Raw genomic sequence first — 72089 nt, forward strand, 5'->3', positions numbered from 1 at the left:
CTTCGGCGTCGATCCCTCCCGATATGACATGAATGACGTCGACTGGAGGAGCTGGGTGGTGGCTAAGCATTCTCTGGGCGTGGCTCTTCTTGTGTTGGCTTCTCACTCTTGTCGACAAACCCGCCGAGGTACCCACACCTGATTAGGTCCTCGATGTAGTTGCGGAGGTCAAAATAGTTGTCTGTATCATGGTCGTAGTCCCTGTGGAACTCATAGTATTTGTCACGATTCTTCTTATTGCTCTATGTCTTCATCTTTTCGGGCCTCTGGACATAGCTGCGGTCGCAAATCTGCATTAGGACTTTAGAATGCGGTGTGTTCAACAGTGTGAAGTTCTGGTAGGTCGGTGGGGGCATCCTTGGTCTACGGTCGGGCTGGCGATCTTGTCTTTTATGGTCCCGGTCCAACCTCTCTGCCTTGTGCTTCTCTATGTCCCTTCTCTTCTTGTCAGGATTTTCCTCCTCTTACCTCAGTTGTGCTTGGGCTTCCTCCACGTTGATGTACTTTTGGGCGTGTTTCATCAGTGCGGCTATAGTCCGGGGAGGGTTTTGGAGATGGAGAAGTTAAAGGGCGAAGGGTGGAGTCCGTGTTGTATAGGTGTGACAGCCATGGATTGGTTCAGGTTTCGAACCTACAATGCCTCGGTGTTGAACCTCGTCGGGTAGTCTCTGAGAGATTCTCCCTTTCTTTGTCGCACCTACATGAGGCTGGCCAAAGTCTTCCAATGTTTCAGGCTAGTTGTGAATTGCGCCAAAAATTAGTTCTCTAGTTGCTCCCATGATGCAATGGAGCACGAGGTAAGGGATGAGTACCATGTCAGCACCGGTCCTTTGAGGGTGGAAACTAGAGCTTTGCACATTAACCCCTCAGACGCGCCATATAGGCATCAATTGGGCCTTGAGGGCTTCGAGGTGGTCGCTGGGTTTAGTGCTTTTGTCGTACTTGTCGAGTTATGGTGCTTGCCACCCAACGGGGGGGAGCTCGTCTATGATTTCTTGGATGAAGGGTGGCTCCTTGACAGGCTGGCCCATCCAGTTGCATGGGCTGGTCCACAGGCAAGGCCACACTCTTCTGCGCTTGGTTGTGCTCCAACTCAGTCAAACGTTGTTGCAGCTCTCGGATCTCCGCATTCCTGTCGTCTGGCATAGTGGCATGCCTGGCTCTCTCCTTCTTGAGCCATGCTGGACAGTCTTTCATGGAACTGGACTCGGCGATAAAGACCACCTGGGGCGGCATCCATTTGCTGAGCCTTTCTTTGGCTGGTATCCACGTAGTCTTGTGCATCCTACTGCGGTTGTCTGGCTCGCAAGACCAGGTAGAGGAAACTGATCTTCTCACGGTATCCTACTTTTCTTGACCGTACCCCACTCCCTTCTTGTCAGATCGGCACATTTTGGGGTCCTCCGGATGAGGATCTTCCTTCGTACGCATCGGGATAACTTGGGGGATGGTCTAAGTGGGTGGTTCCATAGACCCTAGCGATTGCATCATTGCCAAGATTTTGTCGACCTTTTCTTGCCATGCCTAGAACTAAACAAGGTCGATCGTGGCCTATGGCTGCTGAGTTTCTTGGTGCGGGGAGATGCAACGACGAGATTCCCAAGATGGTGATCGAGCTGTTGAATGCTCGAAATAGTTTCTTGGCATCTTGATCACTTTCTTGAGTGCGCGGTGAGAGAGATTTAGGAAAAGGCTTTTGGTGTGTTTCCCATAGATAGCACTAATCTGATGCTGCTTGATCAGAGGTGGTGCACGAACCGAGGTCGCAGTCAAATAGTCCTTGCCAATGGGGCGGAACTGAGGTGGAAGGACGAAGCCGTGCTCCAAGATCTGTAATCAAGAAGGATGTCAGAGACCCGAGGAGTTATCCCTGGGTAGGAACTCCGACACTCAAGTCAGTAGAAAGCAGTGGGCGGTCGAGCTGAGCAATTAGAGATCAGTGCTGGTCCGAGCAGAGTAACAGTATGGGTGCTGGAAGTTGGGACCCCTTACCTTGAGCGGGAGATACCTATGTATAATCGAAGGTCTGCATACTAATTGGATTAGGCTTCCGGAGTTGTCAGAATGAGGTTAACCACCAAGGTCTTCAGGATGAGCCCTAATCCCTAGTGGAGTTGTCCCCATCCGCTCCTATTCTTGGTTATGCTTATCCGCATGACGTGGAGTCAACGTGGCTGGGAGGATAAGGTGGGGACCATGGAAGTAGCACAGCACGGTCGTGGCCGCGGAGTTGGGGTATGCCACAGAGATGGTAGAGCGGCACCGATGTGGCCGGGGTGATTGGGTGATTACTAGGCGGCCACATTGTGCCTAGAGCCAGCTCAGCTATGATCCGAACAATTGTGATGCCCACTACTACTGTTAGTTAGTTCCCACTTTATATTTGTTGTAGGTTGTTGTTAGCAATGTTAGTTTTATTAGTTATTTGCTTATGTAGGTAGTAGGGGCATTAATGTAATTGCAATCTTATATTTTCAAGTTATTATAAATAGTCGAGTGGGGCAGAAACTAAGGCTATCACTCTTTCTCCCGTCTTTTTCTTCTCTCTTTTTTCTTTCTTTTTTTTCTTCTTCTTCTCTTCTCTAGTATTTCTTTCTCTTAAATTGCACCAAGAATTGGACTAATTACAGTCCGGATTTTCCAACTTGGTATCAGAGCTAATCTAGGGTTTCTCATGTGTGTTTAATCCAACCAACCACATGAGAACTTCCTAGGGCTGGAAGCTTAGAAACTTTTGTCCATCGGCTGATTCTTAGATGTTACGAAAAGGGTTTAGCAGCTGTCCAAAGGCTTGTAAAGGCTTGGAGAGTGTTTGGTAATCAAGAAGAATCATAGAAGATTAAAAAGATCAAGACTAAGGTTCAGACTAAGATTTGAAGTGGCGATCAGAATTTTTTGGGTAAGTTTCTATCTCTCCTTGAGATTGGCACCAGTCAAAGATAGATTGGATCTATCTAGAAGGAGCAGTTGAGCTTTCCTCTATTTTCTCAAAGGTTTCTCTAGGGTTTTCTCTTAACCCTACGATCAAACCTGACTGTGACCTATTTAGAAGGTGCAGTTGAGAATTGTTTCTGTTCTCACAAAGTTTTCTCTAGGGTTTTTCTTAACCCTATGATCAGACCTGACTATTAACACCTTTTGGGTGATTCCTAAATCCGTTTCAGCATTCCAAATTGTTTTTTAAGTGATTTCTAGACTTGTTTCAGCTTCTAAACCTGCTTATCTTGGGTGAGAACCTTTTGGGGGGAGGGGGGGTCCCTTTGCTGAGAACCGGTTTCTCTTTATAAACCTATTACAGAAATGGCAAGAGCTGAGTTTAACACTCAAGGGGAAGGTGTTTTGGGGGCCGAAAACATGGGAGAAAACAAATTTCATATTACTTTTGTTAAATTTGATGGTTCTAATTACTTGGAATGGGGTCAATCAGCCATGATGGCAATTGTGGGTAGAGGGAAGTTAGGTTATGTGAATGGAGATGTAAAGAAACCAGCCAAGGAAGACCCTTCATATGCCAAATGGGTTCAAGAGACCTATTTGGTCATGACTTGGTTGTATAACTCTATGCAACCTCATATTAGCTACAATTATTTGTAGGCAAAAACAACTAAGGAAATTTGAGAAGTGATGAAGGAAACCTACTCTCAGCCACTCAATGTTGTTAGGGCCTATGAATTGAAATGTGAAGTAAACCTCAAACAAGGAGAGAAGCCAATTTCAATTTATTTTTCCACTTTGAAATTATTATGGCATGAAATTGATCATCTAGAAACTATTGAATGAGAAAGTTAGAAGGATGCAAAAACCTATAGAAAACAAGTTAAGACCAATAGGGTTTTTGAATTCCTAATTGGTCTGAATTCATAGTATGATATTGTGGGACAATAATTATTCACAAGGGAGAGTATAACCATATCTCAGGCCTATTCTTTAGTACATATTGAGGAAAGTAGGAGAAAATTTATGTTGTAGTTTCAGCCTATGGAATCAGCCCTGGCAGTCGTAAAACCAAAATTTGGAAGTGACAAGGAAAGGGACATAAAGAAGGAGGATAAGAAGGATTTAGTTTGTAACCACTGTAAGAAGCTAAAGCACACCAAGGACACTTGTTGGAAATTATATCCACATTTAATACTATCAAAGCTCAAAAATAGAAAGGAGAATGCCAATGTGGCTATTACCACTGACGGTGCATCCTCTTCTAGAACAAGAGCTACACCCCTAGACACTTTAGCTGCTACCCGAGTTGCTCTGACTCAGTTCGAAAGTGAAGTTGGTACTTCAACCCCCTCATCTCAGCCACTAATTACTCCTACTTCGGCATTTACTCATTCAGGTACACGAGCATCAGCGTATCATGTTTCAATCCCAAGTAACAATGGACCTTGTTGGGTCATAGATTCAGGTGCATCTGACCACATGACAAGCTTATCTTCTCTGTTTACTACACTTATTGCTTATCCTCTAGCAGAGATAGAGTATCCATTGTTGATGGATCTCTTGTTCCCATATCTGGGAAGGGAAACATTAGATTATCAGATGTCATCTCCTTGTCCTTAGTTTTGCATGTTCCTAAACTTAATACTAACCTGTTGTTAGTTAGTAGCATCAATAAAAATTAAAACTTTTCAATGACTTTTTTTTTCCTTGATCAATGTATTTTTCAGGATCTGGAGACAAGAAAGGTGATTGGGATTGGTCATGAGGTGAATGGAATCTAAATGATTGGAGGGATTGACTCTCTTAAACAACTGTTTCACCAAGAATTTAACGTCAAAGACTTGGGAGAACTACATTATTTCTTGGGTATTTAAGTAGCCCAGTCCAAACATGGGATTTTTGTCCCCTAAAGGAAGCATGTTTCACCCATTGAATAAAACCACAAGATTATGACCGAAGGTGGAGAGCCCCTTCAAGATAAGGTTATGTGTCAACACTCAATTTTTTATCAGTCTGCCTCCTGAACCCCAATTTACCCCAAATTCTCGATCTGAGCATGTCTTCGACCCCGCCTTCCTCTAATCACTCTCTCTGAACATGTCGCCGACTGTCATCCCCTTCCTCCCCTTTCACTGTCAACTCAACTGAACCACCGTTGCAACCTCTAGCAGCGGCGATTTGTATATTCCCTCTTCCCCATTCCTCTATTCTCTTCCTTTCCTCCTCTCTCTACCCAGTCTCCCTTTCTTTTCTTTTCTTTTTTTTTGCCTTCCGTTGCATTCTCAGTGTAAAACAAAGGAGTTACAGCGGCAGAGCTCCTACATTGTCAACCTTTGATCCGGTCAATCATTTGAGGAAAGTCATCAATCACATCTTCATCGGTCTTCACCACTTCCAATCATCATCACCCCCTCATTTTTTTTTACAATCGTAGAGTTCCCGCTCGAACAGAAACTAGAAGCAGCATCAGCAGTGATCTCGCCAGACAAGCCAAGTCGACCCTTCATTACTAGTTGTTCCTAGTAATATAGATTGCTCTGGTACCGGAGCTGCGTCTGCTCAAAGATGAAATATCTGAGGTCGAAACAAGATGGACCCCCTCTGTTTTCTACATTGATAGCTAGTGAAGTAAACTGAACCACAGTCGCCTGAGATCCTGCCCTCGATCATTGGGTGAAGTCTATTCTCCAACTCCTCTCTGCATTCATCAGCGTTTTGGGTTAGGCCCAACGAATTTCAAAGCTAAGTGACCTGCAACAGTAAAAGCTCTACGAAAGTTCTTTCTGCATTCTGTTAGTTGACTTGGGTTTAGGCACAGCAAGTAATTCCCCTCCTCTTCTATAATTAGTTTTCTTTCTTATTTAGTTGGTTTGTAGTCTATTTCTCTTGCATTGGTCCTGGCCGGAGGTTGAGGAAAGGGAAGAAGGCTAATGGAGGTGGTAAAACCAGCTTCTGTAGGCTCTCTTTCCCTTCCTGATTCTACCATTTTTTTTCTTTTCCTCTGAATTTAATTTCATCTCTCTGATGTCGATTGGTATATGTGTTCACTGCTCACATTAATTCTTCTTTTGGTGTTAAATTTCTTTGTTACAATTAGGGGTTGATTTTCATAGGTCAATTTCTTAACGTTTGAATCCATGGAGTGATAGATGTATCTTAACCTTTCATTCCATTCGGGATGATAATATATGCTATAGTAATAGATTTGTTAAATCTAGTTTTGTTTATCTTTCACTCTAATTCACATGTTGAGAAGATAGGTTCTCTCCACATACAGCAAAATTAGTTAGCATGTTTTTGTCGGATTAAGTATTTTCACTTTTGTATTTGTGCTTGTTATGGAATACCATGTGGGTCCCACCTATTGGATTCGGGAGAGGGGTGCCTAACTCCTTCCCTTTCCCATCCGAGTCTTACCCAGACTGGTTTAGCTGGTGCCTCGAGATACTGGAGTCACTATTGAACCAAAATGATTTCGATACCATTCTCAGAGGTCCCATCACCTCCAATTTCATAACTGATGGGTGGTAACTCCACTCCCAGTCCAAATGAACCGTTTTCTAATGCTCACACTATGTTTCATAGGTTGGTTGGAAAACTGCTTTATCTGTGCCTCACCCAACCAGACGTTTTTTATATAGTCAATGTAGTTAGTCATTACATGCATTCTCCCAAAACCACTCACCTTCTTGCAGTTGAGAGGATCATTGCTTACCTGAAGAGATATCCAGGAAGAAGCATATTCCAAAAATAATGATCACATGAAGATAGAAGTCTACACAGATGCCGATTTGGGTTGGGAGTGTTGATGACAGGAGGTCTACTTATAGGTATTGTGCCCTGATAGGCAAACTTGTCTCTTAGAGGAGTAAGAAACAAAATGTTGTACCATGTTCCAATGCTAAAGCAAAATATAGATTTATGGCACATGGTGTAGTTAAAGTATTATGGTTAAGGTCCTTGTTTGAGGAACTGAGAATTACTTATGAGAAGCCTCTGATGCTATATTGTGATAATTAGGCTACTATTAACATTGCCCACAATCCTTAAGTTTGAAAACAAAAAATCAAAATCTTTAACATTTTTCTATTTTGTTCAATTTGCTAAAACAGAATCACAGCAAGAACTCCTGTAGAGAGTTAGGCTTGAGTAGAAAACAAAAACACTGAAAGAGCCAAATTTGCTAAAACAATTAAAAATGACACTTTGTTCTCTTTTAAACAGATAACTTCATCTTGAATAAGATTATCCAACCAAAGAGTAAAAGGTTGTGCAATCTTTCTATCATAATTAGCGATAATACAAGAAAAAATTATGCATATCATCAAATTCCAAGCTTCCACACTCTGAGAATCCCATTATTTGCCTGATCTGAAAGCCAAAAGGGACAACACATGCATGTTGCAATGCTGAATAAACTAAATTTCAAGAGGCCGCACACCTGACTCAAGAAAAGCAATGGGTCTCCTTCCAAAGGGGAATTGTTTTGTCTACTTGATCCCAACCTGAAAACAAAACAGCGAAGGAAACCTTATAAAACAAAGAAATCTATACCGAGAAATTTCACCTGAATACACAGGAAAGGAAGGTACAAAACTCTGCAAAAAATTGAAAAAAAAAAAACAATTAATGCATAGATAGCCTCCTGCTTAAACAGGCTCCCAAATACGTTCCTAACATCTGGTTTCACCTCTGCCGGTTTGTGTTTCGGTTTTGGAGTGTGCTCCTCCCTCGGCTTCAAAGTAGCAAGTTTCAGGGTGGGTTGTTTGACCACCTTCCGAGCTGGCAACATCTGAGCCTTGGGTACACCCCTGATAGTAGCAATCTGCACTCAGTCTCTCCTTCCCCTCATTCAGCTTTCGAACAGCCGTTGCCATCTGGGTACTTAACTCCTCACAAGAAAACCCTAAACCGATGCTTTTTGCTCTATTCAATAGGCTCTCCATAGATGTTCCTGCGGCCTCTGCACTTCTTCCACTAGACTGGCAGCCCAGGATTCTTGCTCTGACCACTTCATTGAACCCAAAGCAAACTCCTGTAAAACAAAAATTAGCAGAATGATCCCAACCTGAAAACAAAAGAAAGGTAAGAAACCCACGGAAAAAAAATAGAAAAAAAAAAAGTAAAGAGGCAAAGGAAGGAGAAACTATATTGAATTATTGATCCCAACCTGAAAGTAATGTACAAAGCCCTTAAAAATAGAAAAGATAAATAAATAAAAAGGTTAAAACAGCAACAAATCCTTGGACCAAATCATGGAATCCCTATAAACTAAATTCGAAGACAAAGCATATGCTTGAACCCAAAGCAAACTCCTTGAAAACAAAATTTAATTATAATCCCATGCAAAACAAAAATAAAAAGAACAAATAAAAAAGAGGAGGCAAATGAAGGAGAACCAACAAGAGAGAAAACCTTAAACTGTGGTGAACAAAAGCTTTAAAGGGAAAACCCTCCATTCCAACTCCAATAACCATAAACCTGCAAAACATATCAACCAGGACCTTCACACACAAAATAAATAAATAAATAAATATATATATATATAGAGAGAGAGAGAGAGATGAGGTTTGCTTCATCGAGGAGAGAGGGTTTGACTTTTCTGAGAGAGTGATAGAGAAAGTTCAGAAGGCTCTTGAAGAAAGGAGAGAAAGCTAGCTTGGGTTCTATATATCAAGTTGTGTTCATTCGAAATTCTTCACACGTGCCCCAAACACCCTATCCAAAAAAAAAAAAAAACATCTTGCATGTGTTCGAGAAACCCCTACACTCTAGATGGAAGCTTATATGTGGATATGCTTTCCCACTCGTACAGGAGGACACGTTGCCCAAACCCCAACCCTTTCCATTATCTATATATATAGATTGGTCCAAAACAAGAGGTGCAGTAGTCCAGAACAATGTAAGATATCAAATACTTGGCTAAAGAGTAGGGTAAGCAGGTTTCAGATTTTGTAAGTATGCTAGTGATGTGTGAGAAATAGCAGATTCATTTTAAGAAGAATAATGTTTGTAAAGAAAGCTGAAATAAAAGTTAAGATGACAAAGTTCAAATTTGAACCTAGAAAGGAATTTGATCCCTATTCAGTTAGTCATGAATCAATATGCAATTAGATAAATTCATGGAGAACAACATCAAGATAGAAGAAAAGGGGTATAAGATTCACAATTGAAATAATGTATCTCTTCCATTCGTCCAAAATTGTGTTCACAGTACACTCCAACTAAAAGGTTGGAACCAATGTTACAAAAACCACAAAGAGAATGATACAAGTATCAAAGCAATATTAAACAAGTTCAGATTTTTCACCTTCACAAAGCCCAACATCTTTTATCAAATTCTGTAGTACATTAGCTATCGAGCAACATATCCTAGCTTCAGAGGCTAAAGACTTCACAAATACAATGAAGAGCAACATATCCGACCAACATTTTCTATTGAGCAACATATCAAATTCTGTAGTACATTTGCTATTCAGCTCTTCATGAAACTCAGAGTACAACACCAAGGATGAGAAATGATCATCCAGCACCAATCCAAGACTCTTCACAACCAATTTAAGGGAAGGCACCCATTGACAGGCTTTTAATCCCAGCTTGGATGCTGCTTTTGGGGATGCAAACAGAGTTCAAAGGCAGAAAAGTCATCATGGGCAGTCATGAGCAAGACTGAAACTTCCTTTGCCAAGTTAGATCTATTTTAGAAAGGTTTTGGCTGGTTGCCTTCTCAATACCTAAAAGAGCATGACTCTCCCATTCTTTTCTCACACTGACCACACTATGCAAGACACAGAGACACAGTTTGGAAAAAGACAAGTATTTCAATATGCTAAGAACTGGTAACCAAAGATTTGATATATGCATGACACAGAGACAAAGCAAGTCTGACCGCTTCTTCTCAATTAGAGACTGCATCAAAATTACTAGAAGAAGAATGAACAACAAGCCCTTGAACAATTATTGTTTCCAACAGTTCCCGGAGCTCCAAAATTAAAACAGTAGCATTTCGACTGAAAAAAAAAAAAATCCCAACTTTTCAATCATTAGGCAGGTGTAACTGGAGTCAGTCATATCAACATGACATGATAAACCAACCTTTTCACTATTTTTCTCAAGAAACAAATTCAGAATCTCTAGGAATTCATCCTGGTTCAAAGATTTAGGGTTCTTGAGCTTCCGCTTCAATTTTTTGAAGAAACAACTCAGTAATCAGTAGTTCGATGATCTCAGAATCTGTATCAAATATCCTCCATCCTCCCATGCATTTGATTGGGGAAATCTCGTTGCAACCCCCACTTTCAGGCTTCAAATTAAAAAAAAATCACGTCAGAGCACATTCTGGACTTCCTACATCAGTGGCAAGGAACAGGCCTCAGTAAAAGATGCAATCTATACTGGCAAATGGTGTTACATGCAGTAATGTGGGGAGTTTGGGAGGAAAGAAACAAGTGCTTGTTTGACAATAAGATCCCTTGAAGAGTTAATCTCAGATATTACCTATCTCTGTAATCTCTGGGCTGCTAATTTGGAGTTGTTCCAAGGTCTCTCAATTAATGACCTTAACAGAAATATTCATACTATTCTGTTTCTTCCACACTTACCACAAACTACCTTGAGACAGCCACCACCTTTCAGTGAAGGAGCAATGACTTTAAACTTCGATGGAAGTGCTGCAGGCAATCCTGGTTTAGCTGGAATTGGGGATATCTTGAGGGGTGAAAGGGGTAGTATCTGCTGGGCCTTCAGTGGTCCAATTGGCTTTATTGACTCCACTAAGGCTGAAGTGTTGGCTGCTCTCACTGGAATCAGAACAGTAAAAAAATTGGGTATCCAGAACTTATCCATTGCAGGAGATTCAGCAAATACCATCAAATGGTTAAGGGACAAGGAGGGGGTCCTTGGAGGTTGAGCAATTATTTGGCAGAGGCAAGGGATTCCTTGGAATGTTTAAATGCAAACCTGCTTTGGATCCCAAGGGATTTGAATCCCATTACAGATGACTTGGCTAAATTTGGTGCTCTCTTAGAAAATCTGTGTAGTGATAGGCTTCCTCCTTTGTAAGCTTTTTGGGGATTTTCCACTGTTTTGTACATTTTCTCATGTTCTCCTTTTAAAAAAATCACATCAGCATTCAGAATAATTGAATACTTCAACTGAATTGTAAAAGTGCCAGAATCAACTGTAGTTTTCTTCATGACCTCAAGCAATGACATTGAGAAACCCATTCCAATCAAACAAACCTCCAAAATCAATTAAATTGTTGCACAAAAAATGAAGCAAAAGATACTTACTACTGCCACGGATAAGTTTTTAAGATGTTTTCACAGCCTCCCTTATCTTTCCCAAGTCGTCACAAAATATACAAGTGGCATGATGTGCTCCATAAAACCCGGTGATGTTTTTAAGAGCTCACTGGCTCCAACTTCTGACTAAAACAAAACAAAAACAAAAGTGGATTAATGTTACCAAAAACTAAAAACTTAAGAGTTTAATGGCATTATGTAGAAGCTACTATCCAGATAAATTCAACGATTCATTCTTACAAGTAACAAATTCTAACTGTTTATCTCCTAATACTTGCAGAAAGATCAGACTAAGGGGCTGCTTGAAAACAGTTGCATAATGCTTTGACCTTTTGGTAATATACCCAACTTCAGCTTAAACCATTAAGGATCCCACAACCTCCATAAAAACTTATTCACCAAAAGTCAAAGCAATAAGCTTTTCAGATCAACCATATCAGCTGTTATCAAACGGCCCCTAAGGTTAAAGATGAATCATGAACACAAAGTTTTCTTATGATATTGTTCACATGGATGATTATTCAAATATACCGGTTCTCAAGATTCTATACTTGATGATGACTTGCTGATGCTCTGCACATAATGGTAAACTTTGAAAATTGATACAGAGACAAGTAGAAGTTGGATGCAACCTATTGTGGGCAAGAGTTTGGATACAAAAAGTATTCTCCACATCTCAAGCCTATCTTGTTGAAAACTGTTAAAAGGCTGGTTATAAGTTGGTTTTTCTTTATGTTTTTATTTCTGTTAGTGTCACAGGGGTACTATTGTAATTCCCCTCCCTTTATGTTATGTTTAAGTTGCCCTAATATAAATACTAGAAAGCTGGTGCCACCAGCATCTCTTTGAGCTCTCAAATCTCTCTTCTCTCTTCTCTCTTCTCTCTTCTCTCTTCTCTTCACTTCAGTTTCTGGACAAGATGGTATCAGAGCATGTTCATCAGATCTGAAAGGAGATCGAGTCCTCTGTCTTCTTCCTCATTGTGCTGCTGATTTCTTTTTTCTGAAGAACCAAGGTATTTTTTTTGGACTGATCTCAGAAGCTTCGTTCTCCTCTTTTTTTTTATTTTTTTTCCTGATCGTGTATCAGGACAGACCCAAAAAAGGGGAAAACCAATCGGATGTGAGGTGATCAATACCTGTACCTTCCTTTTTTGTAGGATCGAGTGATCCTGGTAGTGGTTGTAGGTCAGAGGTGACCTGTATGTGCTGCGACAGCAGCTTTGTGGAGTGTGTAGGTCGGAGATGACCTGTGTGTGTTGTGACAGCAGTGCAGTGGGTAGTTTGTGGGTCGGTGATAACCTGTAGGTGCTGCAACAGCAGTAAAATTGTTTTTTTCTGGGTGACTGAAGTACTGTGGTCGATCTAGAAGGTGGCTGCCTGCAGTTTTTCCTGGTGCATAATTTTTTTTTCAGAAATAACAGTGTGCAAAAGGGGAAATAAGTTGGATAGGTCGGACTGTTTTTTGTTTGGTGAAGATTCAAAAACTTCTAGTGTGATCTAAACCAGCTATCACGAATAGTGAAGACTCAGCCACCTCCAATATTTCATCAATGCATAATGGACTGAGTGGGGGTATGGATTTATCCTTCCCTATGGCTGTCATACCTCTTGATGGTCTAAATTACTTGATGGTATAAATGGAATAATTAAAGAACCTAATTCGAGGAGTGCTGAGCATGACAGATGGAACCAAAAGAACAGCATGGTAATGTCATGGCTCTTAGTGTCTATGAAACCTCAAGTGAGAAGAAATTTTATATCAGCTGAAACAGCTTATGAGATTTGGGAACAAGCCAAGTCAACCTATTCTGAATTGAGACACTATGCAAAGATCTATCAGTTATAGGCAAAATCCTCTGCTTGCAAGTAGGGGGAGAGAAGTCTCTCTGTGTACTACTCAGACTTGTCTTCCATTTGAAAAGAGTTGGATCATTATCAGAGTGTAGATTGGAAGTGTGATGAAGATGCAAAAGCATATAAGTCTCTTGTTTTTCAGCAGAGGGTCTTTGCCTTCCTCCTTGGCTTGAACCCTATATATGTATCCATTAGAGTGCAGATCCTTGTAAGCAAGGATCTCCCTTCTGTTCAAGAGGTATATGCTCTAGTACAATCAGAGGAAAGTAGAACAAACCTGATGAATAATTCTGGGGAAGATGCAATTGTGTTGGCGAAAAAAGGAAGTGTTGCTACAAGTGGGGGAAATCCTTTTAAGAAGGGAGACTCTCAAAAAAGGGTGGATGACAAAGAAAAATTATGGTGCACCCATTGCCAAAAGCCTTGCCACACTCACGACACATGTTGGAACCTTCATGGGAAGCCGAAATGGGCTCAGGAATTGAGTAAGAAACAGGGTTCAGATCTGAATAAGAAGTTAGGACAGCAAGGTTCAAGAAAATTCACTACAACAAACATGGCTACTCAGGAGAACCAGCCCCCTACTACTACTGCAGTTTAGACATACACCATTGGTTCTGACCCTAGGGAGGATATCATTAATTCCTTCTGTGATCATTTAGAACTTTATGGTAGGGCAATTCGCCAGATGGATGCCCCTCCTCCATCAACTTCATATGCCATAGCTCTCCATGTATCATCTCATTCCTCTGACTCTCCTTGGATAATTGATTTTGAAGCGTCAAAACATATGACTAGTAAGTCTACCTACTTTCAGACCTGCCATCTTCTCTCTGGAAGAGACAAAGTGAGACTGGCCGATGGTTCATTCTCTACCATAGCTGGTCAAGGAACTATTTCTCTTCCTTTTGGTCCTACACTTTCTAATGTTTTACATGTTCCTCAATTCCCTATTAATTTGTTTTCTGTTAGTAGTATAACCAATTCTTTAAACTGTTCAATAACCTTCTTCCCTTCTTATTGTGTAATTCAGGATTTGGACTCAGGGAAGATGATTGGTAGAGGGCATATGGTGGATGGTGTCTACTTGCTAGAGAATAAGGCTAGCATTGCAGTCACAGAGTCTAAGAGTCAGTCTATTAAGAGTCAGGCCTATTTATGGCACAGCCGTCTTGGTCATTTATCCTTTTATTCCTTAAAATTTGTGTTTCCAAAGTTGTTTAAGTCAGTATCAGTGTTAGAGTTGATATGTCAAACTTGTCAATCGAGTAAACATTGTAGAACTCATTTTTCTTCAAAGAATAATAAATCTAAATTTCCTTTTCATATTGTTCACTTTGATGTTTGGGGCCTAGTTACTTTACCATTTGAAAGTGGCTACAAGTATTTTATTACCTTTATTGACGATTATTCCAGGTACACATGAGTATATCCCATGCGAACTAGGGATGAAGCACAAAATATTATCCAAGATTTCCAAAGAATGATTTTCACCCAATTTCAAACCGAAATCCAAATCTTCCAATCTTATAATGCAAAAGAATACTTCCATAATGATCTTACGAAGTTCTTTGCTTCACGTGGATCACTCCACTGTAGCTCCTGTGCCCGAACACCACAACAGAATGGTGTTGCTGAAAGAAAGAATCGTCATCTTCTTGAATTAGCTCGGGGATTATTGATTCAATAATGGGGTCTCCTTAAATAGGAGATTACAAGAGTCCTAATCAAAGGGAGTCTCCTTGCTGAATAGGGAAACTTCCAGTTCTATCTTGCTAAGGATAAGGTAAGCTAATCCTAATCTGATAAGCTACTAACAAGATAAGATAAGAGATAAGAACAATAAGATAAGAACAAGCAAGATGAGCTAATCTAATCTAGATAAGGTTGTTGTTGTCGAACTGGGTAGGATGAGCATCACTGAATCACTGCTGTTACTGTTGCCGAACTGGGTAGGATGAGCATCACTGAATCACTGCTGCTGCTGGCGGTGGGTCAGGTGCCTGTTGCTGCTGGTGGCGATGGTACGTCTTCCCGAGGAAGGCGTCCATAACATTACTCCCCTCCTGGACTACGAACTTGTCCTCAAGCTCGAACTCTGGATATGTGGCTTGGAACTCTGCCAATGGGATTCATGTGGCTTCTGTTGATGGTAAATTACACCATTCCACCAAGACTTCAAGGATTCCACGATTGAAACGAGAGTGGGTGACAGCTTTAGGTTGGGGGACCAGCTTGCCATCTTTCAAGGGTGGCAGGGAGGGAACTTGGTCCGGGGGAACACCCGTAAATGGCTTCAGCAAGGAGATGTGGAAGACATCATGAATCTGGCTGGTCTCAGGCAATTCCAGCTGGTAGGCCACATTGCCAATCCGTCGTAGAACCTTGTAGGGCTTCAGCCTTGTGGCGCAAGGAGCGTTGCCGGTAGGGCTGGAGTTTCAACCAAACAAATTGTCCTGGATCGAATGACAGTTCCCGATGGTGCTTGTCATAGTGGAGTTTCATGTGGAGCTGGGCCTGCTGTAAGCGAAGGCGGACGTCGGCTAGGAGGGCGTCGCGTTCTTGTAAGGAGTGATCAATTGCTTCCAAACGAGTAGAACCGGGCTCGTAGGACAGCAAGCGGGGAGGATCCCTGCCATAAACGACGCGAAAGGGAGTCGTGTCGAGGGAAGAATGGTAGGCTATGTTGTAGCAGTACTCGGCCCAAGGGAGCCAATCCACCCACCGTCGTGGTTGATTGCCTACGAAACAGCGGAGATACATCTCGATTGTGCGGTTAACCACTTTCGTCTGACCGTCGGTTTGTGGCCGGTAAGCTGATGAGTAGGTCAGGGTGGTGTTGTGTAGCCGGAATAACTCTTTCCAAAAAGCACTAGTGAAAACCGGGTCTCTATCGCTGACGATGGATTCTGGTAACCCATGTAAGCGAAAGGCATGTGTAAAGAAGGCGAGGGCAACTGAAGTGGCACTATACGGGTGTGATAGAGGAATGAAGTGGGCGTATTTAGGGAAGCGGTCGACTACCATGAAGAGAACTGATTTGCCACCTACCTTGGGTAGTCCCTCAATGAAGTCCATGGAGATGTCGGCCCAGATTTGTGTCGGGATGGAAAGGGGCTGAAGGAGGCCTGCCGGGTATAGGTTTTCCCATTTGTGCTGTTGGCAGCTGGAGCAATTTTGGACAAAATCTCGAATAGAAGTCTACATACCTCGCCAATGGAAATCAGTCCGGACGCGGTGTAGTGTTTTTTGAATGCCCTCGTGGGTGGAGTTATGGATGCTGGTGATGATGGTAGGAATCAACGGGCAGTCTGGTGGAAGATGGACTCGTCCCTTATACAGTACCAATCCGTCTTGAAGTGACCAAATGGGGTCGGCGGTGCCGGACTAGATCTTTTGTAGCAAGAGCGACCATTCCAGGGACTGTGGTGCTGCCTTCTTAATGTCGTCAAACAGAGAGATCGGAGGTTGGGAAATGCTACACAGAACCATCGCGTCTTCATCTCGCCTAGACAAGGCATCAGCTGCGCGATTTGAGGATCCTGCCTTATATTCCACCCGGAAGTCAAACCCGAGCAGTTTGCTAACCCAATGCTGCTGAGGGGAAGTGGTGAGACGCTGCTCTAACAGGTATTTGAGGCTATAATGATCAGTTTTGACGATGAACGACCGCCCCCACAAATATGGCCTCCAGTGTTGGACGGATCGGGCTAGGCCGATTAGTTCGCGCTCACAGGCTGGAAGCTTCAGGTGTCGATCGGCCAGTCTGCGGCTGAAGAAAGCAATCGGGTGCCCTTGCTGTTGTAGTACGGCCCCGATACCCACTCCGGAAGCATTTCACTCGACTGTAAATTCGAGGGCGAAATTAGGTAATTGCAAGACAGGGGTCGAAGACAAGGCATTTCTCAGTGTCAGAAAAGCTTCATATGCTGTGTTGTCCCACCGGAAGGAATTTTTCTTCAACGGGTTGGTTAACGGGGCTGCCAACACTCCATAGTTCTGTACAAATTTGCGGTAGTAACCCGTTAAACCGAGGAACCCACATAAGGCCTTGGCTGATTGAGGTTTGGGCCACTCTTTTATAGCTTGAATCTTGGAACTATCAACTGTCACACCCTGCCCATGGATGACGTGGCCGAGATAAAGAACCTGTCACTCCCCGAAGGAGCACTTGGACCGTTTCAGGAATAATTTGTGTTGGCGTAGGAGCTCGAAAACGGTCCTCAGATGGTGGGCATGCTCTACCCATGATTTGCTGCAAACGAGGATATCATCAAAGAAAACTAAAACAAATTTGCGCAGATGGGGCTGGAATACCTCATTCATTAGTGACTGAAATGTAGATGGGGCGTTGGAGAGTCCGAACGGCATGACTAAAAATTCGAAGTGGCCATGGTGGGTGCGAAAAGCAGCCTTCTTCACGTCACCAGGGGCCATGCGAACTTGGAAATATCCGGATCTGAGGTCCAACTTAGAGAAATACTGGGCACCATGCAACTCGTCCAGCAATTCGTCCACAACGGGAATAGGGAACTTATCTTTGATCGTCCAGTCATTGAGTTCTCTATAGTCAACACAGAACCTCCACGTTCCATCCTGCTTCGCCACCAACAGAACCGGCAAAGAGAAGGGGGAGTGACTTTTGCGTATGATTCCTTGGTTCAGCATCTCTATACATTGTTTCTCTATCTCATCCTTCTGTAAGTGAGGGTAGCGATAAGGCCGGACAATGACTTGTGCTGAACCCGCCACCAAAGGAATACGATGGTCGCAAGCTCGGGGAGGGGGGTGGCCCTTGGGTTCCTAGAACAGATCTGAAAACTCGGCGAGAAGTTTTTCCATGGCTGCCGGTTCTGTCTGAAGTGCATGGACCTGTGGTGTCCTTTCTTTTACCCTACAACCGTGCCATGAAACTTGCTTTCCATTTAGGTGGAAGGTCGTGGTGATTGCGCTGAAGTCCCACAAAATCAGGCCTAGGGTAATTAACCACTTGACCCCGACAACAATATCGAACCCATCCAATGAGAGTACAAATAAATCAGCAAGAAACAGTTCACAATTGACCTGTACCGGCATGTCCTTACAAACTCCTGGACTGTGAACTCTTTCACCATTTGCGACGGCTACCTATAGTCACGGTCGAAGCTCCATTGGCAGTTTTAACTGAAGGGCGGCATGTTCACTTATGAAGTTGTGTGTACTCCCTGAATCGACGAGAATGCGCACCGATTGACCTGCTATCTGTGCCTGTAACTGCATGGTCTGAGAGGTTTTAATGCCGGTGATCGCATGGAGAGAGATCTCTGGCTCGAATATGACTGGTTCTTCTTCCTCCTCCTCTTGTTCATCGATGAGGAGGCAAAAAAGCCTCTTGCATCTATGTCCTGCCGAGTAGAGGTCATCACAGTTGAAACATTGGCCTCTTGCTCGGCGTTCTGCCATTTCTACCCTGGTCAGACGCTTAATGGGTGGAGCGGCCATGTTATTACCTGTACTTGTCACTGGTCTAGGGGTGGTGGTGGTGGGAGATTTCAGTTCTTGGCTGGTAGCAGAAGAGGGGGTCATTGCTGTTGATCTTGGGGGTACCCATGAGTTTGGTGACCGACCCACATTAAAAATTTCGCGGCTGAGCTGTAGTTTGCGCTCGAATGCGCGGGCTAAGTTCAAGGCTGTGACCAAATTTAGGGGATTCTGCATCTCGACATCCACCCGCAGGGGTTCTGATAGACCTGCCGTGAACATATCCACTTGCTGGTCGGGTCGCACGGGGGATGCCCTCGCGAGGAGGGTTTGGAACTGTCGCTGATATTCAGCCACTGTGCCAGTCTGTTTAAGGTTAATCAGCTCACCCAGTGGGTTGCTGGTCAGTGGGGGTCCGAACCTAAGAAGGCAATAGGACTTAAACTGGGGCCAACCGAGCCCAGGTTCTTCTTGCTCAAACCAATAAAACCAAAGTTGTGCTTCCTCTATTAAGTGAAAGGTGGCTAGACTTACCTTATCCCGATCATCTGTCCGTTGGTTCCGGAAAAATTGCTCGCAGCGATACAGCCAGCCTAAGGGATCTCCGTTGCCATTGTACAACGGGAATTCCAGCCTGCTGTACTTGGGGACGACTGCGGTTCTTTGGCTAACAGACTGCTGTTCGCCGGAAGACTCCGACAGATCTGGTCGGCGGCCATTGGCAGCTGTCCCTCCTTCAGAGTTCTCTTCCCTGCTAGAAAGGAATAGCTCCATCAGGCGTCGCAGCTCCCTTACTTCGTCTTTGATCTCACGGACTTCGGAGCTGGTCTCCACGAGTTGGTGCTCGAGGTTGTGGACCCTGGATGGTAGCTACTCCAGATCACCCATGACGCCTTGCTTTGATACCAAGTTGTTGAGGACCCGGGAATAGGATCTCGTCACGGGTTGGTCCACGGGGAAAACCTCCTATTTTCCCTTGTTCCTTCCTGCTCTTGATGAACCTATCTTGGCACCTCTGGTGATTTGTTCAAGAGATCACCAACTCTCCTAACCCACTTCTTCAACTGAATATTCGATATCTCATTCAATAATGGGGTCTCCTTAAATGGGAGATTACAAGAGTCCTAATCAAAGGGAGTCTCCTTGCTGAATAGGGAGACTTTCAGTTCTATCTTGCTAAGGATAAGGTAAGCTAATTCTAATCTGATAAGCTACTAACAAGATAAGATAAGAGATAAGAACAATAAGATATAAGCTAATCCTAATCTGATAAGCTACTAACAAGATAAGATAAGAGATAAGAACAATAAGATAAGAACAAGCAAGTTGAGCTAATCTAATCTAGATAAGGCTGCTGTTGTCGAACTGGGTAGGATGAGCATCACTGAATCACTGCTGCTGCTGTTGCCGAACTGGGTAGGATGAGCATCACTGAATCACTGCTGCTGCTGGCGGTGGGTCAGGTGCCTGTTGCTGCCAGCGACAATGGTACGTCTTCCCGAGGAAGGCATCCATAACATAAGTCAATCTTTTCTATTAAAAGGATTACCTTTTCTGGTTATTTCAAAGGTTCGACTGAAAGTTTTTTTCCTCCTGAACTGTTCTTAATACATTAAAAGAATAGTTTTTTGGTTACTTTAAGAGGTGCGGCTGAGAGATCCCCTCCTTTCCTAGCCATTATTTGTGTTCTTGGCTTGTTTCTTGACCTTTGACTGGTTCTAGGTTCAAGATTCTAGTTGCTTGACTGTCGCCAATTCTAGGGCTGTAGTTAGTTTCAGCCTTGCACTCTAAGTTGTACTTGGAAGGTTACCTTTTTTTGGGTGGATTGCCGACCTAGAAGGATAAAGTAGGTTCAGCTGATAGCAAGTTCTGGGTGTAAATACCCAGTCTCAGTGATACAAAAGGCATTTGTTAATCTTTTCTTGACAAAGAATGGAGTTTAAGAGGTGGGGACCACATCAGTGGTTTCTACAACATCTATGTCCCAACTTGAGGGGAAGTGTTAAAAAGGCTGGTTATAAATTGGTTTTTCTTTATGTTTTTATTTCTGTTAGTGTCGTAGGGGTACTATTGTAATTCCCCTCTCTTTATGTTATGTTTTAGCCGCCCTAATATAAATACTAAAAAGCGGCGCCGCCAACATCTCTTTAAGCTCTCAAATCTCTCTTCTCTCCTCTCTCTTCCTCTCTTCCTCTCTTCTCTCTTCTCTCTTCTCTCTTCTCTCTTCTCTCTTCTCTCTTCTCTCCACTTCAGTTTCTAGACAAGAAAAACCAAGCCATTAAACTTTAATTTCAATATGAATTGTTCCCTATAGAAGTAAAATTAAATTGTAGAAGTTTAAGGGAGTTCCTTGAATTGTTATAAAATTACAAAAAGGAAACATTTGAAATTGAGAATGAAACTTTACAAAATCATAGCAAAAGCATACACAGTTACAATGGCTAATGTAACCAAAATAATTATTTAAAATAAGAAATATAATCAATAACATATGCTTCCATGCATGCTTGGTTGTAATACGATCCAATTTAAACATATAGATTGTCAGTACCCATAGTTATAGAGTATTACAAGACCTTAAAGAAATAAAGGCATTTTAGACATTGGTCATGAAAATGGGATACATGTTAGTTATAGAAGAAGAATAAATTCATGTAGTAACACATTTTTTAGAAAGAAGGATATAAACAATAATTAACAAACATTTAAACAAATTGCCAAAGTTCTAAGCAAATGAACTCAAAACCATATGGTAAAAAATCATTTGTTCCTGTTTATTTTTTGGCTTAGAGAATTTCTTAAGTGGAACTGTTCAATACTGTATCCTAATATTTTTGTACCTTATACCCAACCTTTAAACTAGAAAGTGTCTTTTACCTGTCGTACTTTTTTATTTAATTTAAACTTTATTCTAAAAGGGAGAAATGAAACAATGGATAAAGCTTTTCAGGACAAAAAAGAAGTGAGAGACATAAAATGGAGAAATAATAGAAGTTTGTATTTATCCCTTAAAGTATTATCTATCATATCTAAGTATTAAATGGATAAAATGCCTTCATTTTTTTTTAAGGTAAAGTAACAAAATGCCTTCATTTGAGTGGTTAGGTTTATGAAAAAAACTTAGGACATTTTGGTTGGGTAGTGTTTCCTATGCCACACTTCTATATTTTCTCTACACTAGTCTACGAATTCAGTAAGTGCTCATTTCCAGGCTTGACAAGGGAACAAGAAGGGCTTCTACCACATTTGTAACTTGAATAGTTTATGGATACTAGAAAGAAATATACATAAAGGAGTCTGTAGAGAATACTGATGTGGGCCCCACAGCTACGGTCCCACTGTGTTCGTAGGGTAGAAGATGTTCTAGTCTGCCTAGGGTTAGCTATTGGTCATTTAGTTGTTTCAGTTGTTATTTATTTCAGTCTTATTTTTTGCTCTATTTGTTATGTAAAGACTAAAGGCAGATCTGTCCTTTCCATGTAATGAGCATAACCTATAAATATTATTTAAAGTGGCGGCGGCAGAACATTAAGCTTCTGCTCCTCCTTTCAACTCTTGTGTTCTACTGCTTCTCCTCCCTTTTCCTCTTCTTTCCTCTTACCTTTCTTCTTATTTTCGATCCTGAAATCCATTAGGGTTCAAGACTGATAAAAGTCCTGAACTTCTACTTGGTATCAGAGCTAGGGTTTCTCATGTGAGTCTAGTCCGGCCGACCACATGAGAACCATCTAAGGCTGGAAGCTGAGATAGCAGAGTTCGTTGACTGGTTCTTGGAGATCTCCAGAGGATTAGCAGCTGTTTGAAGAAGTGTCACAGTTGCAGCGAGTTGGTGATCAGGAAGAATCAGAGAAGGCTAGGGTTCGGGTAACCTTGGTAGGCAGCGAACTGAATCCTATTGTAAGTCCTTTATTTTCTAAGAGAAGTAATATCAGAGAAGATAGGTTGGACCTATCCAGCAAGGGTGGCCGAACCACTCTAGGGTTTTATCTCTCTATTCTCTATGGTTTTGTCTTATCCCTGCGGCAAACCCTAGTATTGGACTGAACCTTGTGATCTTATCCCTGCGGCAAACCCTAATAGTTCTCCTCAACATTGATCAGTTTTAGGGTTTCATATTAACCCTAATACAAACCTTATCCGTACGATACTGTCTGGAGTGTACGGCTTTTAGGACTGATTAAAACCTCAAATTGGCTTCAGCATATCAGATTGTTCTTCAAACTGTTTTTCAGTTTTCTTTTGGGGTTTCGAACACTTCTAAAGGGGTGAAAACAGTTCGGACTGTTGCTGTTGTGTGTGGTTATTGATTTCAGATCAGTTTTATACATGTTTCATGCACATCTACTGTGAGTACAGATTGGTTCTATACTGATTTTGTGATTGTGGTTGGTAGTCCTAGTGCTGGTTTTGACTGTAGTAACCCTAATTTTGAGACTTCTGGTTCTTGACCGAAATGGAGTTTAAGAATCAGGCAGAAGGCAGTTGTGGGAACAGCAGTTATGGTGGTGGTTCTGAGACAGGTTTTCAGATTACAACCGTAAAGTTTGATGGATCAAACTATTTGGAATGGGCCCAATCAGCCATGATGGCTATTGGGGGAAGGGGCAAAGTAGGGTATCTCTTGGGAGATGTGGCAGAACCTTCCAAGGGAGACCCTATGTATACCAAGTGGGTCCAAGAAAACTACTTGGTTATGACATGGCTCTGCAATTCTATGCAGCCCCATATCAGCCGAAATTACTTATGGGCAAAGACAGCCAATGAGATATGGAATGTGATGAAAGAGACTTACTCCCAACCCCTTAATGTTGCCAGAGCATATGAATTGAAATGTGAGGTGAATTCCCTTAAACAAGGAGAGAAACCGGTGTCGGTCTACTTCTCTACCTTGAAGTCCCTATGGCATGAGATTGATCACTTAGAAACTCTTGAGTGGGAGAGTCCTAAAGATGATCAGATACATAGAAAGCACATCGAGACAAACAGAGTGTTTGAGTTCCTGGCAGGACTAAATTCAGAATATGATATTGTGAGGCAGCAGATTTTGACCAGAGATAGTGTGACCCTCTCTCAGGCATACTCCTCAGTGCACAGTGAAGAGACCAGGAGGAAAGTCATGATGCAACCTCAGCCGCTTACACCTGCCTTGGTAGCTGTCAAACCCAAAACAAAGGGTGATTCAGAGAGGGACAGAAAGAAGGAAGATAAAAGGGATGTGGTGTGTGAGCATTGCAAGAAACCTAAACACACAAAAGAAACATGTTGGAAGCTGCATCCACATTTGGTCCCAGCAAAGTTGAGAAATAAAAAGGGTAATGCTCATGTGGCTATGACTACTGATTCAGGCATCCTCTGGCACAAGAGGCACACCATTAGAGACCATAGCTGCAGTTCGAGCTGCTCTAATACAATTGAAGAAGGAAGTTGGCATTTCAGCTCAGTTACCGTAGTCATCGTCAGCCCTGGCCACATCGGCCTTTGCACACTCAGGTACTCAAGCCTCAGCCTACCATGCCTCAGCTCCAGGTACTACTGAACCTTGTTGGGTAATAGATTCAGGTGCATCCGACCATATGACTAGCTTGCCCTCTTTGTTTACTACTTATTACTTGTCTTCTGGTAGGGATAAAGTATCTATAGCTGATGGCTCTCTTGTCCCTATTTCTAGCAAGGGTGACATCAAACTGTCGGATACTATATCCTTGTCCTCTGTCTTGCATGTTCCTAAACTGGATACTAGCCTCCTTTCCGTTAGTAGTATTACTAAACATTTGAACTGCTCAGTAATTTTCTTTCCTAACCGATGTGTTTTTCAGGACCTGGAGACGAAGAAGGTGATTGGGACTGGCCGTGAAACGAATGGGATCTATCTGCTCGGGGAGAGTTCTCGTCGGGGAGAGTCAGTGGATAAGAAGCTACTTGTTTCTCAGGTTGTGAGTCCGGTTATGCTTTGGCATAACCGATTGGGTCATTTATCTTTTCGGTCCTTGAAGAGTCTGTTTCCTACATTGTTTGAGTCTGTTGAGTCATCTCAGTTGAAGTGTGAAAGTTGTGAGTTTGCTAAACATTGTAGAAACTCTTATTCATTGAGTAATAAAATGAGTAATAGTTCTTTTGATATTGTGCATACTGATGTTTGGGGGCCATATCACATTCCTTCTATGGGTGGGTACAAGTATTTTTTGTTATTTGTTGATGACCACACTCGGTTTTCTTGGGTTTATCTTATGCGTTCACGAGATGAGGTGCCTGCCTTGACCCAAAACTTCCACCAAATGATCCTAACCCAGTTTGATGACAGGATCAAAGTGCTTAGATCTGATAATGCAAAGGAATACTTTGCTAAGCCATTGGCATCGTACCTCCTTAATCATGGGGTTATCCACCAGAGCACTTGCCCTCATACACCTCAGCAGAATGGGGTTGCAGAAAGGAAGAATAGGCACATCTTGGAGGTGGCTAGAAGTATTATGTTTACCTCCAATGTCCCTATTCGCTTCTGGGGTGATGTTATCCTTACGGTGATATGTCTTATTAATCGGATTCCTTCCCGGGTTCTTGATATGAAACCTCATTTTTCCCTTCTATACCCCAATGAGGAGTTGTTCACTATTCCCTTCAAGACATTTGGTTGTACCTGTTTTGTTCAGCTTCTCGGTCCCCATCACTCCAAGTTTGAACCCAAGGCCTCCAAATGCATCTTTCTTGGTTATGCACAAACTCAAAAGGGTTATTGTTGTTATGATCCTGTCTCAGGGAAGAAATTTGTATCCATGGATGTCACTTTCTTTGAGGAGACACCCTATTATTCTCGGGTCTCTCCTCAGGGGGAGAATAGTGAGCGTAGAGATTTGGGTCCTTTTCTTCAGGGGGAGTGTAGTGAGGACAGGGTTAATACTTTTGGGGCTGTTCCCTTACCTATTCCAGTTGGTGATGAGGGCTGCAGTAGCGAGGGTGGTCAGAGGGATCGGGAGTTGAGAGTCTATCACAGGCGATGCAGGCAGGTTGATCCCGGTCATCAGCAGTCCCGGCCAGCTCCAACTTCTTCTACGGCTCCAAGTCCAGATATTACAGTCCCAGGGCCCACAGAGACTCCTTCCATTGTTGATACCTCACCCTCTGCAAATGACCTTGACCTTCCCATTGCCCTCCGTAAAGGAAAACGGCATTGCACCACATCTACGGCCCACTGCATCTCCCAGTTTTTGTCCTATGATTGCCTATCTCCCTCCTACAGGTCCTATCTCACCTCCGTTGCTGATGTCCCTATTCCGAGAACAGTGCAAGAAGCCCTATCAGTCCCGGAGTGGAGAGGTGCATGCAAGTTGAAATGGATGCCCTGTTGAAAAATAATACCTGGGAGCTAGTTAACTTGCCCAAAGGAAAGAAACCAGTTGGATGCAGGTGGGTATTTACTGTGAAGCACAATGCGGATGGTTCCATTGAGAAGTACAAAGCTCGGCTAGTTGCAAAAGGGTTCACACAGACTTATGGTATAGATTACTTGGAGACATTTGCCCCGGTAGCCAAGATGACCACCATTCGGGTTCTATTATCTCTTGCAGCAAGCTACACTTGGCCTTTGTACCAAATGGATGTTAAGAATGCCTTCCTGAATGGGGACTTGCAGGAAGAGGTTTACATGCAGTTGCCTCCTAGATTCTATGATACAGAGGCAGGTAAGAAGGTCTGCCGGCTCAATAAGGCATTGTATGGTTTGAAGCAGTCACCTAGAGCTTGGTTCGACAGATTCAGACTAACCCTTGGGAAGTTCGGTTATGTACAGGCCTAGTCAGATCATACACTGTTCATCAAGAGGGTGGAGTCGTCACTGACACTACTTGCAGTATATGTTGATGATATTGTGGTGACAGGAAATGACAACCATGAGATTGAGTCCCTCAAACAGCTTCTTCATCAAGAGTTTGAGGTGAAAGATCTGGGTACACTACGGTATTTTTTGGGTATTGAGGTTGCTAGATCTAAACAGGGGATCTTTGTCTCTCAGAGGAAATATGTTTTAGATCTCTTGGCTGAAACTAGAAAGCTGGGTGTCAAACCTACAGCTACACCCATTGAACAGAACCACAAGATTAGTGCAGAGAGTGGGGAGCTGCTTGAAGACAAAGTTACGTTCCAGCAGTTAGTGGGAAAGCTCCTATATCTATGCCTCACCCGGCCAGATATCAGTTATGTCGTTAGTGTTGTCAGTCAGTACATGCATTCTCCTAGAACCACACACCTTCTAGCAGCAGAAAGAATACTAGCATACTTGAAGAGATGCCTGGGTAGAGGTATACTGTTCAAGAACAATGACCACATGAAGGTGGAAGTCTATACGAATGCCGATTGGGCTGGGAGTGTTGATGACAGAAGGTCTACCTCTGGATATTGTGCTCTTGTGAGAGGTAACCTGGTCTCTTGGAGGAGTAAGAAACAGAGTGTTGTCTCCCGATCCAGTGCTGAAGCTGAGTACAGGTCAATGGCTAATGGAGTGGCTGAAATTCTTTGGTTGAGATCACTACTTGGGGAGTTGGGTATTGAGTACGAGAAGCCCCTGATGCTGTATTGTGATAATCAAGCGGCTATTAATATAGCACACAACCCAGTGCAGCATGACAGGTCTAAACATATTGAAGTTGATCGACACTTTGTACGAGAGAGGGTCTCATCACAAGAAGTGTGTCTCCCATACATCACCTCCAACATGCAGCTGGCAGATATCCTCACCAAAGCTGTACCACGGAAGAAGCTAGAGGCAGATCTATCCAAGTTGGGAATGATAAACATTTATTCCCAACTTGAGGGGGAGTGTAGAGAACACTGATGTGGGCCCCACAGCTACGGTCCCACTGTGTTCGTAGGGTAGAAGATGTTCTAGTCTGCCTAGGGTTAGCTATTGGTCATTTAGTTGTTTCAGTTGTTATTTATTTCAGTCTTATTTTTTGCTCTATTTGTTATGTAAAGACTAAGGGCAGATCTGTCCTTTCCATGTAATGAGCATAACCTATAAATATTATTTAAAGTGGCGGCGGCAGAACATTAAGCTTCTGCTCCTCCTTTCAACTCTTGTGTTCTACTGCTTCTCCTCCCTTTTCCTCTTCTTTCCTCTTACCTTTCTTCTTATTTTCGATCCTGAAATCCATTAGGGTTCAAGACTGATAACAGTCCTGAACTTCTACTGAGTCCAAGCCTAAGAACAGATCACTCTAATGTCTAATAAATTAATATATATTTCTGAAAATTCTTAATACATTATAGAGGGAAATCAAATGTTACTATAACTGCCAAACTTATGCTATACATAAAAATAACAAACAGATATTTACCTTCCACTCCACTAGTCCCCAGCCTTGTTTCAACATCACCTAGCAAGTGACAAACCAAATCATTAGCTCCAGAAAAAGAAACAGTAACATATGATTAAAAAATAGAACTCTTTCACCTTAAAGAGAATTAATGGCTAACTGTTGAACAAAATTCAAACAAAAAAACTACATAAATTCGTTGCATAAATTATGAGGTGTGACGAAACTCTACATGAAATTATAAGGGAATGGATGAGCAAAGCATGTCAATGCATCACCAAGACAAGAGATCAAACATCTCAGCTATTAGGGTGGCGAGGGAGCTAAGGGGTTATCAGTTATAAAGTAATAGTAGAGTGTTAATGGAATGGATTGAGGCAGAAGGGGCATGCCAATGTTCTGGGTCCAAGGCATTGTATATACCATTTTCTTTTCCAAATCTAATAAAAAATTTTTAATCAATAAGATCTTAGTTACTCATCTAGAAAAAGAGACAAGTGGGTTGTGAGACTAAAGTCACTAGACCCAACTATTAGTACCAAATGGATTAAAGTGGAAGCAAATGATTTAATGAAGAAAGAAAGGTGATAAGAGAATTGATCAAGAAAATAAGAGAGAGAGAGAAAGGAAATGGTATTAAGACTCATACAGTGTACCTCTCCGAATGATGCAATAAGATTTACAGGTCCTCCTGAGATTTCTCATATTTTTTCTGCAATTCCTAAAAGACTCATAGAATGTACCTCTTGGAATGATGCAATAAGATTTACAGGTCCTCAAGTTTTTCACATTTTTTCTTGGTATGTTTATGTAAAATTTTCTTTTTTTTTATATGATCCCAACTAGATGTCAAACTATGATTACTTATTTTTTGACTGTTAATTGTTAGTGATATAGATCTACTTTTGACTTTTTGGAATTGTTAGATAGGTTCTGGTTTCTGGAAAGGTAAGGTATTTTATTAAATCAAATAACAGTGCAAAGGAGCCTAGGCCAGTAAAGGCTGCCTAGAGCCACATAATAACAGTACAAAGTTTTGCTGCTTTTCGGTTAACTGTGTTTTCAATTTCTAGAATTCTTGGATGATTTTTCATTTGTGATAATTTTCATGGTACTTTCTACTTGAATTGAATTGATTTTTCTTGGTTTGTATGAGAAAAGTTGTTCAACTTACTTGCTTTGCATAAGAAAATGTTGTGCAAATTGCTCATGTGATCTATACAAGATAAGCTATTTTGGGATGGAGACAAAGATTCTCTTATGTTAAATTTTGATTGACTTTGTTTTTGTGTGGTTTGGGTTTTAATTACTTTTTGGTATTTAATAATTTCTTTCAAATTTCCTTTTGCCTTCAATATTTGTAGAATCAAGTGGATATGAGCTTTCTTTGTAGGTTTTGTTTATATCTATTGAACATCTAGATTTTTTGTTTACATTCATTTAAGAATTTTGCTTTGTGCTGGTAGTTTCGCAATCTCTAACCGGTACTTCAGAGGATGCTGCTCAAAACTGTAACTTCATGAAGAATTCCTCTATTTCAAAGGATGGGAGCTCACATTGAATACAGGCACCACCTAATCAACTAATAAGGTATCTTTCTTCCTCTTCATCGCTCTCTTTCTTAATTTATTTCATTTGTTACTCCCTATAAGTTGTATAAATTTGAGCCTCTCTCTTATGTTTACAGGAATGATTAAGAACCTGTCTTTGATTTCCAATTTTAGTTCATGGTTTAGGTTTCTGTTTATCTTGAGCCAATAAAATAAATTTTGTATGTTTTAAATTCATAATTTAGTCAACGATTCAATAGGACTGGGTTTTAGCTTTAGGTTGATGGCTTGATGATGATGCCACATTCAGCACATAAGCTGTTGATTTTATTATGTATATGTTTTTGTAGACTCAGAGACATTCCAGACCACTGTTTTAATAGCCATCTGTGTTTTAGTTTCAGATTGGATGATGCTGTAGCACTTAAACTGCAGTTGCTGGTGAAGTAGGGGTGTTAATGGATCAGTTTTGGGTTAGACTCCACCCAAATCAAAATCAATTTGGACAGATTGGACGGACCAATAAGACATATTGAATTAGACTGGTCCAAAATATTTATTGGATTAGATTGGACTTGGCCCATCTGTAATGGATTTATATTGGATTGGGTTGGATCAAACCAATATCTGGTGCATTGATAGAACATAAGAATACAGGTGTCAATCAACCAGGTTTGGGTTGGAGTCGATCTAAATTAAAAGCAATTTGAACAGATTGAACGGTCCAGACATTGAATTGGACTGGTCCAAAATGGTCCAGAGTATTCATCAGATTGGATTGGGCCTGGTCCATCTGTAATGGACTCATATTGGACCGGATTAGATTGGACTAAATTCAGTCCAATTGACACGCCTAGGTTAAGTTTTAGCCTTACTCATTATTAGCCATATTAGTTTTAGATTTAGACTGCCATCCAAACACAATTCATTGAAACCCCTATCTGTTCATATTTCATATTGGTTGTTAAAGATTTCATTATTTTGTTTGAATACTAAAATATTTATTGGATTGGATTGGACCTGGTCCATCTATAATGGATTTGTATTTGATTGGGTTGGATTGAACCGATATGTGGTCCATTTGATCAAAGATAAGCATATAGGTGTCAATGGACCAGGTTTGGGTTGGAATCTGATGAGGGCGGATTTGGCCCTCCAATAACTTCGTGACACATGGCATCTCGAAACAGCTGGACAACACCCAAACACCACCTAAGCGATGATTTGGAGTCCCAAATAGTAGTTCATCTTTGCCCCGACCTGGCGACCTACCTTTACCGCCGACCTGGCGACCTGCCTTTACCGTCGACCTGGCGACCTCGGCGCTAAACATGAATAAAACCCAGTCACCTCTTCGGCATGGGAAACTTAAGACCCAATCGCCTCTTCGGCATGGGCAACATAAGATCCAGTCACCTCTTCGGCATGGGTGGAATAAAAAAGCAGTTCGCATTCAGCCCCATCGGTGTGCAGACAGGTCGGGTACATATCGTTCAGCCTCAGCCTCGTTGGTGTGTAGAAGAAGAAAGAAAAAATGAAAGAGAGAAAAAGAAGTGAAGGAAGGAAGACTAATTTAGCACAAGAAAAAGAGACAAAGGAAAGACTAGTTCGCTTTCAGCACCATGATAGACGCAAGCTTGGCCGATCTCTTCACAGTAGACCTCCACCTCGGTTCAGGCTCCGCATCGAACTCACTGGCTGCTCTTTTGAGAACCAGCTCGAGGGACACTGCGTCGAAGTCTACCTAGGTGGAGCAACCTGATAAAGCAGTCACACAGAACCCCTTCTTGAGGACGACATGATGAACTTCGCTCTTGAGGAACCTAATTGGATTGCAGAACCCCTTGATGGTTGCATCCCTAATAAGGTAGATGTCCTCAGGGTACCTGTTCCACCTCTCCTCGAGTGGATGAATTTGCTCTTGTGCCCAAATAATCAAGATGCGCTGCGTGAAGCCTACGCCAAACAATGCCTATATAAAGGCACCAACCCCAATGACACAGGGTACACACGATTAAGTGCATTCTAGCTCTCCTATTTACCATTACTGACTTAAGCATCAGAGCAACCCTGCCGGGTTAGCCACCCCGGGTCCTCTGATTCCTCCTTTTCTTTGCAGTTCGAGCAACCTACTTGGCGACAGATGTCCGAGCTGTCTTACAGCTAGGAGCATCCAGATCGTGCACCATCAAAATCAATCTAAATTAAAAGCAATATGAACAAATTGGATGGTCCAGAAATTGAATTGGACTGGTCCAAAGTTTTCATTGGATTGGAGCAGACCTAGTCCATCTATAATGTACTCATATTGGACCAGATTGGATTGGACCAAATTTGGTCCAATTGACACCCCTACTTAACTCAAGATTTCTCATGGAGCAGGACAAAGGCAAGATATCTCGTGAGCTTAGATATAAAAGAAATAAAGATAATGCTTTATTCAACTTAATTAAATAAAGCCCCATTCCAACTATACACAGTTGGGCACAAAAGATAAATATAAATCTGTCCATCATGCACAATCAATATATTGTCAGGCTTCAAATTACAATAGACAATCCCTAGGCAAAGAAGATATACTAATGCAAGAACCTAAACCACTGTGTCACTTTTATAAGGTAAACTAACAAGAAAAGAATAAGCATACTACGATGTAATAAATTTTTCACATACAAGTTCAGCAATAGATTTGAGCAATGTCCTCTCCAAGAAACCAACTTTTCTATGCAAGGAGTAAAAATAACCTCCATTCGGATATTCCATAACCAGGTAAAAGTTATCCCTGTAGGGGAATGAATAAAAGAATCTACACAAGTAGGGGTCTAAACGGATCGAATTCGAATCGGATCAGGCAATATCCGAATTCGAATTCGATTAGAAAATCCGATATCCAAATTCTATTCAACACCCGATGGATATTGAAAATTAATATCCGAATTCGAATCCGATTAAATATTCGAATATTCGAATTCGATTAATTAATTATTTTAGATAATTAATAAATATATAAAATAAATATTTTATTAATATAAAATATATAAATATATAAATTATTTATATAACTTAATATATAAATTATATAAAATATTTTATATATTATATATAAGAATTAAATAATCGGTCGAATTCAGATATTTATCGAATCGAATCAAGTCATATCCGAATTCGAATCCAATTAACTATTCGGTTAGAATAGGATATCCGAATTTGACCGATTAGATATTCGAATTATCCGAATTCGATTTGATTATGTCGAATATCAAATTCGAAATCGGATTTTCGAATACCGTTGACACCCCTATACACAAGGAGTAAAAATCACCTCCATTCGGATATTCCATAATCAGGTAAAGGTTACCTTGTAGGGGAATGAATAAAAGAATCAGACCTGCAGAGTGCAGAAACAGAGACACAACGTTATTCTTTGGATATATTTTGTTGCTTCAAATCATACACAAGTTTGAAAAAAAAAATTATCATCTTCAATCAAACAACCAATTCTTAGGCTGGTAAGAGGTTCAATGTGAAATAAAATAATTACTATGAGCATCAACATGTAAAGGTATCAAAGTGAATGAGGGCATGAACAACCAGTATCAAGAGGTCTATCTCTTAAATTATTAAAGTAAATGAAAAAAATAAGTCATTTTAAATCATCAAAAAGCACTCAAAACACTAAAAATACATATAATATATATAATTGAATATATAAAGTAAGTGAAAAATAATACCTCTTCTGTATTTTGCAATGAAGCAACATCATCTTCTCTACTATAATTCTTATGGAGATCATCCTGGTCTGAATACCAGTATTATTATTGCTGCCAAAAGTCCAATAACTGCTAATTGGACAATTTCCTGTGCAGTTCCTTCTGTTTCTGTACTGCCCAGAAAGGTGGAACTCCACACAACAAAATGTAAGGATAATCCCTCATCAATGAAATTTTAGTGCTATCTGAAAACAAGAAATTCTCAAGCTTTAGGTCCCAATGCATCACCCAATGGTTGTAGCATAGCTGGATGACTTCAACAAAATATATATTTTGTGCTACATCTCTCTGCTAGATGCTTTAGCTTGAGTTAACAGATTCTAATTCGGCTCCCAAGGACCAGGTTGTGAGGCTTTCTGATGGAGCAAGAATCTGAAATATCCATTCTATTCCTCAAAGTCATCAGCATTTAATCCCAATTCATCACATGGAACGTAACCAACCTCCTGCATAAGCTTAGTCAATCCCTCCAATAATAAATAAATGTCTTGTGCATGGGGGCTTGATCTATCTCCAACCACAAATGGATAAAACCCACTGCCTACATTAATCCAAGCACAACCAGGAGCCTTCCTAACACCCAAGTCCCTCATAAATGTCCGCACCTTTGCAAGCTTGCTCCAACACCCTGCAGCTGCATACATGTTAGCAATCAAGACGTAGTATCCAGAGTTCTCAGGTTTCATCTCCAACAATTTCTCAGCTGCCCATTCCCCAACCTCCACATTCCCATGGATGCGACATGCCCCTATAAGTGTTGCCCACATGGCGGGGCTTGGCCTAAAAGGCATCATTTTGATGACCTCCTCTGCCTTTCTCAGCAAACCAGCCCTCCCAAAAAGATCAACCATGCAGGCAAAGTGTTCAAATCGAGGATGTATTCCATACAAGCTTGTCATTTTCTCAAAGAGCATTTGGCCTTCAGAAACAAGACCTGAATGACTACAGGCTGATAAGATTGCAATCATTGTAATATGATCCGGTTTGATCATAAGCTTATCCATCTCCTCAAAAAGCTTTAATGCAACTTGTCCCTCCCCCTGAATTCCATATCCAGCAATCAAAGAAGTATAGGTGACTTCGTCCCTTTTATTCATTAAATTAAATACTCTTTGAGCTTCCAAGATTTTCCCAGATTTTGAGTACATGTCAACAAGAGAATTCCATACTAGCAAATAGTCCTCAAACCCTCCACGCTTAGTTATATAACAATGAAGCTCCTTACCATGTTGCAAATTTGCTACTCGAGCACAGAGTGGAAGAATGCAGGCAATCGTCACATAATTTGGTTCAACTCCAGTTGATAACAGTTCTCTAAATATGAAGGCAGCTTCCTCAGATCGATCTGAGGAAGTGAAACCTGAAATCATGGAATTCCAAGTGATTAAACTCTTAAATTCTATCAGTTGAAACAATATGTATGCATGTTTCAGGTCCTTACACCTTGAATACATGGTAATCAATGCATTTCTAACAGTTTCCACCCTATCATTACAACTACGAACAGCAAACCCATGAATCTCTCTCCCAATTGTTAAGAACCCACCTCGAGAACATGCACCCAAACCAATGACTACTGTAACAGAATCTAAGCAAGCACAACGACTTCTCATTTGTGAAATCAAATCAAGAGCTCCCTTATAGTCGTGAATCTGCAGACGCCCTCCAGCTATGGTATTGCAAGTAACAATATTCACTTCAGAACATTCTATCTGCATCCTTTCAAACAAATCAAAAGCTTCTTGCCACATACGTTTAGAAGCGTACCCAAAGATTATCGTATTCCAAGAAACAACATCCTTTTCTGGCATTTTATCAAACAATGCACGTGCAACACCAATCTCTCCGCATTTTGCATACATGGAAATCAATGCATTCTGTACAAACAAGCTCCATTCAAGGCCGCTATCATCAATCGACCTATGTATCTCCCTCCCAAAACCCAAATCAGATTCCTCAGCACAAGCCTTGAGAATAGATGGATAGGTAAAATTATCAGCCCTGATACCCTTGCACAACATTTGTTTATAGGCCAAAAGAGCCTCCTTAGAAAGCCCATTTCTAACATAGGCAGCAATCAATAGATTCCATGGCAAAGCATGCAAAATATTAGAATTCTCAGTTATCGCATGAGCCTCAATGAGGTAATCAAAACTCGAGTAGAAGGTGACAAGCTTGGGAACCAGAAGAAGGTGTTGTTCAAGACCCAAGGAAATGATATGGGCATGTAGTTGTTTTCCCTCTTGGAGTGATTTAAGGCTGGTGCAGCACAAGAGAAGAGAAGAGAGGGGTTCTATGATAATGTCACGAGAAGAAGCAGCATGGAGCTGCAGAAGAGAGAAGGTCTTGAAGGCCCTAGAAAGGTGGCCTTGGCTTGTAAAGGTTTTGAGAGATGACTGAAGAGAATCTATCAAAGATCCCTCCCTTGATGAGTAACCTTCCATACAAGATCCAGAGGAGTCCGTGACAGATTCGTTGATTACATAGCATGCCATTTGATGATTCTTGTGGATATCTAATCTCCATGTCTTGGGAATGAATCGTTGGATGTGTGACTGGGACAAGGATCTCCAGAGAATGGGAGAAGACGACATCAAAGTTACGCTTTCATTTAGATTCACGTCAACCACTGCTATGTTTTTCATTTGATCTTGTTGGGACAAGGGTCAAGGGACAGCCGTTTTCTTTGAACGATTATTTCTGTCCACTTCCAATTTCCCATTTCCCGTTTAAATCCTGTGCAGAAAATAAAGGAATCCTCTTATAACAATCCTCTTCTTATTCAATTCAAAGCTGGAGTAATTCAAGAAGCAAAAATATCATTAAAGTTACGCGCTGACATTTATTCCAGGGGAATTTACGCACTGTTTTAAAATGTGACATATCCCAATTTTAGAAATACGACAATCTAGTACCAATTGTCAACGTACCATCACTTATATATATTTGAAAATATCAAAATTACCCTTAGAAATAAAATATAATGTTCGTCATCTTTTTCTTCAACGAAATAGAGCCCAAGTTCTTTATCACAAACACCACAAATAGAGTCCAAGCTGCAAAGAAGACTCCCCAAGTGCAAAAACAAAGCGCTTATAAAAAAAATGCCAAAGAAAAATAGAAACTATAAGGAAAACAACGATCAAAGCTCTTCTAAGACAAAATTATTCAGAATACTGAATACTATCAAATGACGAGGAAAAAAAGTTGCAAAGAACTCATCTCTATAACCTCCTCTTCTCCTTCTATCTTGTCATCGCTATTGTAAACAAATCGAGTAATCTTCCTTGTGTTTACTCTAGCATTTTCTTCTCCCACACATTCATCTTGCTCAGCCCTTCGCAGATTTCATCCACAAACGGTCCTATCTCTCCATCTTCTTCCTCTCCATTGTAATCTTCTTCTCCATCTTCAATGCCATCTTCTTCATTGATGTCTTCACCTTCATCATCTTCTTTAATACTACTTGCGTTAGCCTGAAGAGTCGTCTTCATAGATTGATTTCTCTGGATAGTCATCACTCCCTACTTGGTATGTCAATACAGATGATCATTCTGAGGAATCAGATATTTCTCATTTTTTAGAGAAATCCAACAGTAATGATCGAGTGATGAAATTCTTTTTAGATTCAAGAGTCTCTTCTTTTGTTCCAACCATGTCGATGTTCGACGGAATGAATGTATTGAAGATAACATTGTGGGGTCTGTGTTCAGAGTCTTTCGACTTCCAACCGCTTTCCCTTTCCCCTCCACCTTCGCCACTCTCTCCGTCACCCTCCACCACTTGTAAGTTCACTCTTTACCCCAAGCTCTGTCATTCCATCCTATCGGCCTTCCGCTTTTCTCCCTCCAACCCCTATGATTACGGCAGCTTCTTCGTCAATCTAGCTAGGAAGACCTCCTATCTGATCGGCCGATACCTTAACCACAATCAACGCTCCACTCTAAGCCACATTGAGGCCGGTGTGCTAGACGACTGTCGACAGTTGTCTGATCTCTATGTGGACTACTTGGGGACTATCACCATAGAACTGAACTGTGCCAAGTCACTAACGGATGACCTGGTTGACCAAGTCCAGACCCTGTTGAGTGCCATAGTGACAAACTAGCAAACACGCTTTCATGGGCTTCAAGCTTATGGGAGTGCCATGATGGGTGCCCTATATGCACCCTTTAGTAATGCCACTTAGTTGTATAGCATTTCACTTGGGTTGGTGACTCAGGCTCTGACTCGACGGAAACACCGAGGAAGAGGAAGGAAAACGAAAAACAAGTGAGGTGGAGTGATTTCTATCAGGAAACTAACTTTTATTGTTCAGAAAAATTTGATGGCCCTGATTTTAGCGGATGGTTAGTAAAGAAAATTAAATGACACTTGAAAGATATTTGTGTCTTTTCAAATGCCACACAACGATAGAGCTTTCCTTAGCACGTGTGACACCACTTACAAATGATTACTTGACACACTTGAGGCACCCATATTCTGCAAATGCTCAACCTGGTGACGCAATTGTGCATTCTCTTTCACTAACGTATGGTTCTAAGCCTTGGCTACTTGCAATTCCCTCTCAAGAAAACATGTTCTATGGTAGTATTGTTTGAAGTCGTCAAAGTTAACATCCTTAACGTGGATGTGTCACATTGATTTTAGATAACAGATTGCATTTATGGATGCCAATTGTATAGACGATACAGGAGTAGGAGATAAATCCCCTCAAAAAGACATCTCTTCGCCATTAACATTCAGTGACGATCACTTGACAGAGACTGTCAATCTCACTTATAAGCCATTCAGGCCGTCCGAGCTACAATGTTTCAAGGATGGGTTGGAGGATTTCCCTTAGCGAGACCGTCATTGCTACCAATTTCTCCATTGAAAACTCTGAGCACATCGAAGGTAAATGAGGGTGGTTTTTGTCGTTAAAATTAATTAAATATATGTATATATGTATATATATATATATATATATAAAGAAATATATATATATGATGCTAATATGTATTTTTTTTTTGACAAAACTGCCCACCATGCCACCACAATATATGTTTGAGGTTCTTAAATTACTGATTTTCACACTAAAATTAGGTTGTGTTAACACTTGAAAACATTCACAGATACATGAATACACAGGCAAACACTATTTTGACAATTTTTACTCCACTAATCTGACTTTGGGGCTTCGTCCACGTGTTCCGCAACCTAGGGTTGTAACTGATGGGTCATGTAAACCCTTCCTTCACATGATCCAGTCAAAAAAACATCCCCCTTAATACCCCTACATCCTACCGATATTCCATTGCAAGGTCTGGACATGAATCTTTGCCAAAGGAATCTCAATAAGTGGGTAGAGAAGTTGGTGTTCCGGAAAATTTTGCACCGCCAATGTGACTTTGCAAGCATTGTCTGCCACTGTCCGCACATGTCACAGCCTAGGGTTGACATGTCTGGGCCATGCAGACCCCATTTTTCAGTCCACCACTCCCTTGAGAGCAATAGAGGTGAACCCATGCAAGAGGAATCGAATTAAGTGACAGATGTGTAAAGGTTCAGATTTTGCAGCGCCAATGTGATTTTCTGGCCATCATCCGTGCTTGTCGCAGCCCGAGGTTGTGACCGATGGATCATGTAAACCATCCTTTATTGTTCCAACCTCTTATTGCACTCATGGAAGGTGAACCCCAGCGAGAGAAATAGGTGTCCAAGGGTTACCCATCACCCTCTCTAAGGTTGTGACTATAGGACCATTGCATAACAATTTGCTTGTACATGCAACTGAAATTGTTAACCACCACCCAATCCCACGATACCGAGAGGTGCTTAATGGATTCTTACCTAATATATGTGTTTCACAAAACAAGAATAATGATTAAAACACAATACCTTAACCATTTATATATCAAACGATTAATACTTGTTCAAAATGTAAGTTCAACAAAAAAAAGCATAAACAATCCTTGAATAATTGGTTCTGCATGGGTCATATATGCATTAAGGTGAACATGACCATTCACTTCTGGCTCTTAAATATATATGAAAATACAAATACAACACAAGAAACATAAATTTCTTCATACCTTCCAATAATAGGTTGGAGTATAATAACAAACTATGCAATACATAAACAAACAGGTTGGAGTAAGATAATGTAATTTACATAAATATCCCTATATTATCATATGTTATAGATTAGAATAATTTATAAATTAACTTGGTCAACTAGCACTAGATGCAAGCTATAACCCTTATTATAAGTTCTAAGCCCAACCTCACCTGATCCCACCCATTGTTCACCCTTAACATCTCCACCTTTTTATCCATCTAGGATGGAATGGCCATGCATTTCTATAAATCAAACTCGAGCATCTTTGTTATTTACCACAATGTTGGAAAAATGTAATAAAATAGGAATACAAAAAGTTGAACATTAAAGAAGAATATCTGAAATCTAGGATAACTACAATTTGCTTCAAGTGGAAAAACCGCCTATCCTTTGGATGATGTGATCTTCCTTGTCACAAATCCCAATATTCTTTGGCCTTCTTCATGCCCTTTTTCACTAAATCATCAATTTTCTTTATATAAAATGGAGCAATCAAAAAATTGCACAAAAAACTTAACCAATCATTTAGTACACGTTGCTTCCAAGATAATAAGAAACTTTACATCTTTCATTAATGGCAAATTAATTGCTTTCTTTGGTGATTTAATGACTAAGATGATAGGTAAACTTGAGTGCTAACCCAAAAAAAAAAAAAATGATTCCAATTTATCTAAGCAAAGCATATTAGAAATCCTGAAGTAAAACTTACAAAACTTTGTATTTTACATGAGATGATAGCTAGCTAAACTCATTTATGAACTTGTTTTTGCAAAATATCTCTTATTTTGATAATTGTGAGACCACAATAACATGCAAGGTAGTATTTAGAAATTGGAATTTCTTGCTTTTGCAAAATGTTTTAAAGCCTGGAGCTTTGTCTCTTCCTCCAACCAGTGTTTTTGAATCGCCATTGACCAAGATGGTTAGACCATTTGGACTAGAAGCCAATCACTCCACCAGTTCTATTTTTTACCCCAAACTGGTATTTAGCCAAAAAATGTTGAATTGGTTTAAGAACCATTGACCCAAATGGTTGAACCATAAACCCGTTCGACTCCAGTAGCACATAGCCATTCAAATTTTAAAATTATTTTGATTTGATTATTTTATTTTAACATGAAACAGAAATAGGAAAATGACCATTGAGTCACAACTTACATTCAATAGTTGATACCTTTTCTTTAGGGTTTATTTTAATAGTTTAACTCCTTAGATTGAAGAAGAGAACAACAGTCAACCACCCACCAGAGTTTTCGAAACAACCATCAATGATACCATGATTTGCGGTGGAAGTCGGTGACCATAATGGAAGGGATTGTAGTGATGACTACCGGGTAAAACATTCAACTTTTTTTGTTTTTATTGATTTTCTCTCAAATCTCTACATTTTAGACATTTAAGCTATGTTTGATTTGAAAGAAAATGTAGAGAAAGGAAGGAAAAGGTGGGGAAGCCTATACAACCTTAGTTACTTTATTATCTCAATTGTATTTTTTTGCAACATTTGATTTTCTTGCACCGTTGTGCCACCCAACAAGTATTGGGTGGAAAAAATCTCTACAATAGCCATTGAAGCCGACAACCACCGCAAGAGCCAATCAAATAGGTGGTGGAATCTCATTTCCTTGTCTTCTTTAAAGTTTAAATGGGTATTTTCTATCTATACCCTGTATATTCTATGTTATTTTCTTCGTTCTTAAGATTACAAAAACAAAATAGATGGTTTTTGTTGAATAAATTTGCTGATTTTGCTTTGTTAAATTGTTATTCATTAATATTTATTTCAAATTTATAATTATTAAATATGTTAAATAATTATATGATTAGTTAACGAAACATAATTATATGGTTCATTCTCATTTATTTCTAGATATAAAATATATTTCAACTCGATTTTCAAAATAATTATACAATTTTCTAGATATAAAATCATATCAAATATATGATTTCCAAATATAAAATCAAGTAAAAACTTTTCATATTGATTTCAATTTATTTTCTTTAACACAAAAAAAAATGTATATTTAGATAGATTTCAATTGTATAATCACATATTTCAACTTGATTTATATTTGTTTATCTTATTTCAATTTAATTATTTAATCTATAAATGGATTAATATTTTTATAGTTTATTTTTTTTGTGAAAAATAATTATATGATTACAGAATTTTAATTTGTTTTCTTAATCAATAGGGAAATAAATATATGATTTTATATTTTCATTTTGTTTTATTAATGAGAATGAATCAATGTTTATAGCCTAATAATTCTTTTAATCTATTCTAGGTTTCTAATTTTATGTTTGTATGAATGATTGAAGATATTTTATAGGTGTTTGAGATTCTTTTGTTGAATAGAGATGGAAACAAGCATAAGTAATTATCAATCTAATCCACATCCATCAACAAGGTCTACCTGTTCAAATTTTAGGGGCAAAACATGATCCTGCATGGGATCTCTCCCTATTAATGGAGCAAAGTGAATGACATGCCTTTATTAATTGTCAGAAGACTTTTAAAGCTAAAGGCATTAATAGAATGAAACACCGTCTTGCGCAAGGGAAAGATGAAATTATAGTTTGTTGCAAAGTACCAAATGAGGTCAACTGTAAAATGGGGTAGCTGCTAGATGAAATTATTGAAAAAAGAAAAAAAATTAGCTCTAAATTTGGATTAGCTGATACTTAAATAAGTGATGATGTTGATACTAAGTGCATTCATCTTGTACAAATAGAGGGAATTTGAGTAGTCAAGGGAAAAAAAACAAGTGTACCCTTAAGAAAGGGGAAAGCACCTTTGGGGCTAATAACTAGCCAGTTTACTCCGCGAACAACCCCACACGAACAACCATTTATTATGAGTACATTAACATCTAAGGGAGCAATTAAACTTGTATATCATGTTGGTATGAGATGGATGTGTGATGTTTGCATTCCTTCGAATGCTATTAACTTAAAACATTTTCAACCCATGTTTATAAACTCCATATTATAATTGGAGAACTAATTTTTTGAGTGATTTGGTTAATGAAGCTCAATTACCAATTGATAAAGTTCATAGTTAGTGGGTGAACTTAATTGTACTATAATGACTTATGGATGGATAGATACATGTAACCTAATTTTGATTAACTTTTTGGTATTCTGTCCTAGAGGAATTACATTTATTAAGTCTATGGATGCTTCTAAAATAAAAACAATGCAAATAACTTAATTCACTTGTTCAAAAAATGTTATGGATTGCTTGAAGATTATTGGAGGAAGATTTTTCATTGATTTATTAATCACCTTGTACAACACATTGCTTGAACTTATTATTAAATGAATTTAGATAGTTAAATTATATTGCAAATGTGGTTCGACATGCATATAAAATAACAAAATTTGTGTATAATCATACTTTCGTACTATCAATGCTAGGAAAGAGACCTAATTGGATAGAGATAGTATATCTTGGAGCCACCTACTTTGCAACTAATTTTAATATTTTATCGCATTATATAGTATTTTGAAGCACATGTCTAGTCTACAATATTTAGTGATCAGCAAAAGTTTTAATGAATGTAGATATGCAAAAGATGCGAATGGAAAAGAAGTAATAAAGATTGTATTAGATCCTATTTGGAAATTGTGGAAAACAAGTATAGTTTTACATCAACACTTGTTTATGCATCGAGACTTGTAGGTTCAAATAAGAGGCCTACAATGGGGTATATGTACCATGTCATGTTGAAGGCGAAGGAAGCAATTAAAAGATATTTTAACCATAGAAGATCTAAATATGGCCCAATTGTGTAGCTTGTTAAAAGAAGATGTGATAGACAAATGGGTCAAAAGCTTCATCTTGCAGGTGATTATCTTAATCCAGCCTTTCAATATGATCTAAATTCAAAAATTAAAACCCCATTTGTTCTGTCAATTGTTTCTTGATGTCATTGAAAATGTTATAGATAAAAACGAAGATGTGTAAATAAAAATCAACAAAGAGATCTTTCTTTTTGAATCTAGTCTTGGTGATTTTTGGAGGGATGTTGTTTTGAAATCAGTTAAAAGAATGGCTCCAGGTAATAATTGTTTTTTTTTGTAATGATATGTTTATTATTTCATTTTATTTTGGATAGGCATTTCATTTTTCTATTTTCTTATATGAAATCTCTAGGTGAATGGTGGATGAGGTTTAGTTATTGCACCTCGTTTCTTAGAAGAGTTGTTGTGCGGGTTCTTAGCCAATTTATAGTTCATTTGCCAGTGAACGTAATTGGAGTGCTTTTGAACGCATACAAATAAAGATAAGGAATAGGTTAGATCATTAAAGGTTCAATGACTTTGTATACGTTCATTGTAACCTGCATTTGATAGATTAGTATGTATTTTATGTTTCATAATGCATATTAATTAATATTTATTAGTGTATAGTGTATTTCTATTTTCTTATATCATTACATCTTATTTTGTCATTTGTGAGAATGACTTGTATGAGCAAAACTCAAAACTTTGACTCACTTGAGGTTGAACATATTAATATTGTGGAAGATTGAGTGGTAGATAAGGATGGGAATCCTCCATTACTTAATAATGTTGAAAATGATGTTATATTTAATGATGATGGAACAAAAAATCCAATAATGGAATCTCAAGAAACAAATGATTTAAAGATGAAAGTAACTTAGGTTAATATCATCTCATATTCATAGTTTCATACTCCAATCTTGAATCTTGAGACTTAAGGCTATTTTTTTAATTATAATTTTGTCTATTTATTTTTCATACAACTATGATTTTTTCAATGATGTATTGGGGGAAAATATATGAGATATCCATTTATATGAATATGAAGATGAAGCGCACAAGGAGATGATGAGGATGATATAATATACCAATTGTTTTAATTGGTTCCATTAATGAAGACTTTATGGATTCAGATTTTGGACTTGCTAGTTATATTTTGATTTATTGGCTAATCTTTAACACTTCTTAAATTTTAATTTGTGAAATTTGTGGTTTATATTTAATTGTCCTTCATGAGTTATGGAGACTTGGAAAGTTAATTTAATTTATTATTTTGTTTTATGGTAAATCATAGATGCATGAGCTCACATATTATAGTCTTTCACTCTTTTGCACTTTAAATTGCTTCTATTTATCTTTTAACTTTTTTTAAATAAAATAAGAACTCAAGTTTCCACTTTAAAGCACAAATGTATGATCTCATAGTAGGTGTCATAGTTATTTTCAAGCATGAACTCATGCATGGCGTTATTTTCAAGGATGAAGATATGATCACAAAGTATGGAGTTATTTTCAAGCATGAGCTCATTTTATTTTGAAACTTAGATCTTAGAATTTAGATGGGTACATGCTTCGCTTTTTCTTTTATAAATGTGGATACATGCTTTTATTTAATTTTTAAGACTTTTAGCAAATTGATTAATAAAAAGTTGAAATGGATGCATGCCTACTCTTGTTTCTATATTTTTTTTGGAATTTTTTGTTTTTAATTTTCTTCGTTATTAATAAAAATATATCTCTTCTTATATGTATTTGTTTTTATTTAATTAATGTGAATATGTGATAAATATATAGATGATAAATGTATCATGTATGCAAAACTTTTATACAATTTTCTGCACTTTTTTTTGTATCCTTTCATTTTTTTCCTTTTTTGTGTTTTCTACATTTTTCTGGTTTTACTTTTTAGATTATGTTGTGTATTAATAAAAGAAATCTTTCACTTTTTTTTTGTTTTTACTTTTTATATTTTTCAGTTTGCATTTTCTACAATTTGATTTTTTTGCTGTGTTTTTTGTATTCTTTTCTGCTTTTTAAATTTTTTAGCCATTTTTGTTAATAAAAAGACCTTTTAGTCTTTTAAATTTAATTCTTGGCTCTTGTACTTTTTTTATTTAATCAATGTGATTATTAGATTATGTGCTTATGTTAAGTTTCATCAATTGTAATATATATATATATATATATATATATATGTATGTATGTATGTATGTATATATGTATATGTGCTCCTAAAATCTCTCTGGCCTTCCGCATCCATCTTATCCCACTTCTCATATTCCCAAGATCTCTCTCTTTTATGCCACATTCATTGGTTTGGGTTCTACTTATCTACCACCCACATGTAATTTCCTCTTTTAAAATCTCTTGAATATGGGCATCTCTCTTTCCCTCTCTCCTCCCCAATAACGATGCATAATTCCCTTTTTTTACTAATTATGTTATATATGGAGTTGATCTTTACTATTTACCTTTAATACATGTGCAATATGTCAAGTTACTTTATTATCTTAAATTAAATTATTATATTTTAGCGAAAAATAATTTAAAGAGGCTTAAAAAAGAAAAAACTTAAAATAACATAATTATTTAATTGGATTTAAAAATCAAGTAACATAATTATCCCATAATTAACTTAAAGTAATTTAATTAGTATCTAATGATTAGCTAACTAAAATGATCACAAATTTATATTATCACATAATTACTAAATTTCATTAAACTAATTAAATTAATTAACCAAACTAACCTTTTCTAACCTAATAATTTACTTAATGTGAATTTATTGTGAACTTAATTACTTTATTCAATTAATTGATTAAATCGTTTACTAACCAAACAAATCACTAGGAGTGCAACTCAGTGGGTTGGGTTGGGTTGTAGGTCAAGGCCCAATCCTAAAGGTGCAACCCTTAGGTTTAGGCCTAGGCCAACCGAAGATTAAGCCCAGATTTATCAACCTAGCTTAACCTAACATAACTTGAATTGGGCTCAAGCTAAACTACGTTAATTAGGCTTTGGGCAGATTGATTGGGTTTAAAAAATTTATGTATATATTTTTATATACCCATCTTTTATTGGGCTTTATGGCCTAAATTAAGAATAAAATTCATTGAGAATATGTATAGATTCTCATTTACAAATGTACATATATGTATGTATGTATGTATTTGTTCAAACAAGCTTGGGTTGGGCAAGCCTAGGTTGGGTTCATGCTACAAGAGACATCAACCTAAGCCCATCCAATGTTTAGGTTAGGCTTGAAATTTTTCTGGCTCAAACCCAACTTGAGGCCCTAAAACTCAGTCTCACCTTGAACATTAAATTAAGGCCCACAGCCAACCTAAGGACTGAAAATCCTAGGCTAGCCCATGTAAATTTATAGGTTGGGTCAGTTTAAACTCGAGTTGGGCTTGCTCAAGTTGCACCCCTAGATATAGGTCCCTTTTTTAGTTTAAAACCATGCTACATATGGGTCCATTAGTTTGATGCCAATATGGCTCCATATGTAATACAACATTTGTAAGTGCAAACTATTTAACAAGCTCGTGCTTTAGTTACCTATTTAATCAGGTAACTTATTTATGTGCTTAAACAATCCTAATTATCTTAATTAGGTAGCATAATTATTAATTGTTATTACTAATAAAACTATAAAGTTATAATTTTAATCCATTTAAATAATAATTTAAAATTATAAAAATTAATTCAAAATTGTTAATATAATAATAATAATGATGATGATATCATCATAATAGTAGTAATAATAATAATTTTTATTAATTGATAGTCCAATTAAATTATTAATATTATAAATAAAATTATAAAAATATTAATCTTATAAAATTAATTTTTCTATGAGAAATTTATTAATTTTAAAACTAATTTTTATTAATTTTAATCATGTTTAAAATAATTACATTAATAAAGCTTTATAATGGCCCATATCCTAACCTAGCCCATGATAATACCTAATTAAGAATGTCATATGGCTCTTTCCACTTCATTTACTCTCAAAAAGTCCATACATAATAAAATTAAAGCATGGAAGAATAAGGATGTCAAATCAATAACCCATAAACCAATTTCCAACTTAAATTAATAGCTCGAGTTTTCAAAATGTATCACAAAAAATATCATTGAAAGATTGCGACATGGCTTGGGTTGGTATCAGGTTGAACCCTATACGGGTTGGCATAGGTTTGATTCAGTCCTAAATCGACCCTTCCATGCTTCCACTCAAACCCAACCCAACCTGATTCAATAATATGTAGTTTCTGAACCTATCCTAGCCTCTAGGGTTCAGCTAAATATCAACCCAACATGTCTCGTAGTCTTTTAATTGTATTTTTGTGATACTTTTTGAAAACTCAAGAGCTATTGATTTAATTTGGAAATTGGTTTATAGGTTCAAGGTATCATTTCTCCAAAGTGATAGAAAAAAAAATAAAAAAAAAACAGAAGCAAATAATGAAAAAAAATCATATACATTAAGGTTAGGAGTTAGACGTTAGATCAAATTACAAGATTACCCTTTTATATGTGTTGGGGCATTATGACTTGATGGCTAGGGTTAGCCAAAGTTGAACCTGATTTAGGTTAAATAATAAAAACTCTAACCTAACCCTACACCCGATTTTGGTTAAAACAAACATTAAAAGAAATCCTAAACTTTAAGGGTAGGGGTTAGAAGTTAGACCAAATTACAAGAATACCCTTTATATGTGTAGGGTATGAACCGATGGACCAGGTCAACTAAACTTCTACCCGATTCGGATTAAATAATCAAAACTCCAACCTCACCCTACACCCTAAAATGCCTGACCATAACTTGACCATGTAGAAGTGAGTCGAGTTGAACTTTCCATTTAACTTGACCCATTGACATCCCTCTGAGGTTAACCACTCTCATTAGGGTTTCAATTTGGATTGTGAACATCAAAATTAAACATAACTCAAAAATATAATACTTGAGTTGGCTTGTATTGACTTGACTCAATTAAGTATGTCATAAAGCTCTTTTTACATCAATTTTATGTAACAAAGCTTATGCATCGCACCGGTCTCGATTAATGATGATGATGATGATGATGATGATGATGGCAGGCCCGGGCCAAGCTAGACATAAAAGCAATAAAAATAATGCTTGATCCAACTTAACTCAATAAAGCCTTGTTCCAACTATATACAATTGTATATAGATTTGAGCAATGTCCTCTCCAAGAAACCAACTTTTCTAAGCAAGAAGTACAATCACCTCCATTCAGATATTCCATAACCAAGTAAAGGTTATCCTTGCAGGGGAGAGTGTAGTAAAAAATCCACAACGTTATTCTTTTGACTCCTTAACATAAGAATCTATGAGATGCGGTCTTAGAGGCGAAGACTCTGACAATCAAATTAATAGGTCACAAATAGCAGGAGCAATTAGAATGGAATAGTATGCCTAAGAGTACCTTGAGGCCTTGAAATCCCTTGATTGAAGCAGAGATGATGAGAATGCCATTCTGAAATGCCACGTGTTGTCCGCTGGTGGAGTGGTCAATTATACCTATATCAATCAATATGTAAAGGTATCAAAGTGAACGAGTGCATGAACAAGAAGTATTAAGAGGTATATCTCTTAAATTATTAAAGTATATGAAAAAAAAATTCATCTTAAATCATTAAAAATGTATTCAAGGATAACTCCTCAGCACAGAAATTTTAGTGCTATCTTCAAACAAGAATTTCCCAAGCTTTAGGTCCCGATACATCACCCAATGGTTGTAGCATAGCTAGATGATAACAAAATATACATTTTGTGCTACATCTCTTGCGACATCTCTCTTCTATATGTTTTAACTCGAATTAACAGAGAACACATTTCCTGCAACCACCGATTTAGGGGATAAGCCCGAGACCCCTAGTGAGTTTTGAACACGCTAATGTTTTTATTTGATATCGGCTTGGAGTTCAAATCAGCCCCTCACAAGATAGTCTCCCACAATATTCCACAGTACATCCCTGCTGTGTATTGGGAACATCTGCCGATGATAAGTATCATAAATGATGAGGCATCATCAGGAGATGTTCCTAATACATGGAAGGGATGTGTTGTGAGACGTTGTGGGAAACTATCTTGTGGTGGTGGGGTGGGGTGGAGGGGGGGCTGATTTCAACTCAATGCGACATAATATTTGTCCAATTCATCGAACACTGGCGTGCTCAAAAATCACTGGGAGGTCTTGGATTTATCCTGCAATGGAATCACAGAAAATTTGTTTTCAGAGTTGACAATAACCCCAATTCGGCTCTCGACTGACAAAAAAAATCGACTCTCAAGGACCAGGTTGTGAGGCTTTCTAATGGGAATTCACATCTACGCCCCACAAGGGGGCGTCCCACAACACCCCACAGCACATCCCCACTGTGTATTGGAAACATCTCTTGATGATGGCATCATCTTTTCTGGTACTATCATCAGAAGATGTTCCCAATACACTGCAGGGATGTGGTGTGAGACATTGTGGGGCGAAGATCTAAATTCTTCGAATTTGAAATATTCATTCTATTTCTTAAAGTCATCATTAATCCCAATTGATCACATGGAACATAACCAACCTCCTGTATAAGCTTAGTCAATCCGTCCAATAATAATAAATAAATGGATAAAACTCACTTACTACAACAATCCAAGCACAACCAAGAGCCTTCCTGACACCCATAGTTAAGAGGGAGCTTTACAAAGGCTTCCTACTAAATGTGGATATCAGCATGTTTTTAGCATTGAGTTAGGTATGAAAAGTATTTTGCTAGAAAGTGTTTTACGGATCACTTGCAGATTAATAATTTTCATGTTTGTTTTCAGCCTATTAATTCTTATTTGTGCTTATTTGTTCAACCCTTCAGCCTAACAAGTTGACCAGTCCTACTCCTTCATTATGTTGTATCAATACTTGGTAAATTTCTTTTCTTGTTTTTCAGCATCCCTTCTTAGAACAATTTAATATCAATTAATAGGTATATAACATATAGTTTCATACATTGACATATAGAATTGTTTACTTGGTTATAAGCTTGTCTCAACCATCTGTTGAAGGTGATAATCGATTTAAACTAGTTTCCTAAGCATATGACTCCCTAGGGGTTAGGAGAAAAGAATTGAGATTTGGAAAGATTTTTCTCTCAAGAAAAACCCATTTAATGAACATATTGCCATTTGCAATAATTGCAAACAAAACTTTAAAAGATCTAGTGCCAATGTCAGAAACATTTGCTTAAATTTCCAAAGAATAGTAAAGATGTTGATTAGGACTCTGAATCTCTTGCCCATAGGAACTCTAATCCACTACCCACAAAACACAATCAAAGTGTTTGTGAGTACAATGGTTGCAATTAGCTGTAAGTACGATGTGATGAGTCTTGTGGAGACTGAATTTGATTTCGTCAAATATATGTCCATCGCTTGGGTGATACTTTCTAACCTAACCCATTTGACTCATCTATAGATTAAAAGAAAATCGATATGATCCACCCATTTGAAACCATCCATCTATCATGTAGGTTAAGATAGGTTTGAATAACTTAAAATAAGATTAGCTGAATGTCAGCACCTGATTTTTGCTTGGTCCATTGCCTGACCCTCCAATTCAACTCAAACACCCGATCAGACACTTCCTATCCATTCAAAACATCCAAAAGCCCAAGAAATCCAAATTTCACCCTGATTGCCCTTAAATCCACCGTTAAACATGTCCGATACCAATCTGATGGCCCCCAATCGACCTCATTTACATCTCAACCACTAGATCAAACAAAACCAATAGGCTCAGGACCTCACAAACCACCTACCCATAAAATTTCAACTCAATACTCCTTCATTCACCCGTCCATCAAACAAAGATTCCATTTCAATCATTCTCGCACCCACAATGCATATCCACTTGATCCGAACACATCTAAACCAATCAAACTTTTCCAATCACCCTAGAACCACAAAAACCCCTACATTGGATATTCCAGCCCAAAATACCTTCATTTACCCTCAATCACACAAAGATTCTATTTCGAGGCTCTAGATTGACCAAATTCCAAATCTTGCTTGGAATGAACACTCTTGTGCAGCATCGGTGCCTGATTACGCTAGACAATCCAGGACTCTGTGAGATCCTGAAGCGGACCAACCTTTGCAGTATCCGGCGACATCTTGGGAATCAGCGCAGTCAGGTAATCCTCGATCAATCAGATCTCTTCCTCTCTATTTTAGCTTATTTTATCCTTTATCTTTTTTTTTTTATATATATTTGTGAACCAGGGATGAGAAAGGGGAAAATCGATTTTCTATGAGCTCCCATACTCTACCTAATCCTACTGGTTTTTCTTAGTTTCAGTTCGGTTTCTGTGTTACCTCTCTTCTTTCGGTTGGACTTTTTTTACTGAATATGAACGCCTGGTGGTAGATTGTTCTTCTTTCAGACAGTTTGTAGTTCATGCAAAGTGATGGCTGCCGGATAGCAAGTTTAGTCAGTTCCGTTCCTTTTCTTTCTTAGATTTTCTCTGATACATATTACCGAACTGTAACAATAGGTCTTTGTCTTTTCCTTTGCCGTTTATTCTCTGATTTATCTCACTAAACTATATTAGTTCGGATTTTGATATGCTTTGTTAATCAGTTTTCAGTCCGATATTGTTTCAGAATTTGTCATTTCTTCAGATAGCTTTTAATTCCGTTTATTCTCTGATGCATCTCACTAAACTATGTTGGTTCGATTTGTGATATGTTTTGTTAATCAGTTTTCAATCCGGCATTATGTCAGAATTTCTCGTTTTTCAGGTAGCTTTAACTCCATTTATTCCTTGATGTATCTCACTAAACTGTATTAGTTCAGTTTCTGATATGTTTTGTTAATCAATTTTCAATTCCGTATTATTTCAGAATTTGGCATTTCTTTAGATAGCTTTTAATTTCACCATCCCAAACAACGAATTTAGCTAGTTCTGATGCATTTTATCAAGTAGTTATTTATTCTACTTTGCTTCTACCAAATAGCCGATCATTAATATAAGTGGTTGCTTTCTAGTTATGATACTTTGAGTTTCATCTTTGTTGTTTATTTATTGCTACATGTTCTTCCCAGATTTGATTGTATCAAGTCGTGCTCTCTCTATTTTGATGACCAGTTGATGCTTCTTTTATGTTCATTTAAGTTCAGTAATGAATTCAGGTTGTTAGTCTTTTAGTATGTAGATATCTGTTCTCAGCATCCCATATGGGCCCTACCTATTGGAATTCAGGTTGTTAGTCTTTTAATATATAGATCTTTAAAAATAATAAAAAAATGTTCTTTTTAAATTAATCAAAATAAAAAAAATTAAAATTTAAAAATCAAATTGAAAGTATGAAAAAATAAAAATAAGCATAAAGAGCAAAGTTAAAAAAAAGAAGAAAAAAAACCAAAGCAAAAAATATATTAATCAAAATTTCAAAAAAAGTAAAATAAATAAATCAAAAAAAGAGAGAAATTATACAGACCTTTTCTAAAAAATAAAAAATATAAAAATAATCAAAATTATGAAGAATTAAAAATCATCAAAAAAGTAATATATATATATATATATATATATAATAAAAACTAAAGAATATAATACAAAAAAAAACAATAAGGAATGAAATGATGGCAAATAAACAAGCGATGAAATGGTGGTAATAAAACAAACTAGAAAAGGAAAATCAAATAAATTAAAATAAAAAAGGAAAAAATGGTAAAAAAAAGGAGGGGATTTCTTGGGGAAGTAAAAGAAAGTAGTGTGTTGTAAGTATGTGTGGCTAGGTTAGCTCAGCAGAGTATCTCCATTTTGATCTCTCAAGTCCAGGTGCGTCCTAGTCATCAGCTCGTTTGCTCCATTCATTTAGATGTTTTGGCTTTTTGGGAGTTGTGGGTTTCCTTCGAGTCAGCAATAAGACTATGGGAGCTATTGGTCCTGGCCGAACGAAACCCAGACCTGTTGAGTTTCCTTTCCATCTGGTTTAAAATGAGGTCCCTTCGTGATTCTCAGCCTTCAGCAAGATCTTAGCTCTGTAATCCTACTGCTTGGTTGGTCTGACGCAGGATGTATATGACAGTAAGAGCTTTGTATTGCCCAGTTTAGGCCTGTTGTAGTTATCCTTGGATCTTCCTTGTTGGAATGAAGTCACCCGAAGGTCTTTATTCCCTAGTGGGTGTCTCCCAGTAGCTTCATTTGGGCGAATCTCTAGGGCTTGGATAGGTTGAGATTTGTAAACTCAAGGGACAACGACTCGTCTGAGATCTTTTAGTTCATGTTTCCCGACTTGAAGGTGCTTAAAAGATCCTTAGCTGAAGTTTTTGGGCCGAGCCTTCCCTCATGAAAGCACTTTCCAGGTGTCTCTTTTCTCCAGAGCTTGTCACCATAGAAAGCCAGTGTATGTACTAAGGTCCGTTCTTTTTCTAATCTACTCAGGAGAGAAAGGTTTACCGTTCAGCCTAGGGGTCCTTGTTCAACTTCTGTCCAAAGCTGCAGGTTGATCTTTGTTTGCGTCTTTTAGGAAATTAGAGGTTTAGAGAAACCTGGGGCACACCATCTGCTCCTCTGTTCCCTACCTAGATCCGGTTATTGGACATAGGAAGATTGACTAAGGAAGCTAGAAATTCTTACTTCAAAATAAGCAATCCCACCTACATCAGGAGATGTGAGAGAACTTGGTGCTTTCAGCACTAGCATCTAAGAAAGCTTGTCTTTGAAGGACGTCCAAATGGAGGAGTGTACACCCAGCAGCATCAAGTCCTAGGACCCCAGATTCACTCTTGAGGCCTCATCATTGCCCAAGTTCCACCGGTTCTTATAGAAGCCAAATCCAGCTTACTCGGTGCCTTTGTTCCAAAATCACTTTCATGCCCAATTTCAGTCTGGTTTTCCAATTTACAGTGTCCACCATTAAAGCCAAACCCCTTGGTTGGTCTTTGCCATAGCGTGTCAAGTTCGGCTTATCTATGTCAATGTCGGCACCATACCCAGTTATGTTAAGTGAGCATGAGATTCGGGTCAGCCTAGTTTTGCAAGGTCCTCCGGCACAAGTTTTCCCCTCGGCATAGGAGGACCGTGTTCAGCTTCAATAGGAAGAAGGCCAGCTCAGGTCCCATGAGCAGTGAGGATGCGGTCTTAAATGTAGCAACTTCCGTTGTGAGTGGGAGCTTAAAGGAGGTTTAGTCTATTTGGTATCGTCGGTGGTTCATAGCCTCAGTAGTGCCTTGGTGGTTTTTCTCTTCTAAAGAAAATAAAAAGAAAAGCAAGATCCTTGCTGAAATCAGTGTCTTTACCATCTCATGTTGAGGAGGAGTGGGACCCTTCCAATTGAGTATGTAGCTTGATCAACCGTGGTTCACGTTTAGAATTCTCAGTGGGACCCTTGGGGTAGACCTAGCAAAAAGTTGACCCAACCCAACCTCAAAAAACAGGGTTAGGTTCTCATATTTAATTACCTCAATGTGAAAATGACCCGACCCGACCCGAAGCGGCATGTCTGACGTCCTCGACCTCCTTGGCTCCATTACGTGGGCAAATGTCATTCGCTTAGCTCGTGTTGAACTGAACTGGCCGCTGCTCAAAGCAGCCTTTGAATGTTGGTCCCCTGAAAAGATGGTCTTCTGTTTTGGCAATAATCAACTGTGTCCGACTCTTGAAGAAATAGCGCAAAGTAAGTCAGGTAAAAATGTTGAATGATCACGCACTGCCTATTGGCTATCTGCTTTGGAGGAGTGTTACCCAACTCAAGACGCATGATGAAGAGTGCGAGAAGATTGGACAGAAACGTGCCTTTTTGTTGGCCATAGTGGGTCATCTGCTGTTCCCTCTAGATCGAGACAAGGTTCATGCAAGCTTGGTTACGGTGTTGTCACACATAGACCCTTTTACGGTTCCCTCCAATGAAACAAAGGCCACACTTCTACCCATGATATTGGCTGAAATTCTAGCGGGTTTGACCTTGCTGCGAACCGAAAGGAAATGGCCTTTTCAAGGATCCCTTCAGGTGTTGCAATTGTGGCTCTGTCACCATCTTCCCACCGAATCCCTTTTCGGGTCATGGAAATACTTTCCATTCGCCCAAAGTTTCTACATACAACTTGGCAGGATTGTTATCAAGTACTTCTGGAAGCCACCGACGATTCAATCGTCTGGCAAATAGATCAGAGGTTGCAGGAGGGATGTGATCAGCCACGTCTAGCCGCTGAGCATAGACAGAGCATTGTGCTGGTAGGCATCTCATCATCAGTTTCGTATATCCCAATGAGAGTGCTTAGGCAGTTTGGGTTTAAGCAGATAGTGCCTGTTCTTGATTATGTAAAAAAGGATTTCATCCGGTTTTCGGAGCCGGATGCAAGATTGGTAAGATTCTTCAGGCGTCAATGGGAAACAAGTAAGGTAGCCTTCCCACAGAGCTACCTTTAGCCACATCAGGATCCACTCCACCCCGATTCCCACCTAAACGGGCCCCCGCTGGTGTTGATTCGTATGAGGTGTCCAAGCTGCAAGCAAAGAGGATCCACGGACCCAGCGAGTGATGTGGTGTTGGTGAAGGGAATGAGGAAGAGTGAAAAAAAACAAGAGGGGAAAGGAGTCGTTGTTTTGACTCATTTGACGTCACCTATCTCTTGATATTATACTTTTTGACATATGGGGACATGACGATCCGGAAATAGCTTTCTTTTTCATATGTACATGTGACGAGGCAGTTTGCATATACGTGTATATTCCTTGTTGTTTCTTGAGCCTCACAGTACAGTGGTTATTGTATGAGGAGTTAAATACAAATATATATATATATATATATATATAAAATAAAAACATACAAAGCAAAGATACATATATAAAAAAAAAGGAGAAAAAGAAGAGAGAGAAAGATACACATATATAAAAAAATATAATATAATAAAAAATGTATAATAATTATAAAAGTGATAACAAATAAATCAAATAATAAATAAATAAATAAAACCAATAAGCAAGCAAACAAAAAATAAAAAAAAAATGAGAGAAAGAAGAAGAAAAAAAAAACACAAACAAAAAAACAAGAAAAAAGAGAAAATAATAATAAATAAATAAATAAATAAGACAAAAATGGTGATGAAAATGAATGAATGAAATGATGAAACAAAAGAGGGGCGAACAACACATCACTAAATTAAGTTTTGGTGGTTGTATTGGGAATCCTAGACCTTCAGCTCGGCATATAATCACAAGGTCTGTTGCGAGAGCAATGGCACAAGAATCGCATCAGAGTGACAACACCATACTCCCTTCCTCCTAGGGTTCATCTACTCCGTCAGACTCAAGGATACCAGCCTCGGTCCCATACACTGAATATCTCAAACTTCAAGAACAATTGGAAGATGTAATAGCTCAGTTTGCAGCTTTTCGTGAAGAACATAGCCAATCAGTGCCACCTCCTCCCTTCTCCACAAGTCCAAATCCTCAACCCCCAATATCAGGAACCACACCCGCTAGCATGCCTCTCGTTACATCAACTACTAACAACACTTTTACACCCCCTCCCTTTACCTTCACAGCCTCGCCTCAACAATCCTCTCCCCAATCATCCTTCAACTTTGCACCTCCACCCCCACCCGTATTTAGCTTCGTAGAGCAAACGTATCACCAGCCTTTTTCTCAGCCGTCTTTTACTGAACAATCTTACCATCAACCCCCACGACAACCTTCCTTTAGCTTCCTAGGACAAGCTTATACCTAACCCTCCCCAACTCTTTTTAGGGAGGATGAACCCAAATTCTCTATGCCACCTCCCCTGTTTCAAACCCCTCTGAAGGATGATGTAGAGAAATTGAAGGAGGAGATGAGACAAGTGAAAGGAGTGCATAATTTAAGGGTCAAGGACTTTAAAGAGTTATGCCTTTACCCCGACGCTAAACTACCTAGGAAGTTTGAGATCCCAGATTTTGAAAAATATGATGGTAAGAGTTGCCCTCAGACTCATTCGAAAATATTTTGCAGAGATATGTTCGAGTATTGGTCCGATGAGAAATTGTTGATTCAGATGTTCCAAAGGACTTTGACCGGCAGTGCAAGAACATAGTTCGCTAACTTGGAGGATGACAAAAAGAAATCGTGGAAAAAAAGTCTCGGAGGCATTCCTTGATCATTTTTCTTACAACATGGAGTTGGTACCCGACTGAGCCGATCTGGAATTGATGACCTAGAAGTCAAGGGAATCGTTTCTGGACTATGCTAATTGTTGGAGTGAGGTGGCAGCCAAGCTCCGCCATCCCCTGCCTAAAGAGGAAATGGTGAGGATTTTCATTAGGACATTGAAGGATCCCTACCACACACTACTGGTGGCCCAACCATTGAAGGACTTCAACGATGTTGTCAACGAAGTTGTGCGAATAGAAGAATCTATGCGTCATGGGCGCATGAATCCCATCATAGCTGGGGCAGGAAATCCGACCAGTTCCACTCCTGGACCAAGGAGACCGCCACCTAGACTGAAAGCCGAAACCGAGATCCATGCAGTTTCTACCTACCCTCTTCCACAAACCGGTTCTATTCAAGCTCAGCCCACACCTACCAGACCACCTTTGGTAATGAACCCTCCTATTAGACCACAATCGCCCAACCCGGTGATGCCTTATCAACCAGCACCTGCAGCAAACCTCCCACATCCCCCTCCTAGGTACAACAACGCCACTCATATCTATCCCCCTACAGCTCCCCCACACCCACAAAGGGGAAGGAGAGGGCTTACCCCTATTCCTTACCCATACTCCCAACTATTGCCCACCTTGGTCCAGGAGGGATATTTGCAGCTGATGAAATGGAGGCCGCCTGTAGAGCCTAGACCAAGGAATTATGATGAGAATTCATATTGTGCATTTCACCAGGGACCCGGTTATACCATAGACCATTGCTGACCTCTAAAGTTTGCCATCCAAGATTTGATCGATCAGAACTTGATTACCTTTAATCCAATACTTGATCATCCTCCTTAGCCAAGCATGGGAATCACACAAAACCCTTTACTCAATTATAGAGATGGTCCCAGTTCGTCCATCAGTACCATAGAATGTAGAGGAGAGAATTTTGTTGATCCCAAGGAAGTCATAGTCCCGATAGAGAACCCCATTATCCCCGGCCATCTGGTGAGTCAACTCGACACCTTTGTCCTCACCATAGAACCTAGAAGGCCTCCCCTTGTTATTTCTTACCCTCTGTATGGAAATCAATACTGCCCGACAACACTCCACCGCCCACCTCTCAAGCCCATTAACTTTCCACCCAAAAACCTTTCTTTTCACCCTACTGTGAAATCAGTCTACCAAGACACTAACCGAGTCCTTGAGAAGTACTCAGTGAAGCCTGCAGTAGCTCATATGCGGGGTCCCTCTGAAAAAGAACTTGGAGCCCTGTTGCGGTCGGGAAGGATCGTACCTTCGAGAGCTGACAAAGGAAAGACTAAGGTAGGAGAGATGACAGAGAAAATTATGGCAAAAGAAGAGGAAGCAAGGGAAGATGATGAGTTTTGAAGAGCTATTGCAAAGTCTAGATATAATATGGTGGACCAACTGGCAAAAGTACTTGCCCAGATATTTATTTTGGGACTTCTCCTCACTTCCGAGCATCATCGTTTACAAATCATGGAAGTATTTTGGAGGGCTCACGTCCTTCCTGATATTCAACCAGAGAAGTTGGCACAGATAGTCAGCATGATTTTGGCTCCCAAGACCATCACTTTCTCGAATGATGAAATCCCCATAGATGGCACCTCTCATAATCTGCCATTATACATCACAGTCATATCTAGGGGAATGAGGATCCCCTCAGTGTTAATTGACAATGGATCTAGCTTGAATGTATGCACCCTTGGCACCCTACACTCTTTAGGCCTTGGAGAAAAAGATGTAGTGAAGTGGCCCATGACTATCAGAGTGTTTGATAATTCTGTTCGGTCAAATTTGGGAAACATTAACTTGCATGTAACTATAGGGAAAATTACATACCAAATCAGCTTTCAAGTATTGGATAGTAAGGCTTCCTTCACTTTGTTACTAGGATGTCCTTGGCTTCATACAGCTGGGGCGGTCCCTTCATCCTTGCATCAGAGATTGAAATTTGTACATGAGAGCGAGTTAATCACAGTTTTAGGGAATAGTCTGATTGCCCCCACAGAAGAGTCCTCGGTTCAACACATGGAAGAAGGGAGCGGGTTTTATTCATACCAATTCGAAGAAGTGAATTCAATTGAAAAAGTAAAGAGAGAGCAGGGAGTGAGGAAAGAGTTGGCTCCACACTTGAAGATGATGGCTAAGATGAAGTTTGATCCAACTGGAGGTTTGGGGAAGAAGCAACAGGGGTGAAAGAGTTCACTTAAAGCTAGAGAATCAGCATATAGATTCGGTCTTGGGTATAAGCCTAATGAATATGATCTATTTGGGAGAAGGAAGAAGAAAGTATCATCGTTAAGCATTCCGATCCATTTTGTTAAGGCTAGAACCGAATCTAAGGACCAAATCCTCAACATCCAACTCCCTTCAACCCAACTCAAGCCTACTGAAATCCCAGACCTCTCTACCCTCTTTATTGAAGAAGAGGTTATTCACTGTATGGAAAAGAGCTTGGTATCCCCTCAAATTGCCAAAGATAGCTCTAGTGGCCATAGCGAAAGTCGGGGTATGGTCTTCATGATCGATTGGTCTTCCATCAAAGTTCCGAAAGTTGTCATACCCGGAGAAGCAAAAGGATCCTATCTTCAACTCATTTTTGAGTCCCCAGGTGGCGATGTTTGTGTAATTGATCAGAACGACTATGTCGACCCAGCGTATCTTATTCGTCCTTGCATAGAAGAAGTTGCCAACTAGAGTGCCCATCCCATAGTTTTGGGAACCAACGCTGAATCTGAATCTTTCTCCTAGGTTTGATTGTAAAGCCGGAGTGGGGAATCAATGCTCTCTACCCCACTTCCGTATATATCTAGAGTTTTTGATATTGATGTGTATATGGTTTTTCCCCTATGATGTTTAGTGTCATTCAAAGACACCCATGGAACTACATTGGGCCTGATCCTTTTAAAAAGGGTACATAGCGAAGCCTATATCACGGGCTCGACCCCTTCCATAAATAAATTTTTATTTCCGAAAAAAAGGGTAAAGAAAAAGAAGATGATGATAGAGATGGTCATGCCTGGTGTAGTGTCATGCCTTCTTTTCGAGGAAGAGGAATGGTCAGCTTGTTTATTACTTTTAGAGGATCCTCAACACCGAATTTGCTACCGAAAGTTTAGGCATAAGTGAATTCGACTCATTTGCTCCACCCAAGGAATCTACTGGCATCACTCTTACTTCCTTTCAATTCAACTTTTCCAATCTTCCATACTTGTTTTTACTCACTCTAGTGTTTCAAGAAAACTTGCGGAAGAATCAAAATTCTCTTTGAACACAAGAAAGTTTTTAGAGACATGTCGTTTAGATCCATTACACAAGCATGCCTCTTGGATTTCAAAGGGCTAGGGTGTCCCAATGATGTCTGATCTTTTCCTTACAAAAAAACAGAAAATAATATAATATAATAAAAATATAAAATAATAAATAATAATAATGATTTAAAAAATGTGTTTAAAGATAAAAATAAGAAAATATTAAAAAAATAGAAGAAGGAAAGAAGAAGAAAGAGTAGAAGATACTTGAAGATAGTAAACTTAGTGTAGAAAGTGACAGAGGTGTGCATAAACTACATTCGCATTGAAGTAATTAAAAAAGGTGGTTTCTCGATTTTCAATCTGTACAACAAAGTGAGTTTCGTTTGCTTGCCTCTTAGCATACCATACATAGTTTAAAAAAATGGTATTATGGCATATCGTGACTCCTTGTTTGTTTCCCTGCATACAGTGGATTTCTGATTGCATCATGGCATATCGCGCTTTTTAATAGTTTAAAAATTGCATCATGGCATATCATGAATTTTCTGCTTGTTTCCCGGCATATAGTGGATTGTCTACTTTTTGCTTCTTTCCCAGCATACAGTGGATTGTCTAGTTTTTGCTTCTTTTTTGGCATACAGTTTGCGTTTTCTCGGCTTATAGTAGATTGTCTATTTTTTGTGTTTTCCCGGCTTATAGTGGGTTGTCTAAGTTTTTTCATTTTCCCGGCTTACTATGGATTGTCTAAGTTTTGCGTTTTCCCGGCTTATAGTGGATTGTCTAATTTTTGCATTTTCCCGACTTACTGTAGATTGTCTAGTTTTGTGTTTTCCCGACTTACTGTGGATTGTCTAGTTTTTTGTGTTTTCCTGGCTTACAGTGGATTGTTTAATTTTTGCGTTTTCCCGGCTTACAGTGGATTGTCTAAGTTTTGCTTTTTCCCAGCTTACAGTGAATTGTCTAGTTTTTGTTGTTTCCCAGCTTACTATGAATTGTTTAAGTTTTACGTTTTCCCATCTTATAGTGGATTGTCTAATTTTTGCTGTTACCCAACTTATTATGGAGGGTATCAGTTTTTGTTTTTCCGACGTATAGCGGATTTCTGATTGCATCATGGCATATTATGAATTTTTTCTTGTTTCCCGACATACAGTGGATTTTTTATTGTATCGTGACATATCACGCTTTTTAATAGTTTAAAATTTGCGCCATGGCATAGCATGACTTTTTGCTTGTTTCCCGGCATATAGTGGATTTTCGATTGCATCGCGACATATTGTGCTTTTAACAATTTAAAAATTGCATCATGGCATAGCATGACTTTTCGCTGACTTCTAGCATACAGTGGATTTATCGTCTTGCGTTGTAACTTAACCTATTTTTTATCATGTTGTAAAACATTTTTATTACTTTTCTGATATAAAATGCGTCTCCTGATTTGCACCGCGACTTATCACACTTTACTTTTTTTAGTTTTGATGTGTCTGACGTGCACCAAGCCTTTCTTTCTAAGGGTACACCATTCCTCAAGAATTAGGCAATCACACAACAATAAAACTGGCCTGAACACGATGAAACGATGCTACATAGGAACTCCTTTTCCCCTCAATCCTCCTTCTTCGTCTCGCCCCTCTTCCAAACCCATCATTCGCAAAAATCTTTGTGTGCTTATTTTTGTTTTTGTTGTTTCGTTGTCTCCTACTTCACAACAAAGAGGAGCACCCGATTTTTGCTCGGTCCGCCGCCTGACCCTCCAATTCACCTCAAAGATTCCATTTTGAGGCTCTAGATTGACGGGATTCCAAATCTGCTCGATCCGGGCCCAATTGACTCAATCTGGTTTTACCAATCATCTCAGACTACCCAAAAATCCCACCCGGAGAAATTTCACCCAAAACTACCTTTATTTTCCTCTTCATTATACAAAGATTCCATTTCAAGCCCCTACATTAACCGAGTTAAACCCTTTCTGGGTCTACCCAATCCAGGCCCATTTGGGCCAATCTGACTCCACTGGCCACCTCAAGGCCTCCAAAAACCCCAACCTACAAAATTTCAGCTAAAAATGCCCTCATTAACCTTTCCATCCAAAACGATTCCATTTCGACCAATCCTATTACCCCACACACAAATCCACTCTCTTGAATCCATCTCAGCTTTCCGTGCTTTGACCCGAGACCACCCATCTTTGAATCAAGAACCCGGTTTGGCCCTCCTAAAGGTTTAACGCAGCCCAAAACACCCTATTTACTCAAAATTACGAAAATGCACCGCTTTCCATATAAATTAAACGTAAACTCTTCATTCGCCCTAATGGGGAATAATCGAAGAGTTAACTGGTCATCTTCTTCTGTGCTCGAACCAACGGCGGAGCAGAGAATAACCTCTTCCTCCTGCGATTTCGCCGAGCCCCTTCTCCTATTCTCTCTCCTTATTCCTACCGAAGTTCGGCCAACCTTTGCAGTATCCGGAGACGTCCTGGGAATCAGCGCAGTCAGGTAATCCTCCATCAATCAGATCTCTTCCTCTCTATTTTAGTTTATTTTATCCTTTCTCTTTTTTTTTTATATATATATATTTGTGAACCAGGGATGTGAAAGGGGAAGAATCGATTTTCTATGAGTTCCATACTCTGCCTAATCCTACTGTTTTTTCCTAGTTTCAGTTCGGTTTCTGTGTTGCCTTTCTTCTTTCGGTTGGTTTTTTTTTTTTTTTTTACCGAATATGAACGCCTGGGGGTAGATTGTTCTTCTTGACAGTTTGTAGTTCATGCAAAGTGATGGCTGCCGGATAGCAAGTTTAGTCGGTTCCCTTCCTTTTCTTTCTTAGATTTTCTCTGATACATATTACAGAACTGTAACAATAGGTCTTTGTCTTTTCCTTTGCCGTTTATATATATTCTAGAAATTGAAAACACAGTTTGGGGGTGGGCACTATCCCTTTTTTGGGTGTAGTTGGAATCCTCCATCAAATTTGCAAAGCCTTTTTTCCCTTCTTTCTTCAAGTGTGGAGATGTTTGAGGGCTGCAGTTTGTTGGGCTCCGTGGGAGGAAAGGAATTTCAGAATATTTTCTGAATTAGAAAAAAATTAACTGAGAGAATTGATCCATATAAGGGTAGTACGGGCTAAAATCATCAGAGCTGTTTACAGACTTTACAATGGATGATTTGTTGAGGAAGTGGGGTGAGATTGTTAACTGCACCCAGACCAAAGCAATCTTGGGTGTCTTGGACTCCCCCATTGGCTGGCTTCTTAAAACTAAACTTTGATAGGAGTGACCGGGGGAATCTTGGACAATCGGGGATTGGAGGTGTGTTTAGGGATGAGAATGGGCTTGTCTCTGCCATGTTCTCTGGCCCAATTGGAGTGGATGACTCTCTTAGAGCTGAAATCTTTGCAGTTATGGAAGGAGTTCAAAGAGCTAAGGAACTGAATATAAGAAAATTCATCATTGACGGGGATTCAGAGGTGGTGGTAGGGTGGCTAAGTAAAGAAAACAATAGATTATGGATGTACAGTAACAAGAGGAGGAATTTTAGGTGGCTGGTTCAAGAGATAGAAGTTAAGATTAGCTGGGTGAAAAATCTGCTAACTCTTTTGTGGATGGGTTAGCTAAGCAAGGAGTTGAGAGGGAGTCATTGTCTTGGGCACAAGTGCAACTTTTTTCCTCTTTGTTCTTGGGAGTGTTTAGCTCCATTTGGAAGATAAGAAAGTTTATCTTCCTCTCTGTAATTACTTTTGTGATTAAGTAATGAAATGTTGTTATTGACCAAAAAAAAATGAAAACACAGATTCACTAAAAACACCAAAACTTTAATTGTCAAACAAAAAAGCATCAAAACTTTCCAGAAACCGGAACCTATCCAACAATTCCAAAAATTTGAGAGTATATCTATATCACTAACAATTAGTAGTCAAAATAAGTAATCATAGTTTGACATCTAGTTGAGATAATATAAAAAAAATAAAACTTTACATAAATATATCCAGAAAAAATATGGAGAACTTTAGGAGGACCTGTAAATCTTATTGCATCATTCCAAGAGGTACATTCTACGAGTCTTTTAGGAATTTTGAAATAAAATACTCTTTTCATACAACATTGCTGTAGAATGGATAGTCAAAAGAGACATGGGGAACCATCCTTGGAGATATAGGGAACTGAAAACAATGAGTGGGTATGCACTAAACAGTAGAGATGAGCAGAAGTGTCTCTATAACATCAAAATCTGTTGGGACAGGGCAGTAGGCCTCTATACCTAGCAAATAGTGAAAATAAATAACTCAAACTAAACAGTCTGGTCTGGCTGAAGAGGTCTAATACATTTTTGCTCACCTGTAAACATCAGCCTTCACTCTAACCAATAAAAAATCGAAACACCAATCACTGATGATATGGTTTGTATTATGTAGAACTGTAAGACACAATGGAATGTAGCTACCGTTAATTGAATTAGGAAGACGTAAAAAATCTTTTGATGTGTTTCCAATCCAAAAAAGGTAAAAAAGGAAAAAACAAAAAAACATTGCCAAATGAAACCTTGGCAACAGGGAATGTTCTTCCTAAAGCAAACCCTCGATGAAGAGGACCCTACAGAAATGAACAAAATAAATAAGAGAAATAAACTAAACAAGTGAGATAAAACAGGTGGGATACTGGTCTTGGCCCTAGGGAATCCTGATCATCTCCTTGGAAAGCTATCCATGGTGTTTTGCCCTCCTGTCTAATGAAAGTTACCATTTCTGATCCAAAAAAAGAACTAAACAAGGAATATGAATAAATCCTGCCATAATTAAGGAAAAAGAAGGAAATAAGGCAGAAATAAGATACATACGTTGATTTCCCTTAATGATTGAGAACAATCAAGTCCTCTTTCTCCTTCAATTTGGACAATGCAAACCCTAGATGAAGAGGATCCTACAGAAACAGACAAAAGAAATCAATTAAAAAGAGGGAATAGGAACAAGTCTCACCAAAATAAGGGGAAAATAGATACATACCTTATTTTGCCTTGGGGAACTGAGAATGATCAACTCGCACAACAAAGACAAACTGTAAAAGAAGGGACACAAATGAAAAGAAAGAAAATGCTTCTGGTCACACGATCCTTGCTCAACTCGGGTGTTCGCTAAGACGATCAATAGGATTCAGCATTGCAAAACTCAACAGAGACGAAAAGCGGAGTCTCTCTGTCTCTCCTAGACCTGCTTCTGACTCTCCTCAATGTCTGAGAAAGAAATGGTAAGATGTCCAAGGGATGTGGCACGATTGTAAATAACATTGGGTGTGGTGGCAAATGTATAAAGAGGTTATTGTTAGATGAATTCGATGAATGAATGATGAATCGAAAATTGAAATCATGAATTAAGTATTCAGTTTAATCTTATATAGGATTATTAGAAAAAAGAAGCAATTTCAATGGTTCTTCTTTGAAGCTTGGAGGAAAGACCAAACGGGTTATTATTAATTTGTGGGTTGTTCCTGTGAAATTTGAGCTCTGTATTCATGAACCATGATACAGTTGCAGCAGAAGTTTGATTGGATTTCTAAACTTAGCACCTTTAGAGTTTGTTTAGTTGATGAAAGACATGTTTGGATGGACGAAAATGCTCTACTTGTGTGTTTTCCAGGTTAGTTGAATTGTACAACATCTTAATATGTCATGGCAATTTGGTAAACAAGTTGTTCTTCAAGATCCAGGCCAGACCATCCAATTCATATTGAAATTCTAGTTTAATGGCTTGGTTTTCAACAAGATGGGCTTGAGTTATGGAAAAGACTCTTTGTATCCAAACTCTTGTCCACAATAGGTTGCATCCAACTTCTACTCATCTCCATATCAAATTTTCAAAGTTTACCATTAAGTGCAGAGCATTAGCAAGTCATCATCAAGTATAGAATCTTAAGAACCGGTGTATGTGAATAATCATCCATGTAAACAATATCATAAGAAAATTTTGTGTTTAGGATTTATCTTTAACCTTAGGGGTCATTTCTTAACAGTTGATATGGCTGAACTGAAAAGCTTTTGCTTTGACTTTGGGTGAATAAGTTGTTATGTATGTTGTGGGTTCTTTAATGGCTTAAGCTGAAGTTGGGTATATTACTATGCCCTTGAATATTTTATTAATTAATTATTTTATCTACTAAAGCTCAAAAGCAATATTCAGTTGTTATCAAACAACCCCTTAGTCTGATCTTTCTGCAAGTATTAGGAGATAAACAATTAGAATTTGTTACTTGTAGGAATGAATTGTTGAATTTATCTGGATAATAGCTTCTACATAATGCCATTAATCTCTTAGGTTTTAGTTTTTGGTAACATTAATCCACTTTTGTTTTTGTTTTGTTGTATTCAGATGTTAGAGCTAGTGAGCTCTTAAAGACATCACTTTGTTTTTTGGAGCACATCACGCCAGTTGTAAATTTGGGGACAACTCAGGAAAGATGAGGGAAGCTGTGAAAACATCTGCTTAAAAACTTACCTGTGGCAGTAGTAAATTTCTTTTGCTTCATTTTCGTGCACCAATTGAATTGATTTTGGAGGTTTGTTTGATTGGAAGTGGGTTTCTCAATGTTGTTGCTTGAGGTCATCAAGAAAGCTACAATTGATTCTGGCACTTTTACGACTAAGTTGAAGTATCCGATTGTTCTGAATGCTGATGTGATTTTACCTAATTTGAAGCCTGAAAGTGGGGGTCCCAATGAGATTTCTCCAATCAAACGCATGGGAGGATGGAGGATATCTGATACGGATTCTGAGATCATTGAACTAAGCAATCATTTCTTCAATAAATTGAAGCGGAAGCTCAAGAACCCTAAATCTTTGAACCAGGGTGAATTTCTAGAGACTCTGAATTTGTTTCTTGAGAAAAATGGGGAAAAGCTTGGTTTATCATGTCATGTTGATTCGTCTGACTCCAGTTACACCTGCCTAATGATTCAAAAGTTGGGATTTTTTATCAGTCGAGATGCTATTATTTTAATTTTGGAGGCTTCCTTGGTTTTGGAGCTCTGGGAACTGTTGGAGACAATAATTGTTCAAGGGCTTGTTGTTCATTCTTCTTCTAGTAATTTGGTGCAGTCTCTGATTGAGAAGAAGCGGTCGGACTTGCTTTGTCTCTGTGTCATGCATATATCAGATCTTCAGGCACCGGATCTTCTTAGCATATTGAAATACTTCTTGTCTCCTCCCAAACATGCTTACAATTGTGTGGTCAGTGTGAGAAAAGAATGGGAGAGCCAGGCTCTTTTAGCTATTGAGAAGGCAACCAGCCAAAACCTTTCTAAAAAGAGATCTGACTTGGCAAAGCAAGCTTCAATCTTGCTCATGACTGCCCATGATGACTTTTCTACCTTTGAACTCTGTTTGCATTATGTGTTTGCATCCCCAAACCTTGATGAGCTGACATTGTCATCTTCTGTTAGAAGGCTCAATAGTTCTGAAATGTTGAGCTTAATTAGGTATTTAGGGAAATGGTTGATGAAGTATGAGAAGTTTCCGCAAGCGGGTCCATGTCCAAAAGCAGCATCTAAGCTAGGACTGAAAGCTTGTCTATGGGTACCTTCCCTTGAATCGGTTGTTACGAGTCTCGGATTGGTGCTGGATGATCATTTCTCTTCCTTGGTGCTGTACTCTGATTTTCATGAAGAGCTGAAATTGATAGAAGATATTATGAAGTCTTTAGTCGCTGAAGCTAGGTTATGTTGCCCAATAGCAAATGTACTTCAGAATTTGATAAAAGATGTTGGGCTTTGCGAAGCTGAAAAATCTGAACTGGTTTAATGTTGCTTCGATACTTGTATCATTCTCTTTATGGTTTTTGTTAACATTGGCACCAACCTTTTAGTTGTAGTGTAATCTGAACACAATTTTAGATGAATGGAAGAGATATTCATTATTTCAGTTGTGAATCTTATACTCTTGTTTCTTTTATCTTGATGTTGTTTTCCATGAATTTATCTGATGGCATAATGAGTCATGACATCTTAACTTTTATTTCAGCTTTCAAATACAAACATTACTCCTGAAAATGAATCTTCTGTCTTACCCATTGCTAGCACACTCTTTAGCCATGTATGTGGTATTTCACATTGTTCTGGACTACTGGATCTCTTGTTTTGGACCAAGCCATATCTTCTTTTTAGACCAGTATGACACATGGGGTATCCTGCCATCCTGGCCATGGGGCAATGCTATAGATAGATTCTTTCTTTAGGTGGATCAATTACATGGAAGGGGTCTAGAGGAAGAGTTTTGTTTTTAGACCAGTATGACACATGGGGGATCCTGGCCATGGGGCAGTGCTATAGATAGATTATTTTGGTTAGGTCTAGCGGGGGGGAGGCGAGCCCAGACGGCACGACGTCCACGTCATGAGGAGTAATTATACTCTGTTAAGAGATCGTGCAGAATGATCAGAGTTTGTTAGAATCTGTTAGCTGGCCATGCATTATAAAGGCCTGTAAGTGAGGAGTCGGGATCTCCTGCCCACGAGAACTCTGCCCATGTTTATCGCAGTCACACATGGAGAACATCTCATCCTCTGCATAGTATTATGCAGGGGGAGATGTTCTTCCCAACCCTTCTCATCCATTTCAGGAGGGTGAACTCCCTCGAACCAGCTCTCAGGTAACAGAGTCGAAAGTAGAGACCTATCAATTTTTGTAGGTGGATCAATTGCAGGTTAAAGGGGTCTAGAGGAAGGGTTTTGTTTTGATATTTGATGGAAAACATTGGTTCTCCAACTTGCCAAGTAGAGAAACCTTGGAAGAAACTACATTAGAACTTGTCGGTTTGTTTAACAAAATTTTACAGCACAAGGCTAAAACTGCAAGTTTATCGGTTTGTTTAACAAAATAAATATAGTTATATGCAATGATAGAACCTGAAAACAAAGGAAAACTTTGAAGCCAGTTTCAGAATACTTAACTGAGATAAGGATTGTGTTCAAATGACTGTTTAATTTCATTATTTAAGAAATTAATGAGATCTTTTGCATCCTTATATGTATGCTTTCTTTTAATTAAAATGAATGAGTAAATGAAGAATTTCTGTTTTAATTACGTGAAGGTGCTGCCGTGCTGAGTCCATCTCTAGGTGCCAGGCTCAATTCAGAGATAATTTGAGCCTGTAGCGATGCACTTGTGAAAACATGGTAATGTCCGGTTTGGGACCGCATCAAATTTTACCAAGAAACTATGTAGTCTGAACTCTGAAGGGTTCCATCTAAAGTCTCTTCAATTTCCCATGGTTCTAAACCCTCCTCGAGTATTTTTTTCCGCAAGCAGTGTTATGTTTGAAAGGTTCTAGACCTCGTCTTCGGGTCCGGCGGAAAATGATAGAGATGTAAACACGATGGAATACAAAGAGGCTGGTGGTGTGGAAAGCCTAAACCTCAACAAGGAAACACCAAAACCAAATTCTAACATAAAGCAGGATGTCAGTCTTGGAGGTTGACTTCAGGCCAAGCAGGAGGAATCCTGGAAGAGGTGAGCAGCAAATTAGCAGCAGCCCCATGTCGGGTGAATGGCGAGATCCAATTGTTTCCTCAGGGAGATGCCCCAAGTGTTCATATTCGGACTGTTTCTTGCCCCCCAATTGAGTCAGGTATTGTTGTCAATTCAGTTTTGGACACAATGTTTTTTTTTTGTCTGAACGTTTGTCTTCCAAGTCTGAGGGAAGCCATTAAGCTGCAAGCTAAGGATAAGACTGATGGGGATGGGGAGGGTAGAGTTAGGACCAAAAAGGAGGATGAAGAAGAAAAGGAAAGAAGAATTTGGGAGTTGATTGAAAGTATGTTGGGAGGATCTCAGGAGAAAAGAATTAGAATATGGGAGAGATTCTGAGAAGAGTGGGGGAGTGGAAAAGGTAGTGGTTTCTGAAGGAAAGTCGGGAGATGTCCTTGGAGTTCAGATCTGCGTCCCACGAGGGGGCACCCCACAACGTCTCACAGCGCATCTCCGCCTTGTTTTGGGAACATCTTCCGATGATGTCTTATCATCGGGTCTGATAGTATCATCAGGAGATGTTTCCAATACACGGCAGGGATGTGCTGTGGAACATTGTGGAGCGCCCCCTTCGGGGGCGTAGATGTGAACTCATGTCCTCAAGCCTTCAAGGGAGGAAGAAGATGGTGATGATACATGTGATTCAGTGGCAGACTTTGTATCTAAGTTAGGGTGCATGTTGAAGAATCCAAATGACTTGAAAGCTTTTCTATAGAAAGATAAGGAAGAAGGTAAAGTTAGGAAAAGGAAGACGAGTGAAGTTTACATACTTAAGAGAAATGTAGAGGGGGACAAGGAGTTTAGTGCAAGAAGGGGAAGGGGAAGGGGAAGCAAATAGGTGGAGTAAAATCAATGGGTGATTTAAATTGAGATTAGTGAAATGAAGATTGTTACTTGGAGTGTCAAAGGTGTAGGGAGGGCGAGAAAAAGAGCCATCATTAAAGAGGTGCTTAGGAGATAAAATACTAATGTAGTTTTAATTTAAGGAATCCAAATTGACTGATTTTGATAGAAGGTGGACTAAAAGAATTTGACTGATTTTAATTGGGGTGCTTCGGGTGGCATTGTGACAATATGGAACAATATTTTGTGATTGGAGTAGAAGAATCTGTAGGCAAATTTACATTGTCAATTAAATTCCGACAAGTTAGAGATGGTTTTGAATGAGTTTTGACTAATGTTTATGGCCCCAATCGATACAGGGAGAGGAATGTATTTTGGGAGGAGCTAGAAGATATCAGGGGTCTTTGGGATGGGTCTTGATTCTTAGGAGGTGATATTAATGTGATTAGGTTCACGGATGAATCAAATAAACTATTAAGAATGTAAGGGCATTTATGTCCTTTCATCCTTTTTATATTTGGGTGCCTATTCAAGGGCCCATTTGTAATTTTATTCAAATATCAAGAAAGTCTCTTCAAGGTGTGAATAGTAACACTCTTGAGTTCTTCGACAAAACCTTTCTTCTTCTACTTTAATTTGGTATCAGAGCATCAAAAGATCAAGGAAAACATCTATTGCTGGTCATGACTCACAAGCGAACTTGTTGACATTAATACACCGCCGGTTGACATCTAGCAGCTCATATAGCTGGCGGCGTTCATTTGCAGTTTTGACACCCCTTGATGCACCTCATTTTTAGAGGAATTTTGATATACATTTCATGGAGGCTTGAAGCTCTTTTACATTTTTCTTGGATTTTTTAGATGAAAATTGGTGAAAATTACAGATTTGGAGTTTAGGGCTTGCATGCTCGCATGGTGGGCTAGTTGCTATTAAACCCACTTATGTTTGAAGTGTGGTAAATTTTTGAGATTTCAGGAAGCAATCTCAGATTTTTAGGAGCCCTAAAACTTTTTTTGGGAATTTTTTTTCCCCTATTTTTCCGCCAACACCTTCTTTTCTTCTGTTTATTGCTATAGCCCGTGTTTAACCTTCAAGGAAAGATGTTTGGATGTTCAGCTAGTGTTGCGAGATTGTGGTGTTGGTGAGTAAAGTGTTTTTATAGGGGTGGTGATCAATGGATTCACACAAGGATGTGTACGTACCTACCTATGTCCTTCTAGGAAGTAATGGCAGT

General features: G+C 39.2%; 2 protein-coding genes across 19 annotated transcripts; one reads left to right on the plus strand and one right to left on the minus strand.

Moving 5' to 3' along the window:
* Positions 1–4763: 4763 nt before the first annotated feature.
* LOC104589181 (Tetratricopeptide repeat (TPR)-like superfamily protein) lies at positions 4764–36926 on the minus strand. 18 transcript variants are annotated; one of them, XM_088889102.1, is made up of 7 exons: positions 33146–36925; positions 27886–27924; positions 10033–11366; positions 8353–8418; positions 7628–7972; positions 7379–7442; positions 4764–5635 (listed from the first exon to the last, which is right to left on the minus strand). In XM_088889102.1, the coding sequence occupies exon 1, from the start codon at positions 35827–35829 to the stop codon at positions 33571–33573; it is 2259 nt and encodes a 752-aa protein (XP_088745228.1). In that variant the 5' UTR covers positions 35830–36925; the 3' UTR covers positions 4764–5635; positions 7379–7442; positions 7628–7972; positions 8353–8418; positions 10033–11366; positions 27886–27924; positions 33146–33570. The 18 variants fall into 18 exon arrangements, with proteins under 18 accessions (XP_088745228.1, XP_088745224.1, XP_088745237.1 ...); XM_088889098.1 differs by having other exon boundaries at positions 7379–7972; XM_088889111.1 differs by lacking the exon at positions 4764–5635 and having other exon boundaries at positions 7013–7972; positions 33146–34544; positions 34731–36926.
* A 25868-nt stretch (positions 36927–62794) lies between these two features.
* LOC104589180 (uncharacterized) lies at positions 62795–68405 on the plus strand. The gene is made up of 2 exons (XM_010247404.3): positions 62795–62996; positions 66859–68405. Exon 2 carries the CDS (start codon positions 67074–67076, stop codon positions 68283–68285), a length of 1212 nt encoding a protein of 403 aa, XP_010245706.1. The 5' UTR covers positions 62795–62996; positions 66859–67073; the 3' UTR covers positions 68286–68405.
* Positions 68406–72089: the final 3684 nt, after the last annotated feature.

Source organism: Nelumbo nucifera, chromosome 5 (assembly GCF_055504915.1).
Source record: "Nelumbo nucifera cultivar China Antique chromosome 5, China Antique-T2T, whole genome shotgun sequence".
Taxonomy (NCBI): Eukaryota; Viridiplantae; Streptophyta; class Magnoliopsida; order Proteales; family Nelumbonaceae; genus Nelumbo; species Nelumbo nucifera.

Bases quoted from the DNA above. Each gene is read 5' to 3' on its own strand.
- LOC104589181 (XM_088889102.1), bottom strand. From the start codon at position 35,829: ATGAAAAACATAGCAGTGGTTGACGTGAATCTAAATGAAAGCGTAACT.
- LOC104589180 (XM_010247404.3), top strand. From the start codon at position 67,074: ATGTTGTTGCTTGAGGTCATCAAGAAAGCTACAATTGATTCTGGCACT.